This window comes from Ochotona princeps, chromosome 25, assembly GCF_030435755.1.
Source record: "Ochotona princeps isolate mOchPri1 chromosome 25, mOchPri1.hap1, whole genome shotgun sequence".
Taxonomy (NCBI): domain Eukaryota; kingdom Metazoa; phylum Chordata; class Mammalia; order Lagomorpha; family Ochotonidae; genus Ochotona; species Ochotona princeps.
The window spans coordinates 31,178,351-31,250,439 of record NC_080856.1 but is presented as its reverse complement, the minus strand read 5'-3'; the positions used below and the strand labels follow the sequence as shown (position 1 = coordinate 31,250,439).

At 41.6% G+C, this 72,089-nt stretch overlaps 3 protein-coding genes and 3 pseudogenes across 3 annotated transcripts in view; 5 read left to right on the top strand and 1 right to left on the bottom strand.

Moving 5' to 3' along the window:
• LOC101518844 (olfactory receptor 7A17-like) overlaps nt 1-3,193 on the bottom strand; it is a 6,698-nt gene extending 3,505 nt beyond the window's left edge. The window contains exon 1 of the mRNA XM_058681291.1: nt 2,294-3,193. Coding sequence (XP_058537274.1) covers nt 2,294-3,193 — 900 coding nt within the window. The remainder of the gene's footprint in view (nt 1-2,293) is intronic.
• A 20,895-nt stretch (nt 3,194-24,088) lies between these two features.
• Nucleotides 24,089-24,850, top strand: LOC101519334 (olfactory receptor 7A17-like; annotated as a pseudogene).
• A 7,739-nt stretch (nt 24,851-32,589) lies between these two features.
• LOC101519578 (olfactory receptor 7A10-like) lies at nt 32,590-33,415 on the top strand (annotated as a pseudogene).
• A 6,699-nt stretch (nt 33,416-40,114) lies between these two features.
• LOC101519831 (olfactory receptor 7A10-like) lies at nt 40,115-41,044 on the top strand. The gene has a single exon (XM_004599466.2). It carries the CDS (start codon nt 40,115-40,117, stop codon nt 41,042-41,044), a length of 930 nt encoding a protein of 309 aa, XP_004599523.2.
• Nucleotides 41,045-43,624: 2,580 nt separating this feature from the next.
• On the top strand, nt 43,625-57,182 carry LOC101520067 (small ribosomal subunit protein mS31-like; annotated as a pseudogene).
• Nucleotides 57,183-63,378: 6,196 nt separating this feature from the next.
• Nucleotides 63,379-64,314, top strand: LOC131483355 (olfactory receptor 7A10-like). Its single transcript, XM_058681289.1, has one exon. The coding sequence runs from the start codon at nt 63,379-63,381 to the stop codon at nt 64,312-64,314; it is 936 nt and encodes a 311-aa protein (XP_058537272.1).
• Nucleotides 64,315-72,089: the final 7,775 nt, after the last annotated feature.

The following is a 72,089-nucleotide window of genomic DNA, read 5'->3' as shown; positions in this document are numbered from 1 at the left end:
TCTCTCCTCCTCTCTGCACATCTACCTTTTCAATAAAATAAATAAATCTTTAAAAAAAGAAATGTTTATGGAAAATTTTAAAAAGAGAGATTTGTGTTTATTGTTTATGGTGATGGGAAGAGTCCTATGTGTAGGATATGCTAGAAGCTTAAATTAAAACAGAAACATGAGGCCCTGGAATAATACAAAGCTCAACTCCAAAGCATTCATCCCACTGACACATCCCAAGTGTTTGTAATTCCATGGGTAGATAGATGCTGCCAAACCACATTTCCTCTGCAGGCAACTGGTAAGGTGTTCATGTTAGTTAAGTACCCCCACTGAGGCAGGTGCTGTGCCACAGTGAGGAAGACACCCCTTGGCTTGCCTTCATATAACATTGGAATGCTTGAGTTCATGTTTACCCTCCACTTCCAATTCGTCATTTCTTCTGCCTGTACTCTGGGAGGCACAGGGTTAATGCTCAGGGCTCAGGTGATTGCCTCCCACATGAGAGAGACCTGGATGAAGCTCCTGGCTCCTGGTTTCAGATTGGCTCAATTCCCACCACTGTAACCTTTTGAGGGAATGAACCAGAGGATACAGGGTCGGTCTCTCTCTCTCTCTCTCTCTCTCTCTCTCTCTCTCTCTCTCTCTCCCACTCTCTTTCCCTCTACATAACTCTCACTTTCAAATAAATATGACATAACTCTTTAAGTTATGCTTCTGTCAAATTTCAGAGGACCTGGGTTGGACTATGTGCTCCACTCCCATACCTAATCCCAGCATCCTGCTAATGCACCCTGGGAGGCACCAAGTGAGGGGTCATAGGCTTCATTCCTTTCACATGAGAGACCCAGAATCAGATCCCAGCTCCCAACGTCAGCTCATGGCTAAGGTTCAGCACCTGCAGTCACCAAGGTGTGACCCAGTTGATGAGAGCTTCTTATCATGCTGGCTCTCAGCCACTCAAATGAGCAAGAATTAACATTTTTCCAGTAATTCCATGGATGTTGGAAAATGTTGCTTTGTTGTGGAGAAACCCTAACTCTGAAGCCATAGAGAGTATATGGGGGAAAATCCAACTTCCATTGCACAAAACACTCCATATGCGCATTTGGTCAGCAAAGAGTGCCTGAAAATACTGTGCCCGGTTTCAAAGGAGACACTGGAGAGATGGAGCTCAATATGACCATGGGCTAATAGAACGATGTGTCATGGCCTGTTGTACGACATGTTAGTGTGCTGAAAGGGTAACACAAAGGAGAGTTAAGAAAGAAGCAAGAAATTAGTTTATTTTTACTCGATGCAGAGAAGTAGAGAGATAAAATGCTTCCATCCACTGATTTATTACTCAATGACTGCACACTGTGCCTTGTCCAAGATGAAACTAGAGACCTGACATGGCATCCAGGACTACCATGTGCCGGGCAGGAGCTTTCCCATGTATGTTAGCAGAGAACCAAATGAGGAGAACAATTGAGACTCGAAGCAGAACTCTGAACACTAATCGGGAATCATCCATCAGGGACTTAAGCTTTAAAAAAAGATTTATTTAGTTGTATTGGGAAGTCAAAGTCAGATTTACAAAAAGAAGAAGCAATGTAGAGATAAATCTTTCATACTCTGGTTGACTCCCTGAATGACCACAATGGCCAGAGCTGAGCCAATCCAAACCCAGGAGCCAGAGGATTCTTCCGAGTCTCTTACATGGGTGCAAGGTCTCAAGGATTTGGGTCATCCTCTGCTGCTTTCCAGGGCTGTAACCAGAGAGCTGGATTGGAAGTGGATCAGCTGGGACACAAACTGGAACCTATATGGGACCCTGATGCTTGCAAGTTAAGATTTAGCCTTCATGCAGGGCTCAGGCTTTAACTTTTTGTGCCACATCACAGGCCATGGGTGCCTGAGTGTATCTCCAACTGCATTATTCCAGGAATGTATAGAAACACCCTCATGCTATATAGACTACCAAAAATACCCTAGGTGGTGAATGTAGTTTATTACTGTTGGAAAAGTAAAACATATCATTTTATGACAGAAAGGAAATCAAAATAATTTGATGTTAAACTCAGAATGACTTTGGGAAAGTGGAAGATGACCAAGGAAGAGAAGTGTGAAAATCCAAGAGAACTGAACACCTCAGAAAAGAAGCAGCAAATATACAATTGTGGAAATAAATGAAGCGACAGGCAACAAGAGGAGGAAGAGGGTATTTCACTTGCACTTCTGTAAGCTCTTAGGTTTATACACCTGATTTGTGGGTGTGACTTGCATATGGCCCTTGGGCAATATGCCTTAGAGGTATTTTCATGGCCCTCTGGATATCATTATTTCTGAGACTGTAGATGAAGGGATTAAGCATGGGGGTGACCACTGTGTACATCACTGAGGCTGCTGCAGTTGAAGCTGATCTTGGGGCAGCACTGGCACTAAGGTACACTCCTATGATTGTGCCATAAAATAGGGAGATGGTCAAGAGATGAGAGGCACAGGTGGAAAAGGCTTTATACTTGCCCTGAGCTGATGAGATGGCACTGATGGAGGAGGCAATTTTAGAGTAGGAGTACAGGATCCCTGACAGAGTACCTCCTGCCAGCAGCACAGCTCCAAAATTCATCATGAGGTCATTGAGAAAGGTGTCAGAACAGGCTCTGTGGACCACCTGATTCAACTCACAGAAAAAGTGAGGGATTTCCAGCTGTGTGCAGAAGCTCAGCCTCAGCACCAACAAGCTGTGTAGCAAGGCATTCAAGACACTTATGGTCCAGCACAACAGAACCAGCTGAACACAGAGCCGGTGATTCATGATGACCGTGTAGTGCAGGGGGTGACAGATGGCCACAAATCGGTCATAGGCCATCACAGCCAGAAGAAAATTATCCAGACCTCCAAATAGCAGAAAGAAGCACATCTGTGTGATGCAGCCTGCATAGGTTATGGCTTGGCTCTGCATCTGGATGTTCACCAACATCTTGGGGATGGTGGTGGAGGTGAAGCTGATGTCCACCAAGGACAGGTTGGAGAGGAAGAAGTACATGGGTGTGTGCAGATGGGTGTCAGAGAAGATGGCCAGGATGATGAGCAGGTTCCCAATGACACAGATCACGTACAAGGAGAAGAACAGCCCAAATACAATAGGCTGCAGTGCTGGATCCTCTGAGAATCCTAGGAGAAGGAATTCCACAAGGCATGTATGGTTCCTTGGTTCCATTGGACAATATGACTACCAAAGGATAGAAAACAGGACAGAAGTGAGTGCTAGTTCCCCTGCAGAAATGTCACAATTTGTGACTTTCATACCAGTCTGGGTCCCTCCCGAATTTCCTCTCAGTGTAAGGAATTCATCTCCAATATGCCTCAGCTCCTCAGGAGGCTGTGCACCCTGAAGCTACAGTGAGATTCCCTCAAGCCCTTGAGAATGAGTCTTGACCACTCATCACATTCCAGGCACTGTTTCAACAGTGTGTGAGCAGCCCTGAGAAACAAACCTCTCTAGCAGTGAAGACTTGAAGACTAAATGTAAGCAAAAACAAATCATGCAACACATCAAAAGATACTGAAGTATTTATGCTGGGAAGGAAGGCAACAAGCTTTAAAACACATGGGGGACAGATAGGGTTGCACTACTCATATCTCAGGTGCATAAAAGCCCAGCAAATTATGTGCCATTTGGACAAAGATCAAGATCTCAGCAAACATATAGTAGGTGCACAACATCATCTGGGAAATGTTGTGTCTGGCAAGGGACACAGGCCATTCAGTGTCCCTGTGGAGGGCTCATTTCAGATGACCAAAGCCACCATAGAAAATGCCAACAACAGCAATGAGCAACAGGGAAATCCTGAAAGATGAGTCAGACAATACTAAGGTAGGCAATAGGCTTATACCCCTGACCTTTCAAGGTAGAGGGAGTCCTGTCCCATGTCACGAAATTTGTCCTTCCTTGAAGTCAAAAGGGTGCTGCTCTATTTCCACCTGCACTTGTGTGTTCTGGCTATTGTTTTATGTGTGATATTGAGGACACATGTGCTCTTGAGTTACAATATACCCATCTTAACCTAAAAGTATCATGAACTCAAAAATACAGTGATAAGAGATGAGTTTCCGAATACAGCTTTAGCAGCATGTATTGGTAGTTGGAGATTGCACATCCCTGTGGATTCCATGGCTCACTGCCAACTGCCAACAAGTGAGAGAAATTGCAAGCTTGTGCAACAGTCAGTATCCAAAGCACGGTTTGGGGTTTTCAGCATGAGAAAGTCATAATCATGACCTTGAATCAGTGCAAGCTGGAGACTGTGTGATGAGTCTTGTGCCTTTTTTTCTGTCACTGTCACTGCTAACCACCCCCACAGATGTACACGCACACACAATAACATGCAAGTACACACAGGGCATGTGGGAGCATAAGAAATTTAGTGGAAATTCACACTGTCTCTTACTCCTTCATGTGGCACTATGCTCTACCCATTCTAGTTACATCATTGGAGAGGAGCTCTGTGAAGCTGTCATTGTCACACTAAATGTCCCTATGAAATGTAGACAGTACCTATAACTATAGCTTGTGACTTTCCCACTGGATACATTGCTATAGGTCCATTACCTATCTGGGCTGGAAGAATTTTTTAAAGTGCCCAACAAATAGAAATATCTCCAGGAAGGATATAACAAGATCAGGAACCTATCGAGTGATCATTATACTTTGCACTGGTCCTGAAAATGCGCCTGTTCCTATGATGGTTCTTTGATGCCCAGCAAAACAAATAAACAAGCAAAAAGACAAAACAAAACAAACAAACAAACAAAAAAACCAGCAGATTAAAAAAATGGATCCAATAGACCAAAGTGATGATATCCTTGGACAATGAGAAACATTCCGAATGAACACTATAATAAGAAAAAAATGAGCAAAGAGATTAAAGCAGAATTTCCCCAAAGTCTGCACACAAAGAACAGCAACATTTGACTTGGAACGTGTTGTGTCAACCAGAATTATATTCCTGTGTCTACTGCATACTATTGGAGCAGCTGGTCTCTATGAGGTCTGAGGGTTGCTGAGGGAAGGCCTTCATTGTCCTTTTAGGGATGTCATATTTGTTATTTTGAGGTTTTGTCTCTTGTCTCACAAACCCATTGAGCACGCTCTGATTTTGCTTCTGGTCTTTGCCCAACATACACAGTATGTCATGCACACATTCATTATAAAAGTAAATATTTTACATGAAATAATATTCCCCTTTGGATGTGTCCCTCAAGACATTATGTCACAGGCATTTCTTTAATTATGCGGTGTTTTCCCTTTGCTAGTACAAGTACTAAATGAGCAGCAGCCTTACCTGTTCTATTTCTCTTTCAATTCTGACATGGTCTAGTGAATAGGGGTGCATAACACAGAAACAGATTTGAGTAAGGAAGTGGCAAAAACAGGAGAAAAAAAACAAATCATTAAGATTTTGCAAAAATGTTTTAAAACAAAGAAAGTCTCCAGCATGAACTGCATAGCAACAGTTAGACACAAAATTATATTCATAAATCAATTAGTGCCTATCTGATTACAAAATATGTGACATGGAATATTCTGGCATAAAGCAGATTCAATGTCATCATTGATTATCTTCATCAATCATTGTCTTTTAGATAATATGGCTGTTGACTTTAAAATCCTTATAGGTTTTATTTATTTTAAAAGTATTGATTTAAAAATATTTTGAGATTGAACAAATTACCCAATATTTAATATTCCCTTCATATGTAGATATTCTATGATGCAAAATATTCTTTCTCTACATCAGGGATATTATCTCACATCGGGTGAGGTTCATGACAACAAAGTGATGAGACTAAGGTGAAGTATTGAAGACAAAATTAATTTCATAGCAAAATAGTGTTACAATTTAAATAACCAAGTTTGAAACATTTCATAAGGTCTGACACAGTTGTCTCTCTAACTGGAGAAACTCAGTGGGACCGCCCCTCATATATTGTGATGTCTATGACAAGCTAAGCACCTCTGACAAGGCTGGTGTCCCTTATCAGAGCTGCAGTTTGAGTCCAGCTGCTCTGCTACAGATGCAATCTGGTGATGCACCTGGGCAGGCAGCAGAAGCTGACCCCAGTGCTGTCCTCCTTACAGGAGATCCAAATGGAGCTCCTGGCTCCTTGCTTCGGCCAGGCCAGCCCTCACCATCGGACTAGATGGAGGCACTCACTCTTTCCCTGTCTGTCACTCTTTCTTATTTTCACAAATAAATGAAAAACATGTTTCAAAATGTACAATCGTAGACCTTACAGTGAAAATTGATGTAGGTGAGCATGCAGAAAGACACAGGTAAGATCTTCTGGTGAGTAAACTCTCCTGATTTGGATAAGAGCTCATGCTGTATAAAGGATCACTTTCATGTATTTGTATAGAAAGTACATGATTATCTGTATTGGACATAGAGAGTCTTTTTAACGCACTATGAGAGGGATGGGTGTTTTGCACAGCAGTGGAGGTGGGTTTTTCAAGTTTTTTTGGTCCTAGTGGGGTCAGTTATAATTAATTTTTAAAATTTTAAGTTTTTAAACAGCTTTGAGCTTTTTTAATAGAAAGAAATGGAATCTAATCGACTTCATATACACAGTTTTAGGAGTACAGTGACATGCTAACATTGCTCCCCTGCTCAATTCTACTCTCCTACTTCTTGAAATTTTAAAATAGATAAAATGGTGAAAGGAAATAATGTCTAACAGTATAATTTCACATCATAAATGGATAGTAGGATTCAAACATGCTTATGAAATATAAACATGATATTCAGCCAAATGATAACAGGTGCTTTCAAAATGAAGGTGTAAGTGATATAACTTTTAAAAATATTTGTAATCACTAGATCAGAAGTACCAACACGTAACAGAAATACAAGAACAAATCAGAAATGTACATACCCAGAAAACTGCAGTTCAAGCAGTGTCTCACCAACCCATAAATATCTTCAGCTGCAGATCTAAAAAAATGCAAAAGGACTCCGATTTCACAGAGAATGTTAAGAGCACATTTTTTATTCAGTTTATTTTTTCTGTAATATTGATTTTTCCGTAAACCTTTTGAACACCTCTGAGAAATGTATGGTGAAGTTTATGAGTGCACCAATTTTTGCCCATTATATATTTTGGTTGTGTGAATCAATCGCACGAAAGAAGAGGCTACAGTGTGTGTGACACACGAACTGCTTCTGCAGCTAGTTTGTCTTGGTCTGGATTTTTCTTATTAATATCAGAGCATATTCACTTAGGCCCATCTCACAAATAAAAATGACCTGCCTTCATGTCCCAGGACAGCCCCTCACAGCTAACACCCTGCTTCTTTAGCCCTTCATTACACAAATCCTCAGAAACCCCTCTCCTGTTTGACCTGCCCCATTCCCTGCTCTTGCAGGCTCTGATTACATTCAATCCCTTGTACCCAGTGTTCTGCCTTGTTGAGTTCTGTGGACATGTCCTTTTTCATCCTCAGGCACAAGCACTTCACTGACATCATGACTCCGGCAAGCAGGCCTCCCTGCATCCTGCCCCCTCTTGGCCCAGGTCTGTATAGTGTGGCTCTCAGCTCACCACAGGTGGATGCTCTTGGCTGTTGTCTTCTGAGCCTTTTCTGCAGCACCTGCTGGACTTTCAGACTTACCTGGATGGGTCTCAAAAGGGCAGCTGTTTAAGTGGAAATACAAACACTTTTGTGGGAGCTTCCACATGGAGATGGGAACACTTTCCCCAATCAGGACAGCAGGAAGGAAACCAGAGTCTATTCCTGAGCTGGACACAACCAAACCCCAGATAGCCGAGATGGTGGTTCCTGGCAGGAGAGCTGTGCACAGCTGCTTATGCCTGCTCATCAGCCATGATTCCCTCTGGGACTTCATCCCCTGGACACATCATTGTCCTATGGGATGCTGTTCTGCATAATAAGGCAACATTAGTCCTGTAAGAGGTCTTGTTCCCAAGATGCCAGCATAAAAGTTAAGCAAATCCAATCTTCATGATTTCGTATCCTGTGGGTGTTTTTGCCTCTGAAAACAAAATCTCCTAATACCACATCACAGGCCTACTACACTTCCCCCCAAATCTAGGGAAGAGAAGCTGGTCTTGATATGTCCCTGGCATCACTCAGTGCTGAGTATGTGGTGGAGACAGGGTTCCTGTTGTGTTCAGTTGTCTACTTTCAAATCCCACCTGCAGTCCTCACGCAGAGCCAGACCTAAAGCTCTCTCTGATCTTACACTCCTATGAGCCAGACATTCCTTACACTTGTAGTGTTGATTTTGTGCTGGCCCATTACCCTAAAATTGCTTAATGATACAGTGATCAATGCCAACAGCAATGAAGACATGACAAGGGATCCCCTGCTTCTTATGTGTGGCATTTAATCTGGTATTTATTGGTAGCACTCATGGCTACCTGGACTTGCATGCTTGTTGGTTATACCTTCATTAATGTAGGTTATCATTGTGATTGTCTTCTGCATAATCATGAAAGACCTGAAGAATTAGTTTTTCCTGGAATAACTTCCAAACTGAACCACCAGTCTGAACTTTCAGTGTGACTATCACACTGGAGTAAGAAAGCCAAGGTGGAGGGACTTTGAGAGTGAGGGAGGGAGGAAGGGTATCATGGGAAGTTTAATTGTTTATTTAAACCTACAAATACAAAATTTGCTACCTTTATATATGTTTAATATTATTCACATGTTAGTGGTTGCTCATCATTCAAACCAAATACTACACAGAGGATGAGGAACTAGAAATTCAACATTTGGTTTTAAAGGTTTACGCACTGCAGGTTATGTCTGATCCAACGACCATTTTAGTTCCATTGCACTGATTTTGCAGAATGAGTTTTGTGTATGGGCTATACTTAAAAACAAAACAAAATAAAACAAAACCCTCTTATTTGTGTAAAACAACAGATTTCTTGAATCTCACTGTAGGGATACTTCCCAGTGTATTCTTCCTCCTGATCCATGTTTGCCACTGCACCTTAAAAAAAAGATTTTAAAAATTTTATTGGAAAAACAGATCATATTTACAGAAAGAAGAAACAGAGATGTATCTTCCATCTGCTTGTTTATGCTGCAAATGTCCTCAATGGCCAGAGATGAGCTGATCTGGAACCATGGGAACTGGAGCAGTTAGGATTTAAACTGATGCCCCTATGAGATACCAGTGCTTGCAAATTGATGATTTAGCCCTTGAGCCACTGCACTGGAGCCCTTCCCACTACACTTGTAATATTCACAGGCTAGGCAGTCTTTCTTTACTGCCATGGTCCACAGAGCAGAGTAGACACAAGTTGTATCCTATCAAGGAGACAGAAGAGTTGTGGTTATCCCTTAAACTACTACCTTGTCAGGAAGTGTTGTTACCACGATGTATACGTAGGAATAATAGAACTGTCATTGTATTCGAGAGACAACAGCAGTGATATCTTTTAGGGAAAAGAAATGTGAATCAAATATGCTCAGAAGAAGGAAAAATGAAGAAACCAATGCAAACATGATAGAAGACAGCATGGGTACTGTAATAATATGGAGGAAATCAATATGGGGTGGTGGCTTGGGGAAGAGTTAGGGGGAATCCCAGAGCCTATGGAACTGTGTCATAAAATGAAATGATAAAAAAATATGGGAAGTGCTAAGAGATCTCAAAATAGATTTATCATATTTCCCAGCCTTTCCACTCCTGGGAATTTACTAAAAAAAATGAAATCCTCAGATAAGAGTGTTAATTGCATACACATGTATATTACACATCAATTCACAATAGCAAAGATACAGAGTCAGTCAATTTCTCCATCCAGTATTGACCAGATAAAAATACATCCTGCATATATACATTATGAAATACTACTCAGCAATGAAAAGGTTCAAATCCTGTCTGGCAGTCAAATAGATGAAAATTTGAAGAAAATGAAGTGTTTTAAAATAAGAACAGCTGAGGAACAGAATCAGGTTGACAACAAATGAATCAAACACAATCAAAAACAATTTTAGATGGACTGTGTACCAATGATTTAATATCAACTTGGGTTAATAATTTGGTGAGTGACTACACATAAAATGCTATAATATAAGATGATGTAATACATCTTTTAGGGAAAAGAAACACGAGTCAAATATGCTCACAAGAGGAAAAAATGAAGAATGTTAGAGATTCTGTTATTTTTTTTTAATAAATCCGGAGTTATGCTTCAGGTTACATTGACGTTCATGCTCTAATTGTTTACCCTTTTACTGTGTGGGTAAAATTCATAAATTATTTATGTTTTAATATTTGACAAATGTTCAGCCTTGTGCAATATCTACTTCATATGTAAACATTCTGTGAAAATTTAGTATTTTTCTTGAAAGGAAGGATATTAACATCACATACTGTGAAGTACGTATGGATGGGTAAAAGTGAGTAACATATGGTATGTTGTTATGCAGCTGGTATCCGTGAAGCTTATTTTATAGTAAAGCTGTGCTACACTTAGAAACAGTTGAATAACCCTATCAGAGCTTACACAACTGGATTTCTTTCTAGAGAAAAGTCAACTGTATTCCATATTTCTCACTTCTTGAAAAGGCATCACAAGAAGATCTCAAGAAACATATAATTATTTGTTTTAAAGGTAGATTTACAACAGGAGCAACAGAGAGAAAGATCTTCTATCCAGTGATTCACTCCCGAAAGGACCACAATGGCCATTGCTGAGCCAATCCAAAGCCAGGAGCTTTTTGCAGGTCTCCCACATGAGCAGAGAATCTCAAGGCTTTGGGTCATCCTATGCTGCTTTCCCAGGCCATAAGGAGGGAGCTGTATGGGAAGTGTAAGCAGCTGGACATGAACCAAGAAAAGGAATAGCACCTAACATAACCAAGTGCAAATGTAAAGAACATGCCAGTAAAATAACAGCAGAAGTCTAAATCCAAACAATAAATAACCCATGGCTAAAATGGCAGGACTAAATTAATACCTACTCAAACCCTGATGTAAATGGCTTAAATCCATCAATCAAATGTCATATGTAGGCAGACTGGATTTAAAAAAGCAAAACCCATCTCAGCAGCAAAGTAGACACATCTCAGCAACAAAGAATAGCAGAAACTAGATCTCAAAGATTTTGATGTTTTTGTTTTTATTTTCATTTCTTCCAAAAAGCTTTTTTTTTTTCATATTAAATTCTTCACTGACTTTTAGGCCATAAAGTAGCATCATTTTTTTTCTAGATGGTTCTTGATTTTCTTTTTCATTTCTTTACTGACATATTAGTCATTGGGTAACATATTATTTAATTTGATGGTGTTGTAAATTTTTATTTTTTTTCCCTGTTGTTGATTTTGTTTTGTGGTTTTTCATTTAAGGGGATTTATAGTAGCTGTGTAATGGAGACTAACATATCTAGATGTGGGGATAAAATGCAGTATGCATCGCAAATTCCAGTCAAAATGAACTCCCAATGGCACTGTTAAATAGATCTTAACAATAGGAAGCTGGACACTTTGCAATTGTCCATGCCCACAATGATGGAGTTATGACTGACTATAAAGAATTATACTATTGTATTAATATTGGAGAAATCAGTGTGTTGGGGGAGAAGAATTGGGGAGAGAGATAAGGGAAATCCCAGAGCCTATGGAACTGTATCATAAAATAATAATAATAATAATAATAATAATAATAATAATAAATGTAGGAAAATAGATTTATTTTATCAGAGAGCAGAAAAAGAGGGCAGGGGCATTGCTGTGGCTCAGTAGGTTAAGCCTCCACCTTCAGCCACTGTCACACCAAATGGACTCACCCTGTATGAGTCCCAGCTGCTTCACTTCCCACCTAGCTCCCTAGTTATGTGCTGGGAAGGTAGCAGAGGATGGGCCAGAACTTTGGGATCCTGTAACTGCATGGGAGACTGGATGAAGCTCCTGGAACCTGTCTCCTAGCTTCAGCCCAGCCATTGCGGCCATCTGGGAAATGAACCAGTGGATGATATGTTGTCTCTCTCTCCAAATAAAATGGCTTGAAATGTATTTAGATGAAAGGTGACATACCAGTAACATAGACTACTGTCATTAAAAATTGGTAAAGAGTTGTATGATTAAAGAAAGCTCCCTGGTATGAGAAAATAATACAACTGAGCCGTTCTGGGAGGTTAGCAGAGAGAAGGAGGAGATCATTTCCATGGAAGCAGCAATGGAGCTGATATGTCAAGAGGGAGTGAATTGTCAGCAGCAGAAGGGAAGAAGTAGCTGCCTATTGCAGGGGTCACATTCCTCCACTGAGCCTTTTTCTTTTTGTCTTAACCTTCCCACTGTATTTACAGTGATAACAAGAGCATGTTAGAGTCCAATATTCTGCAGTTGTCTCTTTCTATTTAATTTTCCAACTCTCTTACACCGACATGAAATGCAAGCCTCATCACAGAACACTACACAAGACACAGTCCCCAAATACCTCAAGGATATAGGATGATGGCACACAGTGGTGTGACAAAAAATAGAGAACCAGGGAATTTGTTGGAATTTTCATTCTTTTTGTTTTTATTTATTTTTTAGAGTTCAGTTCTGCTATTATTTTTATTTATTTGAAGAGAATGGATTTTGTGCAATAAATAGATCCAGTTCACAGAGGACGGCCACAATGTCCATTGTTCCCCTCTCTCCATCCAGTACTCCTCCCTTCTTTCTCCAGACCTGTCCAAGTCATTATTTTATTCCACTCTGTATTCACCAGTCTTCATTTTCCAGGAGTTAGAGTGTTCAGTAAGATAATATCACATTATCATATTTACAATTGAGACAAAATGACAATCATATCCCAAAGGGACTCTTTTGTTCCCACACAGCTTTGTGTGTTCTATGTTAGAAGCCACATGTTAGAGAAATGCGATATTTGTCTTTTGAAGAGTGGCTTATTTCACTAATCATGATTTCCAGGTGAATCCATTTTGTTGTGAAGGACAGGAGGATCTCACTCTTTTGAGGACTGCACTAAATAGTGGATATTTGCCATAGCACCCAGTCATCCATTGATGGACATCTGGATTGGATCCATATCTTGACTATTGTGATTGAGCTGAAATACTGACAGGTGTGTACAAATAACTGTCATAGACTGTTGTAATTTATATAAATGCCCTGGAGTGTGATGGCTGAGGTAGATGATAACTATGTATATACACAAGTTTCCATCCTGTTGAGGTGCTTTTCAATTTTTATGTGTACTTCATACTGTTTAATACATTTACTGTAATTTTGTTTGAATGAAAAGAGTGTCACATAGAGAGAAAAATACAGAGAGATCCTTCTTACATTTGTGTTTTACTCTCTAGATATCTGAACCAGCCAGGGTTGGACTTGCTGGGACCAGAAGCCATTGAGTCAGATTGTGTCTCTCCCTGCCTATCAGGGTCCATGTCCTTCAGCTGTCATCTGTTACCTCCCTAGAAGTTGGATTGACCGTGCAAGGGGGACACTAACCCAGGACACTGACACAGCCTGTAGTCATCAGCATAGATTGCTACTTCCCCCAGCACTGCCCACCTGTATATTTAATTTTGAGAGAGGTGGTGCACATGTGGAATGTTTCCTCAAGTTGGCAGTTGGCAAAAGACAGTAAAATACCACACCCTAAAAATGTCCCAAATACAAATCCTCCATGAGAGACGCCATTTGCCAGACCCCCAACATGGCTACTTTGCCTCCATAACACAACACGTTTTGATCTCTTAAAGTCCACTCACTCTGCACCAAACAAATCTTGGTATCAATTCCGAGTGATGTTTAGACTCCCAGCATAACTCCATTAGCAAGTAGTGACAAATACACCTCATTCTTCAGAGTCTGTGGAGGCGCTGTGGACAAGGCACTGAAACAGATACTAGACACCACATGGGAGAATAAAATCCAAAGACAAGTAATAGAAGATGAAACTATATTCAATTGCACGTTATCTAAATAGATGTTCAAACAGGGATCCACACTGAACTGATGCACACAAAAGAGAAAATGTGCTGACAGAATTACAAATCTATAAACCACAAAAAATAGCTTAGCTTTCACAAGCATTTTGCCACAAGAGTAAAGGGCAATGATAAAACAAAGTATTACTTGGAACAATCTTTGCCATAGGGAGGAAGATCATGATGATTTTCTTACTGTCCTGCAAGGCAGATGGAAATTTCCAAATTTTTCCCTTCCACTGTGGGAAATAACTTTGGTAGAGCAGCAAAGATGAAGAGGAGAGACTCGGGATATGATGAGAGGAAACTCAGAGGTGAGTAGCTTAAGTTGCCTGGAAAGATTGAGTTCAATGACATGGAAACCCTAGTAACAAAGTTAGAGAAAATTCTGTCTCCACAATGATTTCTAAAATTCCCTGGAATTTTTTTTCTTTTTTTTTATTAATTATTTTGCATTATGTGACAGTTTCATAGGTTCTGGGAATCCCCCCAGCCATCGCCACACCCTTGCCCCCTGGTGGATTCCTCCACCTTGTTGCAGTATTACAGTTTAAATTCAATCAAGATTCTTTCTTTGCAAACATATACCAAGCATAGAGTCCAGCTACTTATTGTCCAGATGGGTTGAACAGTTTCTTGGGGAGACTATTTCTGGTCTGAAATTAAAGCTGGTAGAATATCATCCCAGTCGGTTAAGAACTTGCATTTTTTTTAAACATACTGGTTACTCAAAACCATGTCAATTCCATAATATTGCAAATTGCTGTTGATGTTATATTGGGACTCTTAATTGCCTGGGATAATATTCTCCCTGGAATTTTACCTAAAGGAAATGAAATCATCATAGGAGCAGGTTACTTGGAACCCATGTTTATTACAGCTCAACTCTCAAAGGCTGAACTACAAATACAAGCCAGACATCCAGCTATGCATGAGTGGATAAAGAGGAATACTAACTACTCCAGCATGGACAAGGATAGAATCCTATTTTCTTCAACAACATGGATGTAGCTGTAGACCAGTGAAAGAAGTTTGTTTCTCAAAAAACACATTCATATGTTTTCCATGGAGTTGAAAAAATAAGAAAGGCGAAAATGGGCAGGTAGGAGTGAGAAATACCATATTCTCCTGAATCTATACTGGGAACTACATGGATTTGTTCACTTTATCTAAATCAGATATAATAGTTGGTCCAAGTCCTTGGGCCTGCACATACAAATGCTAGACGCAGAAGTTCCAGTTTCCTGAGTTCAACCCACCCTTTGTTGCCGTTGTGGCCATTTGGGGAGTGACTCAGTTGGTGGAAGATTTCTCTGGTCTCTCTTTTTCTCTTGTAAACCTGCCATTAAATAAGCATGAATATTTTTTAAAGATTATAGAAAAAGAAATTCTGGCTTGAAGATTTTTGATTCCTGAAATTCTAGTTACCTCTTCATTCCAAAGCTACAGTCTCATGATGTCCTCCCAAAGGTCTTCTCAGAGCCCTCTTGATGTCCCTGTTCCTTCAGACTATATATGAAGGGGTTCAGCATGGGGGTGACAACGGTGTACATCACCAAGGTTGTGGCTGTTGAGTGTGAGTTGTGTGCAGCAGCAGAACTGAGGTATATACCCAGTCCTGTGCCATAAAACAAGATGACAGAGAGGTGAGAGGCACAGGTGGGAAAGGATTTATACTTGCCCTGAGCTGACGAGATGGCACAGATGGAGGATATGATCTTGGAATAAGAGTATAGGATCCCAGATATGGATACTCCCCTAAGCAACACAGTAGTAACATATATGATCATATTGTTAAGAAAGGTGTCAGAACAGGCACTGTGGATTACTGGGTCCAACTCACAGAAATGTGGGGAATTTGCAGGTCTGTGCAAAAGTTCAGCTGCAGCATCAATAAGCTGTGAACAAATGAATTCAAGGCTGTGGTGACCCAGGATACCAGAACGAGCTGCACACAAAGACAGGGTTCATGATGACCGTGTAGTTCAGGAGTGGCAGATGGCCACAAAGCAGTCATGAGCCATCACAAGCAGGAGAAAAGTCATCCAGTCCTCCAAAGAGCAGGAAGAAGAACATCTGTGTGATGCAGCCTGTGTAGCTGAGGGCCCTGCTCTGTGTCTGAATGTTCTTCAGTATCTTGGGGATGGTGGTGAAGGTAAAGCAGATGTGCACCAAAGACAGGTTGGAGAGGAAGAAGTACATGGGGGTGTGGAGTTGAGGATGGCCAGGATGATGAGCAGGTTCCCACTTACAATGATCAGATACATGGAGAAGAACAGCCCAAAGATGAGAGACTTCAGGGTTGGGTCCTCTGAGAATCCCAGAAGGAATTCTGAAGGTTGTGTTTCATTGCCTGGTTCCATGTGGATGAGGTGATGATCACAGACCTACTTCTCTGTGCACACATTCCCAGCCCACATGGTTGAAATACACGTATCCCATTGAATTGTTAGAATAGTGATTTCTGTGCTCTGTGCATAGTATCATTGGTCCCAAGGGGGGAGACTTCCTCCTAGCAACCCTGAGTATCACTTCTGTCTGATTCTTGCTTGGGCAAGGCAGTCAAGGATGGCCTAAAGCCTAGGGAGTTGTATCCTTAGGGATTGAACTCTGACTTTGCTCCCTGTTTCACCCTGCTGGACAGCAAGTAGTGTCTTCCCTCTTTGGGTTTTTGCCGCTGATGTTGGACACCCAGTTGGAGCTTCCAGTTCCTGTCCTTCCCTAATAGATCATTGACTTGCATTTGTGAGGGGGCCATGGTGTGGTGGATCACTCCACCTGTCTCTTTCTTTGTGTTTTTCTGTTTTTTAAATACATGAAAATCAACATATACAAAGAAAGAAACCCAAGAGTGTCCATTTATGTCTTCTATGTCTCTCCAGAGCTGCCACATTATTTTTCTTTCTCACTGGATGCTTGGTCTGCTTTTCCTGAGGTCACTTGCTGCTACTTGGTCTGCACTCTGCCTGCACCTCTGCTCCCAGCATTTCAGAGCCAACCACGAGTCTCGTGTTTCAGTTTCTATGGACACTCATGCTACAAGCATCACAGATCCACACAAGGAGTAAGGAAAGCCACATTGAAATCTCTCTCTGGCTCTGACCTGTTTGCGCCTGACACACACATTCTCAGGGTCTTCTCTCTGGTCTTTTCATGCAGTTCACAGTGGGCTTGCAGGCTCACCTGAATGGGCTGTTGGGGAGAAGGGCCTCTGTATGCTGTTGGAACTCTTCTCTGGGTCACTGATGACGGAGATGGATGATCTGGAGGTCTCCATCACCAGGAAGGAGTACAGCATCAGAGCACAACGGCATGAGCAACCACTGTGTCCTAGCCAAGCAGACACTGCATCCATGATGGACAAGAGCAGAGGCATATTTACAGCTCTCCATCTCTGCTCATTCGGTACATCTCCTTTTTGGTGTCCCAGCATCTAAACATCTGATTTCCCTACAGGGATACTGGTTTGAGCCAGAAAAAAAATGTTGTGCTCCCAAGTGACAGGTTAGAAATTGGGTGAACTCAGCTGTTACTATTCTTTCCCTGTGAACTCTCCTGCCTCGCAGAGGTCAACTCTCCCAGCAGTTTCATTGTTTCATTTCAGATACTGATTACACCAGTGTCTAAAATGCTAGAACACTATCTTGACATGTGGCTTGGCCTTTTCATGTCTTCCAGAGAATCACAGGATCTAGTATCTGGGAAACAAGAGCTGATACTAACCTCCCTCTTCAAGAAGGGATTACTATGGTGGGGGGTTTACAAAGCCGTTCAGATCCTGCTATGTATTGGTGTAATGGCTCAGTGGCTAAATTCTCACCTTGCATGCACTGAGATCCCACATGGGTGATGAATCGTGTTCTTGATGCCCCACTTCTCATCCAGTTCCATGCCTGTAGCCTGGGAAAGCACTAGAGGAGGGCCCAAAACCTTGCAATGCTATACTTGCATGGGAGAGCTGAAAGAAACTCCTGGCTTTGGATTGACACAGCTTTGGCTGTTACAGCACTTTGGGGCTGAACCAGCAGACAGATCTTTCTCTGTGTATCTCCTTCTCTCTAAATCTAACTTTGCAATAAAAACACATAAATGGTTTTAAAATGATGTTGTCAGTATGCCAGTGGCCCATTTCAGCGCCCCTTTGATCCTGTCCAGTTCTGCTCTCAATCCAGGTTCTGATACTGTAGACATTAGGAGGTGGCAATTACTAGGGTCAAATGCTTGGTGCCTGCCACTCACGTGGGATGCCTAGATACAGTGACTGTGTCCTGGTCAGCCTTGCCCATTCCTGGTGTCATGGACAATTGACACTGCACCGTTGGGTGAAAGAACTCAGGCTCTTCTTTTCAGCTTTTCATAAACAAAGAACAGCATAGCCAATTCCATGGTAAAACTCTCTCAAAGTAGCTTAATTAAGGAAAAACGAGGAATGTTATTTCTATGAGGTGAAACACAGTACTGGGCTTTATGACAATCTTTAGAGGAAATGAAACATTACAGCATCAAGTTCACACTATTTAGTTCACATTAAAAACTGTTGTTCAGTTAGAAGAGATGAATGGACTTACAGATTTTTACTTAATTTTACTTAATTTTATATTGTGAATTACTGTACTTCTATAAGGTGGAAGAAAACACTGTTCCTCAACATTGGAAACAAAGGCTGTAACAATCGACTCTCAAAAGGCCAATGTCACCCCTAGAAAGTACGTGTGTGTTCTGTGTACTGGTTATCACAGATGAGGAAGACACGATACTTGATTTTGATAACTCCTTTATTTCACTAATTGTGATGGTTTCCAGTCACCTCCATTTTGTGACAAAAGAGAGGTTTTCATATTTTTTATTGCTAAAAATATTCCATAAGGCTAAATAATATCATATGGCATATTTTATATTGTCCTTGAATCTTATTAAAAAATACATATGTCCTTTCTATAAAAATAAAGTAATAATAAAATCTGTGGGTGAATGTGTATTATTTTCATTCATTCAGTTTTATTTAACATTTGAAAGGAAGAGAGAGAAAGAGGCCAAGATCCCCCACCTGCTGGTTCACTCATCAAATGCCCACAACACCTGTGGTTGGGCTAGGAGTCCTGTGAGCAAGTCCAGGTAACCTAAGTGTGTGGTAGGGACACTCAGATGCTTGAGTGTCCCCATGGCCTTCAAGTGTGTGCTTCTGAAGAATCCTGGACTCAGCAGTGGAGCTTGGTCTTCAGCCTAGGCACTGTGAAAAGAAATATAGATGCCTCACATGTCCTAACTGCTCCAGCCAATGCTCTTGCTAGCAGAAGAATTTTTCTAGAACATTTATCTATATTGAGTGTCAGAATTACCAAAGGGAAATAGGTTGAAACAGAAAGAGGTTGAGACTCATGGCTGCACCAGGCAGGGCTGGACCAGGCTGGAGCCAGGAGTCAGGACCTCCATTCACGTCTACCCTGGGAGTGGTAAAGGCCCACACCAGAGCCATCTCCTGCTGCTTTTCCCAGGTCACTAGTGGGGGGCTGGATCCGAAGTTGAGCATCCTTCACTCCAACTGGCCCCCAAATGGGACGCTGGCATTTCAGTGAGTGATATTCCCACTATGCCAAAACTCTGATCTCAGTAGATGTTTTTAAAATAAGAATTATAGAATAACAGATAGCAATAAAAACTAATTAGGCTAAGTAAGGATCCTGACCAAAACAGCTGTATTAAATGCAATTGAATGCAACGATAAAACAGATTTTTACATTTGAAGAGGAAAAAAAATGCCACTCATTATCTACAAAAGCAAATAATTCAAGATCAATTGTCAAAGGTCCAAAAATAAAAGACAGTTCTCAAATTCTCTTAAAACATCAGCAGGAAATATTGTCTCAAGTTCACCTGTCACTTGTATCAAGATGTTGGAGCCAGGTAGGAAAAGGAAAAGGAGATGATGATGAATGTACTAAAAAAAAAAAGATTCTCAGCCTGGCACCGTGGATGCACCTTTTAGCAATCGATTCAATCAGAGGGGAGGAAAGTCACAATTGGAAATAAAGAGATCTGAACAGAAGAAATACCTGTAAACAAAATGAGTTATTAACTCTAATGAGGTAAAGCAATCTCCTGGTTTGAAAAACTCATTAGGATTTCCAATAAGGTGATCTTAGAGATCTAGAACATGACATTTATACATTTTAACCATCCCTTAAAAATACTTATCTACACACACACATCAAAGTAATCACTAAAGTTCTTACAAATGAAATACTTTAATCAAAAACAGAAATGCAAAAGCTAGCACTATAGTTTGCTATCAAATAAAGTAAATGATTTTCAAACTCACAGGGACAATTCAGTTAGCTAGGTGAAGAAATAATTACCAGTGAAAGCTATTTAGCAAGGCCCTGTTCACCTGTTCATGTACTTTTTCACCATGGGAATGCTTTTGGCTGAGGGAAGATGCTTCCACAGGCATATCATATGGGAAGCTGCTATAGGTGACATCCTGGGTACAAGGTGGTGTTGATGGGGACCATTTCAGAACAACCAGAGAGAGGATCATGAGCTGCAGCTGGTGAGATGCTATCAAGTCTAGCTGCATTCCCCAGCAGAACACAAGTGAAGAGGCCTGACTGTGATCTTGACTGGAGCATCACACCAGTGCACAGGCAGAGCAGCATCCATGGCTGCAGGAGTAGAGTTCTTACCACCATCACCCCTCCCTAGGAGATCTGACTGAGCTCTGGGTCTAGGCTTGTTTTGGTTCGCCTTAAGGGAAGCATTGTTTGAAGTTTATCTTCCAGGAAAAAAAAAGTATTCTGATACTACGAAGAATAGAACTGATACCTTGGGTGGTCTTGGTAGAAGGGGTGAAGGAGATAATAATTTCTGGGTGAATCATTTGGGCTTGAGACTAAGAAAAAACTTAGTGAATCCACACTCTTAATCAAATGGTTCTAATATATACCTAAATCAAATTTCATATTTTTCCCCAGTGTGTGGAACATCTTCTAAAGTAGACCATCTGTCAGGCCAAAAAATAATAACAATAATCACAACCTACATCATTTCCTACTGCAAGGCAAAGAGGCTTGAAATGGAGAACATAAGGGACTCCAGAAACTATACAAACACACAGAGACTGAGTCTTGTGCTCCCAAATGAGCAGTGGGTCACAGAAAAAACAAGAGGAAAACAAAAATTTCCTAAACATTATTGAAGATCACAACAGAGCATACCAATAACTGTGGGATCTAGAAAGCAACATGAAGAGGAAAGCTCACAGCTGCTGGTGCCTACATTAAGTATAAAGGGATCAAGTAAATGATCTATCAATGCATCTCAAGGAACTAAAAACAGAAGAAAAAGCAAACCCAAATTTAACCGGAGTAAGGAAATCATTAAATTAGAGAGAAAAACAACATTGAAACCAAAAAAAGATTTTTTTAAAAAATGAATGCAGTGAAGAGCTGGGAATTTTTTGAAAATGTAAGTAAAACTGATCTGACATTGGCCAAACAAGCAATATCTCTATGGGATATATGTCCAAAGAAAATGAAGCTTGGATTTCTAAGAGATCCCTGTGTTTCCCATGCCTATGGAAGCATTATGTGCCACAGTCACATTGTGATATCAAGCCTCGTGTACCTATCAATGCACAAATGGTTTCTAAATGTTGGATGTAAATGAAATAAAATTCTGTTCAGTCCTAAAAAGGAACTCTCACCGGACATCATCGATATCTGTGTGGGTCCTTGTGATAAATGAAATGAGCCAACACAGAAAGAGAATCCTGAATCTCACTCCTAACTAGAATCGTATCAAGTGGGTCTCATACAAGGAGCAAAGGCCCTGGAAAGTGGGCTGGAGGGAAGGATGGGCAGAGGCTGGCCAATGGGCATGAAGTCATAGCTGGATATCAAGACTAATTTCTGGTGTATACTATTCATTAGGTTGGCTACAGTTAGCAATAACAAACTCTGTATTTCCAGATAGCCAGAAGAAAGAGAATTCCAAAGATCCCAAGTTGAAGAAATGATCAGTGTTTAGAGTGCTGGAAAAGCTAATGATCAGATTGTGAGACCAACACATACTCACACCCAAACCTTGCATCATCCCAATAAACTGTAGGATAAAGATGAAAATCTACAAATAAGAGCATCTCTTCTAACTTACAGGTACGTAATACTGAGAAACTGAATGATATGTTTTCATTTGTCCTATAACTTCTTGTTATTTTCATTAAAGATTTTTTAAGCATTGAATTGCCAATTAAATGACTATGTGAAAGGAGGAGAAATCTTCCACGTGATGCTTCAATCACAATGTCAAGAGTGGCCAAAGTGGTCAAAGCCAGAACCAAGAGCCCAGAAACCGGTTGATCTCCCAGGTGAGGGGCAGGGAGCCAGCCACTCAAACTATCACCTCTGACCATGTGCCACAGCAGGCCCTGGATTAGCAGTAGGATCTGGACTTAACTCCAGGGACTTCACTGTGAGTGGTGGACATCCCAATGACGTCTTATTGGCTGCACCAACAAGCTACTGCGATTTTTCTCTTCTCAAAGAACATGCTTTGAAGACATCAGACACTGTGTTCCTTAGGGAACTTAATACTTTCTGTTTTCTCTTAGTTCTTGGAGAAACAGATAACTTTAGAAAAGTAAACATCAAGGAGATGTGCCCTATGGGAAGCAGAACTCACAGAGCAGGAAGAATCGGGCGTCATTTCACATCATTCCTAATTTGGTCTCCTGGGAACACAGAACCAGCAGGGACATTCCTTTCTGCATGAACAGTGATCCCACAAGATAAATGGGGTGCCCGGGGGAGGGAACACAATGACAGAGATGTACCTGATAAGCAGAGGCGGAGAGCTGTGAACATTGCCTGGCTTCTGTCTCTAAAGGTGTGCAGCACATGGCTGGAAAGGGGAGTGAGATGCTCTGGTTGCTCTGAGTCCTTTATCACCCCCACTATCTTTCCAGAAAAGCAGTCTCAGTCTCTGTCATCAGTCACCCAGAGAGGAATCCCACTTCCTTCCAGGAAGCCCATCCCAGTGAGTCTGAGAACCCAGTGGACACTGCAGGGAAGTTTCCAAAAGGGAGCTGAAGACACTCAACTGCAGTCCCCAGGTGGCCAGTCCAGTCCACGACCCATAGAGTGTGCATGAGTCAGCTTCATTCACCATGCACTGTATTTGCTTGTGGTGTTAAAGAACAGAAGTGTGCACTGCAGCCAGTCACCCAGAGCTCACGGCAGACAATGAAAGGAATCTGGATGTGCTGGCAGAACAAGGACACCAGCATGTAAAGGCTGAAAAAGTAGGGAAAAGCAGGGTGACAACTCTCATGGGATAGAGATGAAAGGCAGCATATTTTCTGTTGTAAACAATTGCACCTGCTCTGTTCTCACTTTATTTGAAAATGAGATAGATAGGGAAAGAGAGAGAGAGAGAGAGAGAGAGAGAGAGAGAGAGAGAGAGAGACTATCTGCTGGCTCACTTCCCCAAATGCCAATGAGAGTGAAAGAAAGAGAGTTTTCATTTGATTTGAAAGGGAGAGAGAAAGAGATTGTCTCCTGGCTTACTCACCCAAATGCCAGTGGCAGAGAGAGAGAGAGAGAGAGAGAGAGAGAGAGAGAGAGAGAGAGAGAGAGAGAGAGAAAGAGTGTGCTGACTTACTTCCCCAAATATCAGCCACAGTAAGAAACAACTCCAGACCCTAGCCAACAGTTGGGAGCTCCATCCAGGTCTTCCATATGGACAGCAAAAACCAGATTTCCTAACCCACTATCTGCACCTACGCTAGGTAGAAGAAGAACAGAGCCAGAACATGAAATCTGGCAAGAGAGAAGAAAACACTGTTCAATGAACAGAGTCTCATAAATTGAGTCAGAACCACCCCAGAATGCTGATATCATTTTATGACAATACAGCATGGATTCTATACATCAGCAGTGTGAATAGTGACTTGTAAAATACAATCAGGTTTTTATGTTCCCATTCTAGTTGACACTTTGATCGCATGGAACCCACCTAAGGACCCAGCACTGCAACCTCTGATCTTCGGACTGTTCCTCTCCATGTACCTGGTCACTGTCATGGGAAGCTGCTCATTGTCCTGGCCATCCTCCCAGACCCCCACCTCCACATACCCATGTATTTCTTCCTTGCCAACCCCTCATTCTCTGACACCTGCTTCAGCTCCACCACCATTTCCAAGATGCTGGTGAACATCTAGACACGCAGCAGAGCCATCAGCTACACAGGTTGCATCACACAGATGTTCTGCTTCCTTCTTTTAATTGGGTTGGGCAACTGCCTCCTGGTTGTAAGGGATTATGACTACTTTGTGGCCATCTGTCACCCCCTGCACTACATGGTCATCATGAACCCTTGGCTCTGTGTGCAGCTGCTTCTGGTGTGCTGGACCATTAGTCTCATGCAAGACTTGTTGCACAGATCAATGCTTTTATGGCTGTCTTTCTGCATAGACATAGAAATCCCACACTTTTCCTGTGAGCTGGACCAGGTGGTCTACAGAACCTGTTCTGACACCTTTCTCAATGACCTTACGATCTATGGTGCGTCTGTGCTGATGGGATGTGGGTTCCTGGTCTCCTACTCTAAGATCGTCTCTGCCATCCTTGCCATCACCTCAGCTCAGGGCAAGTATTAAGCTTTTTCCACCTGCATCTCTCACCTCTCTGTTGTTTCCTTGTTTTATGGCACAGAACTGGGTGTGTACCTCAGTTCTGTTGCTACATACAACTCACACTAAACAGCCACAGCCTCAGTGATGTACACCATTGTCACCCTCATGCTAAACCCCTTCATCTACTGTCTCAGGAATGAAGACATCAAGAAGGTCCTGAAAGGAACTTTTGGGTGGAAGCCATCAACTGGCCAGGCATCTTAAGGCTGAAAAAGTGCCAAAGATTGCAAGAATCAAAATTTTAGAGTCAGAAACCCTTACTAGAAGATCCACTTTCAAAAGCACAATTGTCTCCTCTCTTTCTTTTTTTTAAAAAGATTTATTTATTTTTATTACAAAGTCAGATATACATAGAGGAGGAGAGACAGAGAGGAAGATCTTCTGTCCGATGATTCACTCCCCAAGTGAGCCGCAACAGGCCGATGCTGAACTGATCCGATGCCGGGAACCAGGAACCTCTTCCGGGTCTCCCACGTGGGTGCAGGGTCCCAAAGCTTTGGGCCGTCCTCAACTGCTTTCCCAGGCCACAAGCAGGGAGATTGATGGCAAACAGAGCTGCCGAGGTTAGAACCGGTGCCCATATGGGATCTTGGTGTGTTCAAGGTGAGGACTTTAGCCACTAGGCCACTGCGCTGGGCCCCTTCTCTCTTTCTATCCTGGATTTCCCATTACGGTGATTTCAAACTCTCGGTACCACGCAAGGAACCCACTAATCTTCCTCCATTCTCCACCACTGACATTTTCCCCAAATCACTTCCTAACATTGAATCAGAACTATCTGGAAACTCCCTTTTGCTTGTGGCACTGTAAGAATATTCTAAGCATGCTTCCCTTCTTGTCTGTTGTACTGGGTAGTGCCTTGCAACTGAAAAATCAGCCATGTGTTAGCAATACTCCTAATGTCAGAATAAATATAAGAAATGCTAGCTCATTTCCATGACTTGCAGCACACAAACATCTAAAACCAGTTTATTTAATGACCCTGATTTCCATGTCTTTTGCTACTTTCATGCCTTGTCCTAATTATGTGGGGTGTAAGGCATTTGTGTGTTTGATGTGTTGTCATTATGTTTGAACCTCAATTTCTGGACCCTGGAACTGTTTCAGGTACTTGTACACTTTGAAGATCCCAGATGCTGTAGGAGCAGGTTTACACCCCTTTCTTAGGTGGATACGTTTGCACCTTGAAGTGCTACCAATACTTAAATGATGCATTCTATCTTTTTAAGATTTTTTTTTCCTTTGAAAACACACATTTGTGTTTGTGTGTGTATCAAATGTGGTCTCCATGACTACAGTTGTAAGAGCTTAACCTAGTGTGAGTGCAGGTAAAAATTAATAGATTGTATTCTATTTGTTCTAGCTGCATAAACGTAGAATTCCACTTGAGGAATTCAGCCATAAATCATGCAACTTGCTTCATGTTTATGTGTCTACCCTAAATATAACTCAATAAACAGAGAGCAATTTTCACTTTTAGGGGATGTGTACATTCTTCTGTCTCTTTTGATAAAGGAAATAAATCCTTCTCCAACGAATGTGTGTGTGTGTGTGTGTGTGTGTGTGTAATACTTTTGGCTTTTAGCTCTTTGTAAGTTTTATTAAACTTGGCAGATGCAATTGCAAAGACATCATCTTGCCTACCCTCCCTTCTTTCCCTAACTCAATTCCCCTCATTCTTTCCATCCTTTATTCCTCAATTTTTGAAAAATTATTTTCTCACTCTCCTGGATAGTCACAACTTAGTGTGTCAATAACCATCTTATGCAATAGGCAAAAAATTAGAGAATTCAGGGTTTCCTGGGAGCAGAAGCAGGAATCTAATCTAAGTAGTTCTTTCTAATTATAGTTTATTTTTATTCATTTTTCTTTATTATTATGTTATTATACAGTTCCATAGGCTTTGAGATTTCCCATCTCATCTCACAAATCCCCCCCACTGACTTCACTAAATTATTACAATAGTATAGTCCCTCAAAAAATTCATAAGTCAATCATTCTGCTATTTAACTATATCCCAATAGTGTAAGGTTGGACAATAGCACATGGTCCAGCATCCTATTTTCAAGATATATTTAACAGCTTGATTGGGAATCAATCCATCATTTGGAAGTAGAGACGCATGTTGCATTGAAGCTTCAGATCTCAGTATGAATGATAGTCTCTAATATATTTACTATGCTTCCTCTTAAAAGAAAATCCATAAGATAGAATCAACCATGGGAAGGAAAAATAGAAAACTTACAATAACATGACTAACATAAGAAAAAAAAAGAAGACAAAATGTTTTATAAAATTGGAATTTTAACACTGTTGGGTGGGCACTGATTTTCTTTGATTTCTGTTTGACCTTATTCAGGTATGAGCTACATTGAAGGCCTCCAAATAAATTAAACTCTCAGAAATAATACCATCAAGCTTTCCTATGCTCTGTGTTTAGTAAAGGAAAAACACACCCAGCAATGCAATACCTGAATGAGAAAATCCAAGACGAATAGTTAGACTTCCTGTAATTTGCTGATCAAGTGTTTATTGAATCACTGATCCATTTATATTCTCTCTACCATATTTCAATGCAGGCCACATGTTAGGCAGTAGCACAAATAAGCCGATAATGTAAGTATATGTGGAAGCCATGTGGCTAGATATCTGAAATGATAAGTTTGTCAGGGGTTAATCGAGTATTGGTTAGTACAAAATAATTTAAAATAAAAATACGATAATATGCTAAAATAAAATAACCAGATAATATAAGATTTTACTTTTATTTTTTCTAATCTTTATTATTATTATTATCATCATTTTATAATATAGTTCCATAGGTTCTTTGGATTTCCCTTATCCTCTACTCAACCCCCCTCCCCCCGTCTAGGTCCCCTATGTCATAACTAAAGTATAGTTCTTCATACATTGTCATAAGTCCATCATTTCAGGCATGGGCAATGGCAGAGTCCAGCATCCTATTGTAAAGATTCATTGTAAGTTTCATTGTAAGTTTCATTGTAAGTCCATCTTTGCCTGGAATTAGAGATGCATACTACTTTGTATCCTCACATATGGATATGTTAGTCTCATTTCACAGTTACTGTACATCCTCTTAAATGAAAAGTCACAATGCAAAATCAACAATAGAAAGAAAAATAGAAGTTTAAAATGCCATGAAGTTAAATGCCATGGTGCTAGATATGAAAGTCTCCATTACACAGCTGCTATACATCTCCTTAAATGAAAAGACACAAAACAAAATCAACAACAGGAAGATAAAAGAAATTAACAACACCATGAAGTTAAATAACATGCTACTGAATTATTAATGTGTTGCTAAAGAAATGAAAAAGAAAATCAAGAACTTCCTGAAGAAAATGATGCTACTGTATGATCTGTGAGTCATTGAATGATTTAATCACAAGAAACTTTTAAAGAGATGAAACTAACAAAAACATCAAAATCCATGAGATACAGTTTCTGCTGATTTTTGTTGGTGAAATGTATCTCTTTTAGACAACAAATAGATGGGTTTTGTTTTTTAATCCAGTCTACTGAACCATGATATTTGAATGGGCTTAAGCCAATTGCGTTAGGGTTAATATGTATGGGTTGTAATTTGGTTCTGTCATTTTAGGAATAGGTTGTTCATTGATTTAGTCTTCTGTTGTCATTTTACTGGGATGTTCTTCATATTTGCCTTTGGTTTGGTGGGGAGCTATTCCTCTTCTCTGTCAAGAGAACATCTTGAACTATCCTTTGTAGGGCAGGTTTGAAAGAGGCAAATTCTTTTAACTTTACTGTGGAAGAATTTGATTTCATTTTCAAAGACAAAAGAAAGCTTTGCCTGGTATGTTATCCTGGGCCGACAATTTTTTGCTTTTAGAATCTGGAATATGTCACTCCATTCTTTTCTTGACTGTAGAATTTCCTGTAAAAGATCTCCTGTAAGTTTAAATGGCATTCCTTTATGTGTTAATTGATTTTTTTCATGTGCACATTAAAGGATCGCTTCCTTATGTTCAACTGAAGGGAGTTTGATGATCATGTGTCTTGGTGAAGGTCACTTTTGATCAAGCCTATTGTGAGTTCTATGCCCTTTTGATGTTTCCCAATGCTTTCTCTAGATTAGGGAATTTTTCCCTTATTATTTCATTAACTGTATCTGTAAAACCAGTTTCTCTTTCTGCACCTTCTGGGACTCCCATAACTCTCATATTTGTCCTCTTATTAGTGTCTTTCAATTCTTTCAATTTTTGGCCTGATCCAGCTCTGCTTCCAGCTTTTTGTTTGCTTCTCCCTGATGACAGGAAATATCTTCCAATTCTGAGATTCTTTCTTCTGCTTGCTTTATTCTATTTTGGAGACTCTCCACTGTACTTTCAATTTGCTCTACTGTGTTCTTAATTTTTGATATATCAGCCTTGATTTGCTTTACTGCTGCTAGTGCTTGTGTAAGATATTTCTTAACATTTTTGAACTCTTGTATGTGATCTTTGTTGATCAGAAGCTTTACAATGAGTTTTCTGAATTCTGTGTTCCCCCATTCTCTCGATGTCATCCTCAGTGAACACTGGGGTTGGCATAGGCTTTTGCTTCTTTTCAGTGGAGTCTTCAGCAATATTCATTTTGCCTTTTTGTCCTCTTTTGCTCTTGATCATTGTACTTCTGGTTATCAGATTCTTCTTCTTGGAGTAGGTTTCTAAGCTGTGTCACCCACAGGTCTACAGTTCGATTTTACTTACTGCAGTTGGTACACATCTCTTTGCTTGCAGGCAGTTGTACCACTCCCCCCAGCAAGTTCCAGGTCTGGGTTCTTATGTTAAATTTCCACCATGGTCTCTGTAGCCCAACTCCTGGCTCACCACTCTCCACCTCCTGTGATGCCATGCTGAGGTTGCATTGTTGCTTTTGCAACCTTTCTCCCATTTCCGGTTGGAGCAGGTCCCAGGATTAGGGAGACACCAGGTGTCCTATATAGCTGGGTTGTTGATGGTGCTGATCTTCCAGAACCTCCTGGATGTTAAGTGTGGGTGCCACATGGACCTATTTTGACCCATACGATGCCACAGTCAGTATTATTTTCCTGTGGGACTAGTGCAATCCACTGAACTCAGTTTTACTTTTATTTTAAATACACATTTTCTATCTAAGTTTATTTAAAATTACAGGAAATATTTTTACTTATTTAGAGTGTATAAGATGATAATTGATATGTATGTACAATATGCAATAATAAAGTCATGGTAATTGCCTTTCCATCTTGTTATATATTATCCTATATAAGTATTGAAAAAGTTATAACTGATGAATTTGAATAAAAGGTATTAACTACAACTTACTTGGCACAAGCTTACTGCATAACAAACCATCATATTCAACAAGTAAAAACTTAGAGAAATTGCATTTTCCCAGGAATAGAAACAACAATCAAATCTCAAGATGCTCTTTCCATTCCTACATAATTATAGAATTCAATATTAACTATGGCATATTAGGGGAAACACATGACAATTGTCTTAGGGCAACTGGCTTGTCTCAGTGAAACATTTTAAGGTAAGGAACTAAATGGCAGCTCTTTGTGAGAGGCATAAGTTGCTGAAAGTGCACATAGCTAACTTTGCAGTATTTGGAGATCTGGGGTAGTAGAGGAGGAGTTTTCTGTGTGGAGGGACATGTGGTAGGTGGAGTGAGGTCGTATCAGTTTTGCAATGTGAAGGGACCTGGTTGTCCAAGACATGAAACTGATTAGAGGAGGGGCAATCACATTTCTTGGCCCTAGATTAGCTTCTACAGACTGAGTCACCACCCTGGCAATTCAAGTTGTTAAGAGGAGGGGTGTAACTGAGTGTCCCAGTATTGAAAAGAAAGGCCCAGGAGAGGGGACATGTCTGCATGGAAATCCTGATAGTGGCAGCTGCTGGAACACACGAGTCTCAGGGTCTTCTGCCTTCTCTCACTGTGCTCTCACATAACTCAATGTTGTCTTAATGATGCAGTAAGAAGACCTCTATCAAAGACACCTCCTTGAGAGTTATTACATGACCTGTGAGTTGGATACACTCAAGGCTTTCCTGTCACTCTCATTTCTGCTGCAATTTCAGTGCTTTGCTGGTGTGCTGTCAGGTGAGAGACTTTTTTTTTGCATTTTTTATTATTTTTAATTCATTAATTACATTGTATTATGTAACACAGTTTCATAGGTACTTGGATTCTCCCCACCCCTCCCCAAACCTTCCCACCATGGTGTATTCCTCCACCTTGTTGCATAACTACAGTTCAAGTTCAGTTGAGATTCCCCCATTGCAAGCATATTCCAAACATAGAGTCCAGCATCTTGTTGTCCAGTCAAGTTCAACAGCTTCTTAGGTATACCCTCTCTGGTCTGAAGATAGAGCCAGCAGAGTATCATCCCAATCAAATAAAAGCTCCAACATACCATCAGCAAAAATTTACATCATTATGGAATTAATTGACATAGTAATGAGTAACCAATATGGTAAGAGTAAATGCGAGTTCTTAACCACCTTCTGTGACCACCTCATTGACATTTCAATTTTAGTTTATACACAACATATAACAAACCTAACATAACAATAGCACTCCTAGGAATATATCCAGAACAATTGTTTTATGAGAAACCAACATGCACTCCTATGTTCATAGCAGCACAATCAGTAATTGCAAAAACATGGAAGCAGCCAAAATGCCCATCAACAGACGATTGGATAAGAAAGCTATGGTTCATCTACTCCATGGAATACTCCTCAACTATTAAAAAAAACAAAATGCAGTTCTTTGTGGCCAAATGGGCCAAACTGGAAACCATAATGCTAAGGGAAATGAGCCAATCCCAAAAGGTTAAATACCACGTGTTTGCCTTAATTTAAGGTGAGAGACTTTTATTCCTGTCCTTATTGTCTTCTCATCTACACAGATTGGCCATTGTGATAGCTCCTTTTCTGCCATGGAATCATTTGATGTGTATTTGAATGTACTTCAGTGCAAAGAAAACTGAATTTAGAAGGCATGTTTATATGTTCCAAAATGTCTGATGAAAAAAATATCTTAATCCAAACTTAGGAAATGTCATCAAAATTGGAAAACTCTATTTTACAAAATGTATGCACAGGAATAAGTGAATCTATTGGCTGTATGTGCCAAGACTTTGTCATGGACCCTCTTAGTGAAATTTAAGAGGACTTGTGAAAGCTTGTAGTTTTCTGTTGTCAAAATCAGTAACTGATTCTTGGTTTTACACTCGTTGTTATTAAATCAGCAAAAATTTGGTTCTGCAAACTGAGTCGTAGTAATTCAGTTTTAGACATGATTCCAGCCTGTTCCATGTTCAGCTGCTCTTATCCTGTGACACCTTTGGGATTCCTCATTGCCAACATGACTGAATCATTTACTCAAACTCATAGCACTTCTGGCTTCAGGTGCACCATGTGGCTGAAAATCACTTAATCATTCATAATCATGATTGAATCCCAGGATTTCTTATGATACATGAAACCATATATTATACACTGGTTCTTCTCGTGGTTTGTTGTTGTTGTTGCTCATGCATTTAACTGGAAAATGAAAGTATGTTTGTAATCACTAATGAATAGATAACAAGTGGTCAAAAAACTAATTGACACGTGCTTCTTTAAATGTGAGAAATACTTGATACTTTAGGAAAGCACCGAGGGTGGGAAGAAATTCTTGGTCAGTGATCCCTCTGGGAAGGGATAATGGAACCTGAGCCATCTCCAAATGTGGGAGCCACATTCTAAATGGAAAAACATGAATTATGGATTTCTGCTCTGTTGGTTAAGTCTGCTTTGTATGATTCAAGCTAAACTATTTTTTCCTGGTAGTGACTGAGCAACCAAACTCAGCTTTCACAATTCCTTCTTCTGGGATTTTCAGAGGACCCAGCACTGCAGCCTCTCATCTTCGTGTTATTCCTCTCCATGTACCTGGTCACTGTAAGCAGGAACTGGCTCATCATTCTGGCCATCCTCTCAGACCCACACCTCCACACACCCATGTACTTCTTCCTCACCAACCTGTTCTTGGTGAATGTCTGCTTCACCTCCACCACCACAACCCCAAGATGTTGGTGAACATTCAGATGCAGAGCAGAGCCATCAGCTATGCAGGCTGCATCACACAGATGTTCTTTCTGCTATGTGGAGATCTGGACAATTTTCTCCTGACTATGATGGCCTATGACCATTATGTGGCCATCTGTCACCCCCTGCATTACATGGTCATCATGAACCCCTGGCTCTGTGTGCAACTGTTTCTGGTGTGCTGGGTCATCGGTGTACTGAATACCATGTTACACTTCTTAATGGTTTTGAGGCTGAGCTTCTGCACACACCTGGATATCCCCCACTTTTTCTGTGAGTTGAATCAGGTGATCCAGCTCGCCTGCTCTGACACTTATCTTAATGATCTTATGATTTATGTTGTATCTGTGCTGCTGTTGAGAGGTCCCCTGTCAGGGATCCTGTTCTCCTACTCTAAGATCGTCTCCTCCATCTGTGCCATCTCATCAGCTCAGGGCAAGTATAAGGTATTTTCATTTGTGTCTCTCATCTCTTGGTTGTCTCCCTCCTTTATTGCACAAGCTTAGATGTGTACCTCAGTGTCAGTGCTGCCCCAAGTTCAGCTTCAACTGCAGCAGCCTCAGTGATGTACATAGTGGTCACTGCTATGCTGAACCCCTTCATCTACAGCCTGAGGAACACAGACAGGCATCAAGAAGGCTCTGATAAAATTACCAGTTCATAAAGTACATTGGATCGCATGGTATCGGGGCTGATTGGTGTCAACGACCTTGTGTCTCACTTCTCAGTGTCAGACACCATGATTCATTTATTGGAGGAAGAAGCAGAGCTTGCTTAGCCTGTCAGCTCTCTCAGTTTTTATTATTATTAATACTTTCTGTGTATAAACTGCAAATGAATGGCCCATTGTGCTTTGTGTTATCTCTTGTAGCTCAACACACTTTCTTTCTGATGTTTTTCATTTTCCCACATTTATTGTCAGCCTTTTTCCAGAAATACAAGGGGACTAAAGAAAAGTTTCATGGAGAGATGGATGTTAATGAAGTGATCATCTATGTGCTAAAACACTTTCAATTCTCTTTGTATTTCTATACTGCCCATGCTACTTTTTTACAATTGATTCCTATACTGCTTAAATTCTACTTTAGCTAACAAATAAATTCGTCTTTTTTGGTACTTGCCTATTTCAGTATGTGAATTGGTCTCCAGTTGCACTGAATTTATTGCAAAAATACAAGATTTCATTCTTTTAATGGCTGGTTGGCATTCTACACACATTGTTGATGGAATCTTAATTAACATAAGCATTATGCATGCTCCTTGAAATGTATGAGGTTAAGTGTGTAGAACTGAATTTTCCACATTTCTCATGATATGAATTCTTGTCAAATAACATCATATGGCACTAGTCAATGTTCTCCTTCTTAGCTTGATAGTTTAGTTTTCAGATATCCTACATGTAAGGATCATTATAGTAAAAAGTTTAGATGTTCTATACCAGCTACATGAAAAATAAATATATTTTATGCTTTTCCTCATATGTTACAGCTAATACCCAATACAAACCAAAAAAAAATCTGTGAATTATAAGAATGAGACTGGCATCTTGTGATTTGAGTAGTTGATTAACCCTTGACAATACTCCTGTACAGCATGTAATCTTTCTGCTTTTTCTTGCCATTACTACTATGATTAAAAACTTGAAATTATATTATTGTAAAATATTTCAAGAAAAAGAAGGAAGATGAGATGGTTGCAGGGAAGTATGACTAACTTGTTAGAATTGTATTTATGAAATACCTGAAACCTATTCTCTTTATATCTATAAAAATATTAAAAACAAAATGTTCAAAAGTCATAAGAACATTCCCATCCATTTGTTAAACTCATGCAGTTCAATGTTGCTCTCCTTGGTGCTGGGATAGAATTGTTTTGAGGAGTCACCTTGATTCTGCGTGCTCCACAGGAGCAGTCGGCAACTTTAGGAGGCGTGTACCTCAAGCACCTCTGCTCTCCCAGCAGAGGCAGAAGAGACTACAGATTAAGCCTGCCTGGAGTAACCTCCATCCCTCGTGCCTGACAGGGGCAGCAGGAGACTTCAGGGGGCCTCTGCAGGGTGCTCTTGCCTCTACTCAACCATCGGTGGCAGAGTTGACTCCAGATTGGGTGACCCAGGTGCCAATGCTGCTGGGCAAAGCCCTTGGGTTGCCCAGTGGTGACACACTTGGGTACTTGGCATGTGGGCTTACATGGGGTATGGGTTATGACACAAGTAAGGCTGAGTGAGGACTTCAGGATTGATGTCCAGGAGAGGAGTGACTACTGAGGGACATGCATTGAGAAAGCCACTATACTTCCAAGTAAGCGAGAGTGCAGGGACCAAGCAGTTTCATGCAGGTCTAGCCCTGGCTATCATGACTCATTGGGAGTGAGCCAGTTGGTGGAAAATCTCTCCCTCTTTTCCTCACTGTCTTTGTCTCTTTGTCTTTTATGTTCTTTAAAAATATGACACAAAAAGGTAACCGTTTCTTTCTTGTCAGTTGTTGCCCTTTATTTTGGCAATTGACCGAATTAGTTCTCACCTTCCACTTTTAGATTTCTGTAGCTGTTCAGAGCTCCTTTTACATAGCCTAGTATTAGTTCGGTATTTTTATCTTTATCTCAGTTTTCTTAACCTAAATAAATAAATAAATAAAAGATTTAAAATACAGGGTGCAGTGCCAAACTTTGAGGAAAATGTGTATACCTAAAGGAAAAAGAAAACTAAAGAAAAACAAAAACACTACTACACATAGATTTTCAGAATATATATTTTATAACCAGGATTAACTTGCTTGTGTTAAATATATATATTTTTTTACTTGTAAGAGTGAGAGAGAAAGAGTTTGAGAGAGACAGAGAGAGAGTGAGATCTCCTATTTACTAAGTGGTCAAAACAGCTGAAATGAAACCAACTCAAAGCACGTGTTTGGTAGAGGCCCAAACCCTTCCGCTGCAAGCCATCTTCCACCACATTCTCAGACACGTTTAAATTCTAAGTGGAGAAACAGAGGAACTCCAGGCTAGGACATGTCACCGTGGAGCCAGGCATTGGGATGCAGGTGTACACAGCTTCCCTACTTTGATTCAGGAGTGGAGGTGGATTGTGGATGCCTGGTACTCTGGACTGGTAAATTCTTAGTGAGATTACAAGTATATATTTTTGTTCATTTATATCATTGTGTTTTGTATTTTGAATGGCAGTTGTCTTATATTAGAGCAAACATACGAAATTTGTCCTTTTGGGATTGGCTTAAGTGTCTGATGCATCCTTCATCAGACACATGAGGTATCTATCTCACAGGCATTTTTTTTCATGTGATCCAAAAATCTCGCCTCAGGATATATACCCCTAAAGGACATGGGCACCTTGTATCAAAGACATACCTACAATGTCATGCTTAAAACTGTGCTATTTACAACAGACAAAATACAGAATCAAACAAGGCATTCATCATCAGATGATTGAATAAAACAGATGTGGTAAAAAGACACAGTGGAATATTGTTCAACTATTAGAAAGAGCAAAGTTCTATATTTTGCAACAAAATGCCTGAAACCAGAGGACAATTTTGAAATAACCTATGCACTAAAAGACAAGTACTGCATGTTCTGCCTTAGATGTGGGAGCTAATATTTATAAAAAAAAAAAAAACAAGGAAACAAAAGTGTAAGACATGACTGTTGCTACAAATAAGGTTTTGTCAATCTGTGTTTTATGCCCTTATCAAAGCAAGGTTTAATAAAGCCATACCACTATCTTTTCAAGGCAATGTGATTACATGAAAATGGACTGTACATGGGAGACATGGTTATTCTTCCCCATTTGATCATTGTTTATATCTTTGTTAACTCTTGCATTGAACTAGAATCATTTTACCTTTTAGGTGCTTAACTTTATTTGATGAGACATTAAACTCTTCACTGTAATGTAAATTAAGTGTTTTATCACAGGAGGTGGCCAATAATGCATATATTAAAAAAAACACACAAGTTTCTGTACTTTGCTAATACTAATAAATGGTAAGACTTTCGGTGATTGATGCACCAATTACTCTATTTGTTCATAAAACAATGTATATCTGTATACTATATGGCAGGTTTCTAAACCAATCATGTATGGATGAAAAATTATGAAACAATACATCTCTTTGTGTTAGCAAATGCTTTATAATGAGGAACTCGAGGTGTGCTTTTAACTGCTGATGCAATTTCTACTTCCTATATGCTCAGGGCTGCTGGTTCTGAGTCAAATAAAGAACTTCCCCTTTGAGCAGAGGGAAATGACAACCTTATGCCGACATCAGGGGCAGTGGACCCAGCATACCTCCAGACTGGAGATACTGAGGATGCAATCAGGGCAGGTTCTTTTGGAGGAAACATCAACCAAGCAGGAGTTTGCCTTGGAGCTTTGACTTCTGGGATGCAGCAGAGTTCCCAGAGTAGGGGCAATCAACATTGGGCTCAGCTGACTTCCACAGAATCTCTTGGGAAAAGAGAATTAGCAGGAAGGTTTCTTTCTTCCCAGACCAGCATCTCCACAGGGAATTCAGGTGATTAGAGGTCAGAACACCAAGAGGGACATGAGCCTAATGAGCAGAGACAGGGCTGTAAATCCTCACTCTGCTGCCCGTTCTCACAGAGTACATCCTTAGCCCTGATGCCACCCAGAGTTCTTCCAGGGGTCTTGATCTAACGGGGAACCAGGACTGCCCTCCTTCCAGCTGTGTTCTCTGTGACCTTCAATCTTCAGCCTCCATCATCAGCCATCCAGGGAGCAGTCCCATTTCGCTTCAGAGACCCTCCAACCACACGACCCCTCCAGCTGTATATGAGAGCCCAGCAGGTACCATAGGATATAATCCTAAAAAATGAGTGCCCAGGGCATTAACCCGAGGTCACCTAACGGACATACCACTCTATTTCAGATGAAGAGGTGACACTGTTAGTTTGGCTACTGGATGAACTGGTTACTGTATGTATTTGTGATTATAAGGCTAAGTAGAAATATCTGTTGCACTAGCAGCTGATGGGTGACAGTAGAGTGACTGACAGGGGAGCTGCATCAGGGAGAGATTGAGAAGCAGAACATAGTTCAAGGGAAAAGAGAACATGGATCCCAGCATCATAGGAATGACAAGGAGGAGAAAGTAGGGTGCTGAGTTGCAGGGACACACAGGCACTGAGCACATTTAGTATCAATTTATGTAGCTTCCATTAGAGGGGCAGAAATATAAAGAGAGATCAACAAATACAGAGAGCAATGTTTCCTATAGTGATTGACTCCCAAATGACTTTAACTGCTGGCTGGGGCAGCCAAGCAAGTCAGCTGCCCAGACTGTGTGCGTTCCCTCCGTGGGAAGTAGAAAAACTCAGCCTCACAAGCTGTGTCTGGGACCTCCATTGAGCGTACTTTGGGGGGAGGTTGGAGTCCAGAGCAGACCCTTGAATTCTACAAGCAAATAATTCTGAGCTGGGATGCAGGCATCCCAAACAGAATCCAAAGTGCAGCCCTAAAGATCCAGGTCTATGTTTTAATTTTGAAACTCTGCATGAGGAGAAATGCTTTCTGCATGACAAGAATTTATTTTTGAAATGCTTTCTGCATGAGAATTTAATTTTGAAATTCTGCATGAGGAGAAATGCTTTCTCCTGTTAGTTTTACAATAAGATGTTGCTTGCAAGTACCGTTTGCAGCCACGCCTCCGAAAACATGTGGTTCATGACATCTTCTCTCACTTGGGGCTTTCTTTCTTTTTTTTTTTTTAAGATTTATTCATTTTATTACAGTCAGATATACACAGAGGAGGAGAGACAGAGAGGAAGATCTTCCGTCCGATGATTCACTCCCCAAGTGAGCCACAACGGGCCGATGTGCGCCGATCCAAAGCCGGGAACCTGGAACCTCTTCCGGGTCTCCTACGTGGGTGCAGTGTCCCAATGCATTGGACCGTCCTCAACTGCTTTCCCAGGCCACAAGCAGGGAGCTGGATGGGAAGTGGAGCAGCCGGGATTAGAACCGGCGCCCATATGGGATCCCGGGGCTTTCAAGGCGAGGACTTTAGCCGCTAGGCCACGCCGCCGGGCCCAACTTGGGGCTTTCTTATGAAAAGAAATACATAAACCAGTAGCAAATGGCTGTGACCTTTACAACAATGAGACCACAACCCTGTGATCATGTGGCATTTGGAAAAGAGTTTTATTTCAAGCCCTTGATCCCTTTCCAAAAACTATTAAGTATAATAGTTACTCTCAGAGACTAGAGATAACGGACAGAGGTAGGGAGAAGGGGGGGCCGCTAATGGATGCTAATTTAGTGAGGCTGCAACAGTCCTGGACTTGTGTTTCACAGCAGGTGGTGACAGATCATGTCCATGTCCATGTCATGTGTGTTTACTTTAAGCAGTAGAGGACAGGATTTTTGGATGTTCCCACCAGGAGGAAATACTCTGTGCTTGAATGCATACACACAGTCACCAGGACTGAACATTACACCATCCATACAGATATGGCCAGATTACATAGCACCCCCACAAAGATGTGCAATATTTACAGATAAGTTTATTTTATTTACTTATACAAAGCTAACAAATTTCACTTATATTGAAATAATGTAGAAAACTCATTAGCAAACTAAAACCAGCAATACTCACAGAGCATTGTAAAAATTAATAAGCTGCAAGAGGTTCTTAATGTCTACAGGAGACTCTGTGTGTTAGTATTGTAGCATGCTGCGAGGATAGCTCAAGCTCAACCTCTCCTCTAAGCCTGTCCCTTGCCACTCACCCTCCTGTCATGTCCACATCATGCCTGTCTCTTTGGACTATTATTGTTAGGTGTGAACACCCACCCGAGGATCTCTGTAGTGGTTGATCCCTGCAAATCCTTCACTCCTGCATGTGCCCCATGGTTCTGGTTCTCTGTGATTGGGCAGACTCTTTTTGGTCTTACCTAGGCACAAGATGGAACATAGCATCATCAATCAAGGATCTTTTATCTATTTTCTTTCCATATGTAGCATTGGTTGGCTCACAGATGGTGTCTTCATTACCAGGAGATATGTACATGGTACTCTTTTTTCTGTGGAGAAATGCTGGGAGTATGGTCAAATGTCAGCATTTACCTCAAAAAGTTCAAGGCAATTTCTTATTCAAACTACATGATATATGCAGAAATCATAAGGCAAATGCTTAGGAAAGCTGATTCAGAGATGCTGTTAGAGTCCCCACAATGGTACTAAATCATGGGCAGGAGACAAAATTGAGTTTTATGCCTGTAAATATGAATGCCAGCATTTTATCTACATAAATATTAACTCTGTGTAAAATGTAACCATGATGTTTTATGTCTCTATCCTCTCTATCCTAGCAGATTTTCTGAAAACATGGAACCTCACAATAAATCCCAACTCTCAGAATTCCTTCTCCTGGGATTCACAGAGGATCCAGCACTTCAGCCTCTCATCTTTGGGCTGTTCCTCTCCACGTACCTGGTCACTGTCAGTGGGAACCTGCTCATCATCTTGGCCATCCTGTCAGACCCCAAACTCCACACGCCCATGTACTTCTTCCTTGCCAACCTATCTTCCTATGATGTGTGTCTCACATCCACCATTGTCCCCAAGATGCTGGTGAACATCTGGACTCAGAACAAAGCCATCAGCTATGCCGGCTGCATTACACAGTTGTATTTCTTCTTGCTTTTTGTTGAGTTGGAGAACTTTGTCCTGGCTGTCATGGCCTATGATCGCTTTGTGGCCATCTGTCACCCCCTGCACTACACAGTCATCATGAACCCCCGGCTCTGTGTGCAGCTCGTTCTGGTGTCCTGGGTCATCAGTTTCCTGCACGCCCTATTGCAAAGCTTAATGGTTTTGCGTCTGTCCTTCTGTCTGCACTTGGACATCCCTCACTTTTTCTGTGAACTGAATCATGTGGCCCGACTTGCCTGCTCAGACACTTTTCTTAATGATGTCATCATGTATTTTTTTGTTATCTTACTGGGAGGAGGTCCCCTGTCTGGGATCTTGTATTCCTACTCTAAGATCGTCTCCTCTATTCGTAAAATCTCCTCAGCTCAGGGCAAGTATAAAGCCTTTTCCACCTGTGCTTCGCACCTCTCAGTTGTCTCCTTGTTTTATTTCACAGGGCTGGGTGTCTATATTAGTTCTACTGCTACCCAAAACTCACATGCAAGTGCTAGGGCCTCAGTGATGTACACAGTGGTCACCCCCATGCTGAACCCCTTCATCTATAGCCTGAGGAACACAGACATGAAGATGGCCTTGAAAAGACTCTTTGGGCAGAAACTGTGAGATGGTCCATTGACTTGGAGCAAAGAAAGAGCCCATTGTTGTAGCTCTCAATGTCTGCAAGCTTGAAATTGTAACTCCTGGTCAAATCACAAACATAGAATCTTCTCCTTGTGTGTTTAGTTTTCTTATACTTTCTGTTCATTTGGTGTCAACATTTATAAAATTTCAGCAGTACACTTGTGAAGCCATCTGTTCTTTTGAGTAGGTAAAAATTTTCCCTTTGTTACTTTTCAATGTTCCCTAACCTTTAATTAAAACACCTGGAAGTTCATCTTCACTTAATGGATCATTTCCTGTGCAGGGCAGTATCGTTTGAGTGGGTTGTAGTCTCATTTGATTATTCTTGCTAGATTAGCGTACTGGGAATTAACTTTTCTATGAATTCATAAATTTTGTTGCAAACACAGATACACAGAAATTCAGAGAAAAAGAGAGAGAAATCTGTTCACTGGTTCACTTCCCAAGTGACCACAAGTAGCCAGAGCTGAAATAACCCAAAGCCAGAAGACTGAATCCTGGAGACTCTTCCATGTCTGCCATAGACTTGCAGGGTCCCAAGGATTTTGCCCATCATTTATACTGATATTCCTGGAAAAGTAGATTATTTTAAAAATATTTGGCAATGCCCATTGTTCCTATGGAGTGGTAAAGCTTGCATTTCAGATCTGTGTTAAGAGTTTGCATAAAGACACTAAGAGAAATGAACCATAATGGGACTGTATCCCCTGGCATGCCATGGTTATTCATGGGGAAGTATTGTGGACAGCAAAGCAAGCAGCCCAATGGACGAAAACTGAGGTAACAATGTGACCTCTCCCATAAGCACACATCTTCCCCTCTTCCCTCAGTCAGCTAACCATCCACCTGTCATTCAAGAGTCCGCTCACCTGCTTCTACAAGAGTCTCCTGCCCATCTTCTGTTAGCAGACTTGAGAACCCTATTTGCACTCAACACCTGATAGGCTTCTTACTTGTTTTTTTCTTATAAATTCACCTTTGTTTAAAAGTCAGATTTATAGAAAGAAGGAGACAGAGAGAAAGATTTTCCATTCACTGCCTCCCTGCCCAAGAGGCCACAACAATCTGAAACCAATCTGAACCAATCTGAAACAAAAAAACCAGAATCTTCTAGGTCTCCCACACAGGCACAGGGTCCTAAGGTCTTGGCCCTTCCTCTGCTGCTCTCCAAGACCACAGGCAGGGAGCTTGATGGGAAGTGAAACAGCCGGAACAGGAACCAGTTCCCATATAGAAAATGGTGCATGCATTGCAAGGATGTTAACCACCAAACCTTCTCCTTAGGCCCCTTTTTTCTTGTTTCTGGCCATCACCCAGCACATCCCTGATCTTTAAGGGCAACAATTCACATAATGGACACATCACCTACATTCTAGCTGTGAACCAAGTCATCCTCTCCTATTGCTTTTGTTTTTGCAGGTGGATTGACAAGTGTACATTAAAAACCCCGAGGATGTGTTCCAGTCACAGGTCTTTGACAAAGTCTCAGGAAGGACTAATACCGTGAACTGTTGTCCCTGCACTGAAAACTGAAAGAGGTTGATGCTGCCATCAGAACCTCCATGGAGACCCCAAATAATCCAAAAGCAACACCATTCTAAGGGAATCAGAGTGGTAGAAGTGTAGGCAGGGGGGTTTTCTCTGCTCATCTACATTGAGTAGAAGGTGCAGGATAAGCAGGCCAGGGTTCTGGGAAGGGTGATAATGGCTGGGGAGTAATGCAGGTGTTACAGTTTGAGTCCTCCCATGTGTGTACCTCCATATCCTGAGGCCAGACCAGTGTGACTGGAAAAGCATGGAGCACCAGTCTCATCCTATCCAGGCCATCCAGTTGGCCTAAAATTGCGATGTCAGACCGTGTTCATCCTCCACCAAGTCTTTCACAATTACCCACAATGTTTCCTCACACAAGTAACGTGTTCTTCTCTTTCATGCTGGAATAACCAGACAGTAATGTTAGCACAAAATAAACTTTCACACAGCAATTCTCTTTGATCTTCATAAACATTCCTTGCTTTCCTTATACACAAGGGCATTTTCCTTATTTGTTGTTTTTTTTTTTTTTTGATGACTGTATATTAAATACAACCAAACCTTTCACAAGTGGGAATCTGTACTCTGTTGATGAAAAGCACTTAATCATCTCTAGAAATAGGCATATATTTCCCCTCACACAATTGCCGTAATCAAGTCAGTTACATTTATCTTCTCAGACAAAATGTAAGTCAAGAAATATTAAAATAAAGCATTTATTTTACTTACTCCATGTTAGTGTTGGTTACACTGTCTTGTCTATGTGAAGCAATGATCAAAAGATAAGCCATGCCTTAAAGTAATTAAATTACTTTTGGTATTCTTTTTCAATCATGCCCATTTTCTTTTTTTACATAACACATTTACACAATGTGTACAGATTTCATAGATTTCAAAAATCTATATGTGACTATATGGACTTTTAATGAATGCTTTTTAATCCGCATTTAGAATTTAAACCACATTTAGAATTTAAACTTCTTTAGAAATCACCCAGGCATTCTATAACTTTCTCATGTTTCACCCTCTTCCAGTTGCGGTGTCGGGTCAAGCTGTGTTTCGGTGATGTTCCCTCGGGTCTCCCCGTTCCTGCCGCTTCGCCTCTTGTGCCGCCTGCCCTTGTCCTGTGGAAGTCGGGAGGCCTGGAGCACCGCGACGGCGTTGCTCGGGTCTCTGGCGGGAACAGTCAGAGCAAAAAATAATAGCCAAAGATATTTCAGCACAAATAATGTGGCCTACTGCAAGAAAAATGAACAGTCCGTTGCCGGCAATGAGATTTCTGAGACTACTTCCAAGAATCCAGAGACAGCAAAGGAAAATACAAAAAAAAAAAAAAACAAAACCCAAAAAACAAAAAACAAAGACTTGTTGAGCATCATCAAGGGTATGAAAGTTGAATTGAGCGCAGCAAATGTACAGACAACAAGGCCACTCGGCCAAAGGCAGCCAAAAAGCGTGGAGGCCAAGATCAGCAGGCCTCCACGGGCCGCCAACAAAGCCCGGAGGAAGAGAGGCCAAGCCCCTGAGTCCTGAGTTGGTGGCAGCCACATCCGCTGTTGCGGATTCTCTTCCCTTTGATAAGCAGAAGATCAAATCAGACCTGCTCAGGCAGCTCCCGCAGCATGAGGAGGACGCGTGGGCACAGAGAGATGGGCCGAGAGCGAAAATTAGTTTCGGTAACATAATATCAGAAATGAAAGTTACCAGACCTGCTGCAGTTAGAGTTCGCCAAGACCACAGCACCAGATTCAATTTGACGAAGAGTGTGACAGCTCGCCTGAGCAGTCTGTCAATCTCAGGAAAGTTGTTAGGAGAGAGTTACTCAAAGGGAAGAGACTTAATATTTTTGACATAGAGACATTTACTGAAGACGCACCTAAAACAGAAACGCCGCCTTAGCTCTGGGATATTGAATTTGCTAAGCAGTTGGCTGCAGTCAGTGCACAGCCCTTTCAGAATGGCTTTGAGGAGATGATCCAGTGGACCAAGGAGGGGAAATTGTGGGAGTTTCCGATTAACAACAAAGCAGGTTTTGATGATGATGGTTCAGAATTTCATGAACACATTTTCCTGGATCAACACCTGGAGGGTTTTCCAAAACAAGAACCAATCCGCCACTTCATGGAGCTGGTGACTTGTGGCCTTTCCAGAAATCCATATCTCAGTGTGAGACAGAAGGTTGAGCACATAGAATGGTTTAGAAATTATTTTAATGGGGCCGGGCGGCGTGGCCTAGTGGCTAAAGTCCTCGCCTTGAAAGCCTCGGGATCCCATATGGGTGCCGGTTCTAATCCCAGCAGCTCCACTTCCCATCCAGCTCCCTGCTTGTGGCCTGGGAAAGCAGGAGAGGACGGCCCAAAGCTTTGGGACCCTGCACCCGCGTGGGAGACCTGGAAGAGGTTCCTGGTCCCTGCATCGGATTGGGCACAGCACCGGCCTGTTGCGGCTCACTTGGGAAGTGAATCATCGGATGGAAGATCTTGCTCTCTCTCTCTCCTCCTCTCTGTATATCTGACTTTGCAATAATAATAAATCTTTAAAAAAAAGAAATTATTTTAATGAAAAACGGGACATTTTAAAAGAAAGTAACCTACAGTTCAATTAAGACTTCGGAAGTTTTTATTTGGATACTGTAACTAAATAAAATAGTTATACTAAAAAAAAAAAAAAAAAAAAGTCCCATCAGTGGTTTTTTTGGTTTTGTATTAAAATATCAAACTGGTCTTACTTAGGATGTTTTTCTTAGTGGTCTCTACTTTGAAATACATGCGAGCAAATCTAAATCAGGAACCTTCCAAATTTCCAAGTCAATCTGGTGTTGGTAAACAGCATTCAATCACTAAGGTGGCTATGAGCATACCTGGGTATAATTCCGATGATACTCCCGGTACATAGAAATACAGATAAACCCAATAATGCTGAAACAGTGATGCTAGCCACAAAGCAGGAGGAACAGCTTGAAACTTCCTGGTGAAAAAGTGGAGCTGCATTCCCTGTGGGCCGTGTCAATTGCAAGAAGTCCAACAGATCTGGTGCAACAATTTCCCCCCATTAGAAAGGAAAGAGTCAGAAATTTGCATCTTGTGTTTAAAATTTTAATATCAAACATTGTGACATAGCTGCTTTGTATATACCTATTGTAAATATATATGTTATATATATCATATAAGTATTTTACGTAAGTAATATGCTGTATATAATTTTAATTTAATATGTAATTTAATGTTTAATATAATAAATTTAAATTTATAGATCAATATAATTTATAAATAAAAAATATATATGCACATATGTATATGTTTTCCAAGTGTGTAAACACATTTAAACCATGCTTTTAGTCCTCAGTTGATGGAAATCTAACTTGACCCCACATGGTTCTATTGTGAGCTGACTTGCTACAGACATGGGAACACAGGAATCTCTGATCCTACACTGTGTCATTCCCTTTCCCTATCTTCCCAGAAGTGAAATGCCTTGGTCCTATGGTAGGTCCATGCCTGTTTCACTTTAGCAAGCTATAGAGATCATGCTAATTTACATTTCCTAAACAGTGTATTAGGGTATCCTTTTCTTTGCAACCAGGCCAACATTGTATTGAATTGTTGGATAATGGTCATCCAAACTGGAGTGATGTGCTACACCACTGTGGCTTTTATTTTCATTTCCCAGGTGGAAAATGATGCTGAGCATCTTTTCAAGTTTCATTCAAGTGTCATTCCTTCCTCGAAGGTATATCTATTCATAAAGGTGGCTCAATTCTTGAAAGCAATTTTTATGGGGAAAGCAGTTTCACTGAGAGAAGAAACAGAAAGATCGTTCATCTGCTGATTCACTCCACAAATGGCCACAATGGCTAGAGCTCAGCCAACCTGAAGCCAAGAGCCAGGTGCTTTTTCTGGGTTTCCCACATGGGTGCAGGTTCCCAGAGCTTTGGGTCATCTTCTGCTGATTTCTCAGGACATAGCAGGAAACTAAATGGGGAGTGAAGCAGCCAGGACACAAACCGAGGGTTTTCCTGTTGAAACCTCATGCCAGACACATAGCTCATTTCTTAGCTGGGTTGTTTTCCTGAGTTCTTTAACCTTGTGTATACTGCAAATTAATTTTTAAAGAAATGCTGCGTTTTCAAATGTTTTCTCCCATTATGTCAGCCACCTGTTGACTTTATTAATTCTTCCTTTGCTGTGCAGAAGCTTCTTAGATGGGGATAATGTCAGATTCTATTTTGGTTTTGCCTGTGTGCCTGTGTGTTTGATCATCTTACCTCGGTCAGTGTCTTACACTGACTGCTCTAGGTTTTGCTCTAGTACTTTGACAATACCTGGTTTTAGGTCTAGATTGCATTCCGGGTGTTTTTTATGTAGGATATATAGGAGGAGTCCTGTTATAGACCTGTTTCCTACACACAATTTGTTATAACTTTATCCTTTCTGAAGCCAAGTGTATTTTTTAAATTATTTTTTTATTAATTATTATGCATTATGTGACAGTTTCATAGGCTCTGGGAATCCTCCAACCCCTCCCCATGCCCCTCCCCTCCCCCGGAGGGTTCCTCCACCTAGATGCAGTATTACAGTTCAAATTCAATCAAGATTTTTTGCTTGCAAACATATACCAAGCATAGAGTCCAACTACTTATTGTCCAGATGGGTTGAACAGTTTCTTGGGGAGACCATTTCTGGTCCAAAGTTAGAGCTGGTAGAATATCATCCCAGTCAATTAAGAGTCCCAATATAACATTAACAGCAATTTGTAACATTATGGAATTGACATGGTTTTGCGTAACCAGTATGTTAAAAAAAAAAAAAAGCAAAAAAAATGCAAGTTCTTAGCCACAACCTATGATTTGCTCATTGACATTTCAATTTTAGTTTATATACAGGACCGGCTGCTATATACCTTAAAATGACTATAAAGTACCATTCAGCTGTCTCGTGTCTATTTCATTTTAGTATTTAGCCATTTGTTGTGTTGAAGCATAATTTTGCTGATCTTGGCAGATTTTAGGATAATCTAGACTAGCTTGTAACTCTAACAAGACATTTGTCAACAATTAAGGTGCAGAACATTTTTTGGGTGGAGGGGTGTGCAGGAAAGTCCCCAACACCACGGTGAGGAGTGACTAATCTTTGTGTCCCACCCAGCGAGGCATGAGCCAATCCACGCCAGCTCTTTCCTGTCAGATTCTAAGCTCTACTTTTTGTTGTTTGTCTATTTATTTTAGGTTTTTTTTTTTTTTAGTTTGTATGATGGTTTCTTTGCTATGAGGGGTTTTCGGAACGATCCTGATGGTCATTGCAAGGGAGGGTGGGGCTCCAAAAGTGGAGCCAGGCTCAGACCAGAGAAAGCTCTCCTCCCTGGTCCCAAACAACGTTTATTGTTCTTCTGTTTCTGCGGACCGCTCAGGGCTTCTGGTTGTCTTTCTGATGACGTTGGCTTCTGCACGGTAGTGTTTGAACTTCTTCCATCCCCAGCGGAAGCTCTGGTTGGGGGTGCGTGACCTCAGAGTACTCGGCCTCCGAGGGCATCCAGTTCCCTGTGGCCTCCTTGGCAGTTGGGATATAGTCCTTGTTGCTCGTATTAATAGTTTGTGGTGAAGGTCTGGGTATCTTCATGGTTGGGATCCAGGCTTTCTCCTTGCCACCTGCTCCACCCTGGAGTGCCCCCCTGCTCCACGCACATGACCTCCTGTTACGAGGTTGTCAGAATCACACCCGATTCCCCCCTCATGCATTGGTATAGTAGTTTTACCATTGTTTAGTGCCGCTTTGAATCTGTTGTCTATGAATTACCAGATTTGATCTTGATAGGCTATATTGTACTTTTCCTCACTCTTTTTATGGTCCTGAAAGGCTTCCCTGCACTCCCCCCCATTACGGATTAACATAGCGTATTGAGGGTATAGTAGGTTTTACATTTTTTCGATGTAGATCTTAAGTATTCTGACATTAATTGTTGGTTTATAGATTATATCGCATTATCTTATTGTATTGGATACAGGTTGCTAGAGATTGCACTAATATTACAATATACAGGTACTATCTTTCAGGTTGTCATCTTTTCATCTCAAATTAAGGCAAACATGTGGTATTTAACCTTTTGGGATTGGTTCATTTCTCTTAGCATGATGGATTCCAGTTTGGCCCGTTTGTCCACAAAGAACTGCATTTCGTTTTTTTTAAGAGCTGAGTAGTATTCCATAGAGTAGATGAACCATAGCTTTCTTATCCAATCCTCTGTTGATGGGCAATTTGGCTGCTTCCAGGTTTTTGCGATTGTAGATTGTGCTGCTATGAACATAGGCGTGCATGTTGGTTTCTTCTATATGAGATGTTTTGGATATATCGCTAGGAGTGCTATTGCTGGATCATATGGCATGTTGATTTTCAGTTGTTTGAGTATTCCCCAAACTGATTCCCATAGAGACTGTACCAGTCTACAGTCCCACCAGCAGTGGAGAAGGGTTCCCTTTTCCCCATATCCTCGCCAACAAGTGTTGGTGGTATTATGTATATGTGCCATCCTTACTGGAGTTAGGTGGTACCTCAAGGTTGTCTTCATTTGGATTTCCCTTATTGCCAGGGAACTTGAGCATTTTTTCATATGCTTGTTTACCATTTGGGTTTGTTCCTTTGTGAAATGTCTGCCCATTTCTCGTGCCCATTTCTTGAGTGGCTTGTTTGTTTTGACATTTTGGTTGTTTTGTAGTTCTTTGTATATTCTGGAAATTAGCCCTCTCTCATCTATGTCGTGCGCAAAGATCTTCTCCCATTCTGTGGGCTGCTTTTTTACTTTGTTGATTGTTTCTCTAGCTGTACAGAAGCTTCTGAGTTTGATGAGGTCCCAATTGTTTATTTTGGTCTCGATTTCTACTGCTTTTGGAGTCTTTTTTAGGAAGTTAGGACCTACCTCTAGATCTTGCAGAGTATTTCCAACATTTTCTTCCAAAAGTTTGAAGGTTTCTGGATGTAGGTTTAGGTATTTTATCCATTTAGATTTGATCTTGGTGTGTGGTGAGAGATGTGGTTCTATCTTTTTGTTTCTGCAGGCTATTAACCAGTTGTCCCAACAGCATTTATTGAGCATACCTTCCCATTTGCTTGGATTGTTGTCTGTCTTTTTGTCAAGATTAATTGACTGTATCTATGTGGATTCCTGTCTGGTGTTTCTATTCTGCTCCATTGATCTTCCTCTCTATCTTCGTGCCAGTACCAGGCTGTTTTGATAACCACTGCCCTGTAGTATGTCCAGAGGTCCGGAACTGTGATTCCCCCTGCTAACTTCCTGTTCTTCAGGATGGTTCTAGCTATTCGTGGTTTTTCGTGTTTCCAGATGAACCTTTGAATCATTGTTTCCAGATCTGTGAAGAATGTTTTGGGCAATTTGATTGGGATTGCATTGAATGTATATATTACTTTTGGTAGTATAGACATTTTAATGATATTGATTTTACCTATCCAGGAGCATGGGATGTTACTCCATCTTTCGAGGTCTTGTTCAATTTCTTTTTTAAGCAGTTTGTAGTTTTCTTCAAATAAGTCTCCTACATTTTTCGTTAGGTTTATTCCCAGATACTTCATACTTTTCTCAGTTATTTTGAATGGTATCTTGCTGGTTAGGTCTTTTTCCATCTTTGGGCTATTTGCATACACTATGGCTGTTGATTTTTGTTCATTAATTTTGTACCCTGCCACTCTACCGAACTCTCGTATAAGATCTAGCAATCTCTGTATTGAGTCTCTTGGGTCTTCTATGTAGAGAATCATGTCATCTGCGTATAGTGAAAGCTTGACTTCTTCATTTCCCATTTGGATTCCTTTGATTTCTTTTTCTTGTCTTATGGCCTCAGCGAGTACGTCTAGGACTATGTTTAACAGCAGCGGAGAAAGCAAACATCCTTGTCTTGTTCCAGATTTCAGTGGGGAGGGTTCTAGTTTTTCTCCATTCAGTATGATGCTGGCATTGGGCTTTTCATATATTGCTTTGATTATGTTGTGGATTTTTCCATCTATGCCTAACTTGGTTAGGGTTTTTAACAGGAAATTGTGTTGGATTTTGTCGAAGGCTTTTTCTGCATCTATTGATACTATCATGTGGTTCTTGTTTTGCAATGTTTGGATGTGGTGTATCATATTTATGGATTTCCGAATGTTGAACCATCCCTGCATTCCAGGGATGAATCCTACTTGATCCGGATGAATGATCTGTCTGATGTGTTTTTGAATTCTGTTGGCTAGGATTTTGTTGAGAATCTTAGCATCGATGTTTATCAGAGAAATAGGTCCGTAGTTTTCCTTCTCAGTTGGGTTTTTGTCGGGTTTTGGGATTAAGGTGATTTTGGCTTCATAGAATGAGTTTGGATGAGTTGCCTCTTTTTCTATTGTTTTGAAGAGTTTGTAGAATATAGGGGTCAGTTCTGTTCAGAATGTTTTGTAGAATTCTGCAGTGAAGCCATCTGGGCCTGGGCTTTTCTTTGTTGGGAGACCTTTAATCACTGATTCAATCTCTGCTTCAGTTATGGGTTTGTTCAGGGCGTTTGTTGCCTCTGGGCTAAGTTTTGGCAAGTTGTATAAGTCTAAGAACTTTTCCATTTCTTGGTGGTCTTCTGATTTGTTGGAGTACAGTGCTTTGTAGTAATTTCTGATTATGTTCTTAATGGTAGTAGTGTCTGTTGTTATGTTGCCTTTTTCATCTTTGATGCTGTTAATTCTTTCTTTCTCTTGTTTTATCTTTGTCAGTCGGGCCAGCGCGGTGTCTATTTTGTTTATTTTTTCAAAAAACCAGCTTTTTGATTCATTGATTCTGTGTATAGTTTTTTTAGTTTCTATCTGATTAATTTCCTCCCTTGTTTTGATGATTTCTTGTTTCCTGTTGTATGTGGGACTCTTCTGCTGCTGTTTTTCCAAATCCTGGAGGTGTGTGGTTAGTTCCTGTATTTGACGCCTCTCTTGGGCCTTGACATGGGCTCGAATTGCGATGAATTTACCCCGCAGCACTGCTTTGGCCGTGTCCCATAAGATTTGGAATGTTGTGTCAGAGTTTTCATTGGTTTCCATAAATTTTTTGATCTCATCTTTAATTTCTTCTCTGATCCATTGTTCATTTAATAGCATATTGTTTAGCCTCCAAGAGTTTCTGTATTTTCTTGGGCATTTTGAATTGCTGACTTCCAATTTCAGTCCATGGTGGTCTGAGAGGGCACATGGTATGATTCCTATCTTTTTGAAGTTATTTAGGTTTGCTTTGTGTCCTATCATGTGGTCGATCCTGGAGAAGGTGCCACATACAGCTGAAAAAAATGTATAATCTGTGGCCTTGGGGTAAAAAGTTCTATAAAGATCTACCAAGTCCAGTTGTTCTATTGTTTGTATGAGCTCTGTTGTTTCTTTGTTGAGTTTTTGTTTTGTTGATCTGTCTGTTGTTGTTAGCGGGGTGTTAAGGTCACCCACTATCATTGTGTGCATATCAATGTCTCCTCTTAAATCTGTAAGTAATTGCTTCACGTAGCTAGGCGCGTTCGAATTTGGTGCATATATAGTCACAATGGTGATTACTTCCTGATGTATCAGTCCCCTCACCAATATATAACGACCTTCCCTGTCTTTTTTGATGTCTGTCAGCTTGAAGTCTATATCATCTGAAATTAGAATAGCTACCCCAGCCTTTTTTCTCATCCATTGGCATGAAATATCTTTTTCCATCCCTTCACTTTCAGTTTTTTAGAGGCTTTTCTGGTTAGATGTGTCTCTTGTAGACAACAGATTGATGGGTTCTGTTTCAGGATCCAGTCTGTTAATCTGTGTCTTTTGATTGCTGAGTTTAGGCCATTTGTGTTTAGAGATAATATTGAGAGAAATTGATTTTGAGCTGCCATGAGTGTGTGTAAGTGTGCAAGTGTGTGTTTGCGACTATTAGAATCTCTGCCTGGTTGACTATCCTCTTATGGAGATTAGTGGGGAGGTCTTCCCATTTGCCATCTTTGATTTTGGTTTTCATTTTTTCTCTCTGGGTTTAGGACCTTCCTGAGGAGGTTGTCTAGGGCCGGTTTCGTGCTAGTGTATTCTTCTAGTTTCTCTTTGCTGTTGAAATATTTAATTTCATTCTCAAATACAAATGAGAGTTTTGCCGGGTACATTATTCTCGGTTGGCAGTTGTTTTGTTTCAGGATTTGAAAGGTTTTACCCCACTCTCTTCTTGCCTGGAGAGTTTCTTCTGAGAGATCTGCTGTGATTCTAATTTGCCTTCCTCTGAAAGTAATCTTGTCCTTTTTTCTTACTTGTCTTAGAATTGTTTCTTTGTATTCGCTTGAAGGCAGTTTGCGGACCACATGTCTGGGTGAGGATCGCTTTGGGTTGAATCTATTGTGGGTTCTCTGACCTTCCTGGATTTGTGCTGGATTTATATTTCCGGTGTTCTGGAAGTTCTCCTGTATTATTTCATTGAAGACCCGTTGAAAGCCTATCTCCTTTTTCACTCCCTCTGGAAGGCCTATTATTCTAATATTTGATTTTTTGAGGTTGTCTTTCATTTCCTGTATGGACCTATTGGCTTTCTCCAGATTTGTCTCCAACTGTTTGATGAACTGCTGCCTTTCATTCTGAATGTCTTCCAATTCTGATATTCTGTCCTCTGCTGTGTTCATTCTGTTGGTTAGGCTTTCAATTTTGTGTTCTATATCGAGGATTCCCTTTTTGACTTGATGTATTTCTGCAATGATATGGTTTTCGAATACCTTGGACTCTTCCCAGCACTTCTCGCTGTCTCTGATGAATCTCATCACTAGTTTCTTAAATTCCTTCTCTGGTAATTCCTCTATGTCATCATCTTGCATCTCAGGTATTGAGATTAGTTTTTGGTTGTTTTGGGGGGAAATGCTTGATCTTTCTTCTGGGCCATTACCTTTTCTGATACTTCTCCTCATTGTGTTGCTGTTTCCTGCCATTTTGGGATTTTAGCCTCTGACTTGTTTGTCTGGAGCCGTTGCCCCGGTGCTGTAGCTTATAGGAAGTTTGACCCAGGAACTGCTGTATGGAGTGTTGGCCTAAGTATAGCTAAGCACAGCAGGGGGTTCCAGGTGCTTGTTGTTCCGAGTTTGCGGACCACAGCCCCGAGCTGGGTCAGGAGACTCTATGTCCCAGCCCTAGTGCCAGGCCTTCCCCCTGCAGCTCCCACTCAAAGTCGTTGCCCCTCTGGAAGACACAATGCTCCATGCCTCCGTCTGGGTTGGTTGACTCTGCTGAGCTGTGCTTTGCCTCTTGGGCTCAGAGCCTCTGGGCCACCTCAGGACACAGGTCTACAGAGCCAGTCCTGCCTCTTGGGCTTGGGGCGGGAGCCACGAGTAGCTGGGCCCTCTGCGCCACCTCAGGCCACAGGTCCACAGAGTCTCATCTTGCCTCTTGGGCTCGAGGCAGGAGCTGGGGCCGTGGACGCTTGTAGTAGGGGCCTCTGTGCCACCTCAGGCCACAGGTCTACAGAGCCGGTCCCGCCTCTTGGACTTGGGGCAGGAGCCACATGTAGCTGGGGCCTCTGCGCCACCTCAGGCCACAGGTCCGCTGGGAGAACTTGCCCAGCAGTTCTGCAGAACTGGCTTTGTTTCAGGGTCTCCTGCTGAGCTGAGCACAGCAGGGGATCTGTTCACGTTCATAGTCCTGCCCTGCCCCCTTTACAAGGCTGTTCTTTCTCTCTTTCTTTTTTTTATTTGCACTTTCTCAAAGGTGTTCTGCTCTTGGGAGCAGAGCCATGGGAGTCTGTAGCTGTGCTCCCACCAGCCTGCACCTCTGTCCAGGGAGGCTCTGCCAAGTGTTGCCCCATTCCTAATGCTCAGGCTGAGTCCAGCAGCAGTTTCCACAGGGGACTCGCAGTTAGTCAACCTTTTGGAGCTGAGTTGGGGATTACTGTAACCCGGACCCAGAGCACAGCTCCAGTCCCCTCTGCACTCTCTCAAAGTTGCTGACCTGCTGGGAGGCAAGTTTCTGGGCAACCCCCCCAGCTTATCTTCTTGGGATGATGCCCCCTTTGTTCAATCCAGTAGCCTCCTTTAGGGTCTCCTGCACTCCAGTGGTCTGTGCCCCTGTGGGTGTGGACGCCTGTCCTTCCAACCGCCTTTGTCCTCCCAGGAATGGCTGAGATTCCGCCGCCTTCCCCCTGGCTGGGATCGCAACTCACCAAAATCCTCGTGGCGTGCTGTCTCCTCTTTTTTCCTTTTTATGGTTGTCTCTCCACGCTGTGTAGATCTTCTTACTTCAGCGAACTCCAGTGACCTTCCTACACCTATCCCCTCAATTCTGTGTCTCCTGGTTTGTTTCTCTGCTGGATCAATTCCCCTCTGTCCCCACACTGCCCTACACCAGCTCTCTATGGTCGGCCATCTTCCTCACTCCTCCCTATGAACTAATTCCTCATGATGTATTTTGCAGCTATGCTTTTAGGGGCTGGTCCCCTGTCTGGGATCCTGTATTCTTACTCTAAGATTGCCTTCTCCATCCATGCCATTTCGTCAACTCAAGGGAAGTATAAAACCTTTTCCACCTGTGCCTCTCATCTTTTGACTATCTCTCTATTTTATGGAACAAGCTTAGGTGTTTACCTCAGTGCCAGTGCTACCCCAAGTTCAGCCTCAACTGCAGCAGCCTCGGTGATGTACACTGTGGTCACCCCCCATGCCGAACCCCTTCATCTACAGCCTGAGGAACACAGACATGAAGAGGGCTCTGAAAAGACTGCTGTTCCATAAATGATAGTGGAACCCACAGTGTTGGGGCTGAGCAGTGTCAGTGGCTCATGTCTCAAGCCTCAGAATCAGACACCATGATGCATTTATCAGAAGAGGAAGCAGAGCTTACTCTGTTCACTGTCTTTTTTAAATTATGTTTTAATCATTAACTCCTCTGTGTACAAGGCAAATTAATGATCATTTCATTCAATGTGTGCTATCTCAGCTAGCACACAATTTCTTTCTGATTTTTCCTTTTTCCCCAACATTTCATGTCAACATTGTCCCAGAAATAAAAGAGATCTAAAATTTTATGCAGAGATAGAAATGCATGAGGAGTTAGGCTATGTGCTAAACAACATTTAATCCCATGTGTATTTTTTACAGTGCATATACTACTTTTAAATTTCATGGTTATATTTTGTAATATTCTCTTTTAACGACCATATAAAGTTGCTTTTGCACAACTGTCCTATTTCTGCTTGGATAATGTTTTCCAGTTGAACCAAATTTATTGCAAAAAGGTAAGATTTCATTCTTTTAGGTGTTGGCTGGTAATCTACTTTGTATGTGTACCAGATATCTGTTGATGGAATGCTAATTAGCAAAACAATTATACATGCACCTGGATTGTTTGAGGTGAAGTGTGCAGAATTAAAGTGTCCACATTTCTCGTGACATGATTTCATGTGAAATAACTACATGTGACACTTTTCCTTGTTCTCCTTCTTAGCTGTTAGTTTAGTTTCCAAATAAGAATGATTTTAATAAGGTGCTTGCATGTTCTAATCAGTCCAGATACAGAGATTTATACTTATGCTTTTTCATATGTGACAGTTATATACCACACCCACAAAAGGCCACAATGTGTTCTTATGAAACTGGCGACCAGTCTGCTGCACATGCTGGCAGACATAGGAACCACGGCTGTAGGGCTGGTCCAATGAGAGATTTTTGGGGCCATTTTCTGGGTTGATGTTCCCTCTGTGGTACTTGAAGGCTGAGCTTGTCTTGGGCAGGACTGGACATGGCCACAGCACCCACTGGTTTGCCCATCATAGAGGGCAGAACAAATTGATCAACTACCCCAGTGCAACTTGACAGCAAATTTCTGGACAAAAGGAGACTCAGAGGTGGACTATGACAGCCAAATAAGCTCAGAAAGATTTCCTCATCCTTGGAGTGCCAATGCAAGCAACATCTCAGAAGTATCAAAAACAAATGAACAGAACTCTCAGAAAATACTCCACAATGGGGACAATGGGATGACATTGGATGGCAGTTCCACCATCCTCAGGATAATGTGGCAGTGGGGAGCCTGGACATGGCTCCTCATTTTGCATCTGACTTTACTCCATCTACAGGGAGAAAAAGAAGAAAATGTGTAAACAAGGGTCTAATCCACTACTCCCTAATCCTTGACCCTTCCCACCCTGATCAACTATGTAAACATCATCACTAATAAAATTTAAAAAACAATGAAACTGGCGTCTTGTGATTTGGTTGTTTTATTATTGGTAAATTATCCTGCTTGTCTATCTCTGTATATATTACTGTAGCGCAGTAGTCTTTCTGCACTCTTCTTGTCATTGTGGCTATGATTATATAGTTGGAGTTACATTACTATTAAAAATTAAAGAAGGAAGGAAAGGGAGATTGAGGCAGCAATATATGACAGATTTCTTAGATTTTAATTTATAAAATACATTGCATCTGTTCTGTTTATAGCCTTAATTTTTATTAATTTATTTTATTTTAATTAATGTTAGCATTGTTGATGAGAGTAGGGAAGGATAAGCACTAGGGAAAAGTGGGTGTGAACTTTGTTTTTGAATTTTCTTTTTCTCCTTTCTGTTTCAGGGGATGGGATATTAGACGAAGAAGCCTTACCCAGCCTCTCAACCACCCCAAAACCCAGGGTTGGGCAAACATCGCCCAGTACCAACACAGGTCCCATTGTGAAACACAGTGAGGGTCTTGACCGGGTTGTATTTATACTACTGAAATGTTGACAGTCTCACCAATCCAAGTATGATGGAGCCATTTCTGTGTCCTTTAGTCACCTCAGAGTCTTCATTCGCTCAAATATATACTGGCATCATTTGGCTGGGGCAGTTATCCAATTTGTTCTGTCTTCCTTCCCCTGGGATAGTGACTTGAAACACCTGGCTCCCACACACCAAAGGCCCAGAGACCCAGAACCCGCCTCGTAGGCAGGCCAAGAACCCAGGCCAGGTGATTAGAACCTCGCTGGCTTCCCCACCGGCAAACCCAGAGAAACAATATCCACCAGGTAGGCAGGCCAAGAACTCAGGCCAGATGACCCAAACCTTTCTGGAACCCCGTGCCAAAACACACACCTCAAGGGCCACAGACCCGGCAGCCACTGTACAGGCATACCTAGGACCCCCTGCCAGATCCCCAATACCCAGGACTCAGGGAACCAACATCCACTGTACACGCAGGCCAAGGACCAGAGCAGATGACACGAATCCACTGTCACCCCCATGGACAAGGCACCTACCATGCAGCCAGGACATGGCATCAGACTAGGAGACTCAGGTCCCGCTGGATACCCTGCTCCTGGAGCCCACAATCTGACATGCACCACACAGCTGGGCTAAGGACCTAGAACAGATAACCCAAACACTACATATCCCAGACACCCAGGGCTGACGGACCCGCACCAGTCACACAGGTGGGCCAAGAACCTGAGCTAGGTGACCCAGATCTGCTTGAAACCACATCCCCAGTTTTCACAGACCTGGCAAGTGCTGTGCGGGTAGGTCAAGAAGCTGAGCCAGGTGACCTGAACCCCACCTGTTCCCCCGAAGCGGCTTTCACCCAGTACCCACCACTCATCTAATTCAATATTGCTCTCCTTGGTACTGGGATAGAAATTTTGGGAAAACCTCTGTTTCTTCATTTGGAGCTTTGAGTATTCTTCCTACTCATACTAGGACCATACATTACCAGAATCCTGTCCTTGGGCCCAGCTCTATAACTCAGTGCCTAAAATCTTCACCATGAATGCACCAGGATCCCAAATAGGCATGGAATCTTATCCTAGCAGGCCCTGCTTCCCATCCAGCTCCGTGCTTGTGGCCTGGGAAAGCACTAGAGGTTGGCCCAAAGCTTTGGGACCCTGCAACCCATCTGGGAGACCTGGAAGAGGATCCTGGCTCCTGGCTTTGGATCATCATAGCTCCAGCTGTTGTGACCACTTTGGGATGAATCAACAGACAGAACATCTGTCTCTCCTCCAGTCTATATATCTGACCTTGCAATATAAAATAAATAAATCTTTTAAAAATACATTAGTTTTATCAAAAAATGTTAAAAGGCTTAAAATACAGGTGGCCAATCTTTAAAAATAATTTGTGTGCCTAAAAAAGAAGCATACACACAAACACACACAAGTCCACATAGATTTTCAAAATAGTTTTACCAGGATTAACTTGCCTACATTAAATGTTTATTTGTTTTTACTTAGAGTAAGAGAGAAAAAGAGTTAGACAGACAGAGTGAATGAAAGACACAGATTTGCTGTTCCCTACAAGGTCATAACAGATGAAATGACACCAGGTCAAAACACATGGATGGCAGAGGCCCAGACGTACAGGCCATCTCCCGCCACATTCTCAGGCTCATTACAATGACAATGGGTCAGACATGGAGCACAACTGCCTAAGCTGCCTGGTCCCAACGCACCTATTACAATGCGTAGAGACAAGCAGCTAGTAGCTGGTGGGCATTCTGGGTCTGGTTATGCCAAATCTGTGTTAACTATAGCACTATGTCAGCAGAATTGATTATTCATTTTTATTCTTTTGTTTTGTTTTGTTTTGTTTTAAAAAAATGATAAGTGGAGAAGCTGGGGAACTCCAGAATGGGACATGTCACTGTGGTCCCCAGAAGGTAGGTTGCAGATTACCTCAGGAAGGGAGCCTGTGGACATATTGGAGAGGGAGTGGCTGAGGGCATGTTGGACAGGGGAAGAGTGACTTCTAGGGTCTTCCAATGACTGGGCCACTCTACCAGCAGGAAGACAGGTAAGAATAAATGATTTAATCAGAAAAGCCAGAGGGCATATCTGAGTCAGACCAAAGCACCTGCCCACCTGGGATACCTGCACTGGACTTAATAGCAACAACTGCTGCCTGCTGGTGCGTAAAAAGTCTGGTGATGGTGGGCATATCTGGATGGGTTAGGCCACAGTAGATCTCCATGAGTGTCAGAGCAGGGATGGGCCACATGAAGAGGAAGCACAGCAACCACCAGAATGCAAAAGAACTGGATTTGTGGGTGAATTCTCTAGGAGATTATGGGCTCACCTCTGTGGGATCAAAGGACCTGCTGGATTACATGAAGAACTGTAGGTGCTGATAAGTCAGGCCAGGCTGGACCAGAAACTCATCTTACCAGAATCCAGCTGACACTCATGGGAGGGGGACTATGAGGAGAACAAGTGGGGCCATCACATGAAAGGGCCATGACTGAGGGCAGATCATGCCAAACAGGGCCACTGCCCCTACTGTCATGTGTGAGATCTGGGGCTGTGATCAAGCCTGGTATCAGAACTTGGGGAATTCCCATATAAGGATTCAGTTGCTCCTAGAGAACAGAAGAGTCATGACTGGTTGTGGGTTAGGCCAGGGAAGTCTGCAGTACAAAACAGCATTTGTTTGGGCCAGGTCTGAGCACATGCTGGCACACAAGAAAACATAGACAGGATGCATGCTGTGCCCAAGTGGGCATGGCTGCATTACCCACCAGCAAGAGCAGAGACTGTGTGCATGGGCAGGTGGTATTGAAACTATGCCAACACGCACAAGACCTGGGACTGGGAGTATGCCTAGTATTGAAACTCTTGGGACTCCCTTGCTGGGTTGTAATTCCTTCTACTTAGTGTTTGATGCAGGGTTATAGGTAGACTAGGTTGGGCAAGACTACAACACCTGTCAGCATCCGTGTGGACTGGTATGGACACAGTCCAGTCTGGATTTGGCCCAGCAACCACTGGTGCCTGCAGGGACCATCCTCTGATGACACACTCAGCATCCCCTGCTGACCTGGATGAGCTGTTTGTCATGTCCTATGGTGTCCCCTACTCAGGCATAAACAACTGAGGAGAAACAGTCCCAACACATGCACTCTAGGGTTAGAGTCCAGTGATCCACTTGGAGAGGCCACCAAAAATTTCACCTATGGTGAACTCAGACTTGACTCTTGTGTGCACTGGCCAAGTCAGGGATAACATAGATTCATCACTTATACTAGGTAATGGAGATTCTGGTACCCCAATCAAAATCCTCACATAGACTGATAGATGGTATGGCCCTTGCGTAAGTATCACCTATTAGGGAAGTGCCCACACTTCCACTGCCAGGCATTTCCCAGCACCAGATCTTGCACCTGCCAGGGCCTATTGCAATTCTTCCTGGCATGATTCACTTCTAGTTCTGGAGTACTCAGTTGGGCTGTGGCTTATCTCAGCTAGACTGCACCCATTAAGTCTCTCATATTTGCCAATAAGTATAATAGTCATCCCAGCTGGTCCCACCCGTGACTGGCCTACCCCTAGTCCCAGCTATTGTGTTTACTAGTGGAAGCAGTAGCCAGCAAGGGAGTAACCTAAGTTTTCCCACCAGGCATTTGCATCTGCATAAATACTATCATATGTAAGTACCGAGAAATTTACATCTCTAATGATTTTGAATTATATTGTCAATTATTGTAAGATAGGATTTAAAAATATTAACTATAACAGCAGTCACAGACTTCGCACAACACCAACCATCATATTCAACAAGCAAAAAATTAGAGAAATCACAGACTCATGGGAGTAGAAACAACCCTCAAATCTCAATATGCTCTTTCCATTTCTACATTATTTTGTATTCAGTATTAATTACAACATACTATGGTAAACACATGATAATTGTCTTTGGGAACTGGCTTGTCCTACTAAGTAAAACATTTCAAGATGAGGTGCTGAAGAGTAGCTATTTGCATTTGCCGCAGAGTAGGAGAAAGAGAAAGAGGATTCACCTGAGTCATTATGATCTCTTGCGAAACATCCACTTTCTGTCCTTGCCAGAGTGCCAGGGGCCAGCTGGTGCTTAGAGGTCAGGGAGCTGCTTAATGAGCAGGTGGCTGGCGCTCTAAGTAACTCCTCTGCTGTGTTCCCTCAGACTGTGCAACCTTGGGCTATAAGCAGCCTGCTTATTGCCTTTTCTGCCTGAGTCTGGCTCAGGGACGAATGCCTTCCTCCTTCCCTCTGCCTTGTCGGCTATGGAGCTTCAGTCTCCAGCATCTATCACCTTGGGAAGAATTTGAGATTCCATACTGACACCTTCTGCCTACAGTTCACACGTAGGTGTGCCACGCAGACACTGCAAGAGGGGTCTCAGGCTGTGGACAGAGAACTTTTATTTGCCTAAAATGAGTACTGAGCTGACCTAGCTAACATCTGAGATAAGCTGGGGTTAGTGACTGCTGTATTTCACTAACGGATGCATTTTTCATGCATTATCAAAGGGTAGGAGATTTTGTGGATCTCCTAGGCAATTGTCATTTCTGGTGAAGAAATTAGGGTAAGAAAAGGTCAATTTTAGTAGATAGTGAGAGGTGTAAGCTGTCTAGAGTACATACAACCAAATTTGCAACATTTGGGGATTTGGGGGAGATTTGGTCCAAAATTTTCTGTGTGGAGGTAAATGTCGTGTAGTGAGAGGTCATATGAGTTTTGCAGTGTGAGGGAGCTTGGTTGATCATCACCTGAGACTGAGTAGTGGAGGGAAATTATAACCCGTAGGCATTTAATAGCCTTTGCAGACTGAGTCACCACTCTGTCCATTCAGTTTGTGAAGCTGAGATGTAACTGAGTGTCCCTGTATTTTCAATAAAGTGTCTAGTGAGGGTAAATGCTTGCATGAGAATCCTGAGAGTTAACAGTCTTTTCCCTGCTCACACTGCGTTCTCACATGACTCTGTGTTATCTTCAGGATGCAGTAAGAGCTCTATCAATGACACCTGCTTGACAGTTATTGCATCATCTGTGAGTTGGATACAAGCCAGCATTTCCAGCCACTTGCATTTTCTCCTGCAGTTTCATCACTTCCTTCTTGTGCTGTCAGGTGAGAGAGTTTTATTCCTACCTTCGTTTTCTTTTTACCTACATAGATTGACCATTTTCAAGTTTTTTCTGCCATGGAGACCTTTGGTATGCACTCGATTGTAGTTCAGTGTAATGAAAAACATACTCAGAAGGTAGGTTGCTATGGTCCAAAATGTCTCGTGCAAAAATATGACTTAATCTGTACTTAGGGGAGGTTATCCAAAATCAGGGAACTCTATATTTTGCAAACCATATGAACAAAAATAAGTGCATCTGTTAGTTGCATTTCAGAGACATCATGATGTATGCTGTTAATTAAGTTTAAGAGGACTTGTGAAAGCTTGTGTCTTTCAATTGTCAAAATCATTAACTCATCCCAGGATTCACCCCATTGTTAGTAAGTCTAAAAAGTTGACTCTGCGAAGATAATCTTAATAAGTCACCTTTTTGCATGTTTGCAACCAAGTTGCATGTTGACTTGTTCTTATCATTCAACATCCTATGTGATTCCACTTTGCTTTACATGATTGAATCATTTACATTGTGTCATATCTGATCTGCTTTTGGTTGCACCATTTGACTGAAGATCACTTATCATTCAAAAGCAGAATAAGTCCTATTATCTCTTTTGACATTTGGAACAACATATGAAACACAGCATCTTCCCCTCTGTTCTTGATCATTCATTTAATTGGAAAATCAATGGTGAGTTTTTGACCAGTGACGAATAGATATTTTTCAAGTGGTCAAAGAATATCTCATTAAATGTAAGAAATATTTCATGTTTTAGTGAAGAACTGAGAGTGGAAGTTAATTTCACTGGAAAGGATCAAAATGGAACTGCGTCATCTCCAAATGTGAGAGCTACATTCCGAATGGGAAAACATGAAGTTTGGATCTCTGCCTTGTATGAATATGACTCAGGTTCAAATGCTTCCTCCTGCTAGTGAAATGCACCACACAAAACTAAGAAACCAATCTCAGCTTTCAGAATTCCTTCTCCTGGGATTCTCAGAGGACCCAGTACTGCAGCCTCTCATCTTTGGGCTTTTCCTCTCCATGTACCTGGTCACTGTCAGTGGGAACCTGCTCATCACGCTGGCTATCCTCACTGACCCACACCTCCACACACCCATGTACTTCTTCCTCGCCAACCTGTCCTTGGTGGATGTCTGCTTCACCTCCACCACCATCCCAAAGATGCTAGTGAACATCCAGGCACACAGCCAAGTCATCAGCTATGTAGGCTGCATCACACAGATGTGCTTCTTCCTGCTTTTTGCAGAACTGGACAATTTTCTATTGGCTGTGATGGCCTATGATCGCTTTGTGGCCATCTGTCACCCCCTGCACTACCAGGTCGTCATGAAGCCCCAGTTTTGTGTTCACTTACTTCTCTTGTGTTCGGCCATCAGTCTCTTGCATGCCCTGTTGCAAAGTTTAATGGTGCTGCATCTATCCTTTTGTCTGCATGTAGAAATTCATCACTTTTTCTGTGAACTGAATGAGGTGGCCAGCCTTTCCTGCTCCAACACTTTTCTTAAGGATGTGGCTACATATATCGTACCTATGCTGCTAGCCATTGTTCCCCTGGCTGGGATCCTGTATTCCTACTACAACATCATCTCCTTGATCCATTCCATCTCCTCAGCTCAGGGCAAGTATAAAGCATTTTCCACCTGTGCCTCTCACCTCTCTGTCGTCTCTTTGTTTTATGGCACAGGTCTAAGTGTGTACCTCAGTTCTTCTATTTACCATAACTCACACTCCACTTCCCCAGCCTCAGTGATGTACACGGTGCTCACCCCCATGCTGAACCCCTTCATCTACAGCCTGAGGAACACAGACATGAGGAGGGCACTGAAAAGACTCTTGTTCCATAACTGAAGTGGAACCCACAGTAATGGGGCTGATGGGTGTCAGTGACCTCATGTCTCAAGCCTCAGGTCAAACAGTATGATGCATTTCTCAGAGGAGGAAGCAGAGCTTGCCTAGCCTGTTCCCTGTCTTGGCTGTTTTATTTTTATATCTTTCTTAATTTTAGTCCTTCAGTGGACCCAGCAAATGACTCGTCAGTTGCATGGCACTGTTGTGTCTTATCTCTGATAGCTCAACACAGATTGTTTTTCACTTTTTTGTCTTCACATGCTTGTGGTCAATATTATTCTAGAAATACAAGGGGACTCAGAATTTCATGAAGAAAGGGATGTGAATGAGCAGCTAGTGTATGTGCTAAACGACTTTTAATTCCATGTGTATTTTTACAGTATGTATCCTACTTTTACACTGCATTACTATACATATTTAGCACCCTAAATTAACACATGTATGTTTTGTTTTGAGGCTGACCTGTTTCAGTCTGCATAATGATTTCATGTTGCACCAAATTTATTGTGAAAGACAGCTTACTTTGGGTGGTCTGGTGGTATTACATTGCACATGCAGTCCACATTAACTGTAGTAAGGAATCTTAATTAGCACAACAACATACAATGGTACTATTTAATATCCTCCTTCTGAGCTTTAGCTTATTTTACAGATAACGCATATTTAAGAGCAATAGTGGTAAAAGGTTTGAATGCTGTGTATTTGTTCTTTGGACAGCTTCTGTTACATGGGAAGCCATTTGTGCAATTTTAGTGTAGGACTGAACTCTCATATTTGCCCATCATTCCTGCATGTGCTCCATCCCCCAGGAAGCATAGACTTTTGCATAGAACCAAGTGGTCCTTCTTGTCAAGGCTCCTGCTCTTGGAACCAGAATGGATCCACAGTGGCTGACACAGGTCACTGACAACAATGAGACTCTGTTACTGCAAATATTCTAATTACACTCTCATCTCCAAAGAGGGTCCCATGTAAAGAGATTATTTTTAATTGTGTAAGAATTAGAAACATCATCAATCAAGGAAGAACAATTTTCTATCCCAGGTAGCTTGTATGAGATAGCATTCTGCTCGCCTATGTCCAAGTACTTTGTGCTGAAAGGGCCTTAATGCCCATGTGTAGGGGTCTGTGATTGAGTCAATGGTTGGTGAACATGCTTTTTTCTTGAATTTTCTTCCCACATTTCCTTTGAACATTCCTGAGATATCTCTGACCTTGACTCCTTACCTGTAATGGAGGGAATATCCATCCATTTTTGCGTTGGCACAACAATTCCAGAGGAGAAATGGAACAGCTGAGGGAACCACATGGACACTATCCATTCCACTGCCCTTCAGGTTCAGGGATCTCTCCAACAACATCAGTTCATGCAGAGACTGAGCTCTTCTCTAGCCATTTCTGTCAGGATTGTGCATGTTCTTGCTCCTATTCATGTGTTTCCCCAACGATTCTGACTCCCCAAAAGGCAGTCTCCATGTCATGACTTTGCAACTGCAGAATGGAATTGAACATGAGGAACACATCGTTTATAAATAATATATTTCATCATGGGAATCAATGCCACAATAAAGATCACCAGACAATTATGACCCTGTGCTGTTCACTTGGGTTATTGTGAATGGTATCCTTATGTTCAAAAAGAGCCATCCCACAACAAGTGTTTGAGATGTTAACTTGTGAGAGAGTGGAATGGTGCAATCAAGAATCATGCTGAAGACCAGGCTGTGTTGGTTCTGAAGTCAGTGATGCATCTTTGGTCATGTGTCTGACATTCATTCAAGGTGAGTTCTGTGTGGCTGTGGTGACTGTCTTTCTGAATTCATCTCCTAAGATGTGGTCTCTTCCTCCAGCCTGTATTGGAACTGTGATATTTGCCATGGTGTATTCCTGCCAGTGTCAATGCAAGTGCCAAGTCCACTACTGAGCTAAATGAACTGATTTAGTTGTCGATAGGGTGGCAGAGTGCTCAAGAGAGAGGGAGATGCAGGCAGACAGAGATGACATTCTATTTATGCAGGTTCACTCCCCAAAAGGTCTCAGTGACTGAGGGTGAACCCAGGAACGTGAATTACATCTGTGTCTCTCACACAGGATGCAGAGGACTCAAGGTCTTGGATAGAATTCTGCCTGCCCCCCATGTGCACTGGATGGGAGTTGGATAGATGCAAAGCAGCTGGGACTTGAACAGGTGTTGCCGTAAGGGAGGGCAATATTGCAATGCAGGCCAAAAGAAACCAGTCATCAAATTTCACTTTTACATGAACTTTGTGAAGTGCCCTTGTTAGTGTGTGCATATGTGTGTGAAATGTAATCTGTATGAATACATTTATAAGAACTTAACCTTTTCTGAGCGCAGAGAATAATTACTAGGCTTTATTCTATTTGTACTAGCTGCATAAATATGCCTTTCCACTTGAGAAATTTGTTCATCAATCACGCAATTTGTTTCATTTTCTTGTGTCTCAGCTCAATTTAGTCCATATAAAGAAGATAATGATTACCACTTTCAGGGGATGTGTGAATTTTCCTGTTTATTTTAAGCCAATAAATAAATTCCTCTGCTAACTAATGTATATCTAATAGTTTTGATTTTTAACTCTTTCTAAATTTAATTAAATTTTATAGATACAATTGCACGGACACCATCATACTTTCCCTCTCTTCTTTCCCTAGCTCAATTCCCCTCATCCCACCTTTCCTTTTTCCCTTAATATTTAGAAAATGTATTCTCTCCTCTATAGTCACAGCTTACTGCCCAACTAACCATCATATTCAACAAGCAAAAAACTCGAGAAATCACAGTTTCCCAGGAGTAGAAGCAACAATCAAATCTCAGGATTTCCATTTCTACATTATGTTGTATTCGGCATTAATTACAACATTCTAGGAGAAACACATAATAATTGTCTTTGGGAACTGGCTTGTCTTGCTAAAAAAACATTGCAAGATGAGGTGCTAAATGGCAGCCATTTGCGCTTTATGCAGACCGGGAGAAACAGGAGGAGGATTCATCTGAGTTCATCATGATTTCTTTGGGAAATGCCTGCTTACTGCCACGGCCAGAGTGCCAGGGGCCAGCAAGTGTTTGGAGTTCAGTGAACTGCTTAATGAGCAGGTGCAGGGAGCTGTAAGGAGCTGTGGTCCCTCAGACTGTGCAACTTTGGGCTAGAAGCAGCCTGCTGGTTGCATTTGGGATCCTGAGTCTCCCTCAGAAATGAGTGCTTTTCCTTCCCTCTTCCATGCCTGGGATGGAGCTTCAGTCTCCAGCATCCACCATCCAGGGAGTAATTTGGGCTTCCACACGGTCATCTCCTCCCACAGTTCCCATACAGGTAAGTCTGGATGAACTGATGAACCCAGAGTATGGACACAGAGAGCATTCCCTGCCGTCAAGCAGCAGCTGAACTAACCTAGCTAGTACCCTCAGGAATGTCTGGGGTTCTTGTATATTGAACTAATGAATTCATTTCTTCATGATTACCAAAGGGCAGAGAATTGTTTGGATCTCCTAGGACAATGGTCATTACTGCTGAAGAAATGATGGCAAGAAAAGATTAATTCTGATAGGCAATGAGCAGCCTAAACTGCCTAGAGTGGATGGAGACAACTAAGCAGCATCTGGAGTTCTGGTGGAGTAGAGGAGGAATTTTTCTGTGTGGAGGGACATGTGGTGGAGTGAGGTTGTATTGATTTTCCAGTACGAGGGAGCTTGGCTGTTCAGCACATGAAACCCACTAAAGGAGGGGAGATCACAACCCTAGGCCCTGGAACAGCCTCTGCAAAAGGGTCACCACCCTGCCCATCCTAGTTGTTTTTTTTTTTTTTTTTTTTTTTTTTTTGCAGTTTTAAGGGTTTTATTAAATATTGAATCTGTATACAACTTTGAAATGAAGTCTTTCCAGGATTTTGTCATGACATGCTTGAGCTCACTTCTAGAAACAGAACATTCTGTGGTTCCTGATGTGAATTTGTAACAGTCAACATTTGTACTCACTTCTGAGCCTTGGTCATGATGGCATTGATTATTTTATGGTCACTTGACTCACTGGTGGCCAGTTTCATCTTTATTTGGTAAATCTGTTTGTCCTACAGTGTATATCTTCCAGACCAAGTTATCGTAGCTTTTTTGTTTTGTTTTGCTTTGGATTTGGTCTTGGTGAAGCAAATAACAACTCATAATTTAGAGTTAGAGAGAGGGAGATACAAAGAGAAAGAAAAATCTTCTATCATTTGGTTTACTCACCAAATGGCTGCAAATGCCTGAACTAGGCCAAACTGAAGACAGTAGCCTGGAACTCTTCCATATGGTTGGCATGGGCCCAAATCCTGGGGCCATCTTCTGCTGTTTCCCAGGTGCAGGGAGCTGGATGGGAAGTGGAGCAGGCAGGACAGAAACTGGTGTCCAAGCTCCCCATGCAGGTATAACTTCACTTAAGACCTGCCACTTCTTGATCTTGGAAGGCATACTCTTGAAGATAGGATCATATTCCATGGGAGTTGTCCAGGCAGATTGGCAAAGCTCACCTCAACAACAGTGGCTTTGGGGCCATCAGATGCCATTGGGTTTCTCTGAAGCATCAAGTGCAGTTTCTAACATTGGCTGGCGCTTACACATCACTCCAGCTTCTCCTTAGAAATGCAACAGCTGCTTATTTCCGTCTCTCCTTTCCATCCTCTTTCATCATTCTTTGTTCTTATAATGACCAGGCAGAGATTCAGATTTTTGCTTGAAAAAGCTACATGATCTCTTCTATCTCTTGTTGGTTACCGGTCACCACCACCAAGAAATTGGGTGAGATGACAGCAGATGCTCAAACAGTGTGTTTCATTTTCACTGATTTAAACGCCTTTCTCACTTATAATGAGACCTTGCATACTTCATGGTCATTGTATTTTGTGCTTCAAAAAAGTCTTTTTAAAAGCAAAAGATTGGGGCTCTGCAGCATGGCCTAGTGGCTAAGGCCCTCGCCTTGATCCCATATGGCTGCTGGTTCCATCCTAGTTGTTAATGAGGTGTAATTAACTCTCCCCGCATTGACAGTAAAGGGCCAGGAGAGGGGGAATGTCTTCATGGAAGTCCTGATTATATCAGCTGCTGGAACACTCATTTCTCAGGGTCTTCTGTTCTCTCACATTGCATTCTCACATGACTCTGTGTTATTTAATGATGCAGTAGTAAGAACTCTGTCGGCCACATGCTTGACAGTCATTGCAACGTCTATGAGTTGGATACATTCAAGGGTTTCCAGCCACTCATATTTTCTAGTGCAATTTCAGCATTTTTCCTAGTGTGCTGTCAGGTGGGAGATTTTTATTCCTGTCTTTATTGAATTTTTTACCTACAAGGATTGGCCATTGTCAACATCTTTTTACTGGCTTGATGTCCTTTATTGTGTAGTTGAAGTCTACTTCAAAGTTCATAAATATATATATTTGAACATTAAATTTCTATAGACCAACATGTCAGTTGCAAAAGGCTTTAATCACTACTTGTGAGACTCCATATGAATTCAGAGAAATATGTATTGTTCATAATTTGTGCACCAAAATAAGCATAGCTTTCATTTTTTTAATTGGGAAGATATAAAAAGAGGAGAAGATACAGAGAGGAAAATCGTCCATCTACTGATTCACTAAGCAAGTGGCCACAACGGTCAGATCTGAGCCAATCCAAAACCACGGTCCAAGAGCCTCTTCTAGATCTCACATGCAGGTGCAGAGTCCCAAGGCTGTGAACTGTCCTCAACTCCTTTCCCAGGCCACAAGCCAGAAGCTAGATGGGAAATGGAGCCAGCAGGATTAGAATTGGTGCCCGCCTAGGATACAGGCTTGTGAAGGTGAGGACTTTAGCCACTAGGCTACCACTCAAGGCCCTTTAATTGCATTTTCCAGCATTTTTGAAGACTTATAACATATTTTGGCACAGATCTGAAAGCTTAATTTTCTGTTGTCAAATATCAGTAACCATCCTTGTTTTCCTCTCACTGTTCCAGATTTGCAAGATCACAACCATGGTTTTAATGTGTCCTTTCTGCATGTATTCCCAGCTTCTTGATGTCAAATCATTCCTCTGCCCAGATATCTTCTGTGGTTCTTTGCTTTATGGGGCTGGATCATTTACTTAAAGTCACATCCCTTCCACTCTCATTTTGAATGCACTGTTTTTCTCCATTTGACCGACAAACACATTATCCCCCACAGTAACAACCAACCCCATGTACTTCTTATACTACATGGAATGCTGCTTCTTCCTCCCACAAGAAAAACTTCATTCTGTGTTCTCATATCATCTGCTGTTTGGAAAACAGTGACTGAGTGATTGTTGTTTATGCCACTGATATTTGTACACATTTCAACTTGAATTTATAAAACATATCTGTCCTTTTATTGTTACTTGCTAACATTTTAAGGAATTTCTTGACAGTTTACATTCTCAGGGTCACAGCAGCTGCATGATCATGTTACCTTATTCTCATCGATTGTCTTGGTAATGTGAATACCAAGAATTCATAAATGCAATTTGTTATTCTTCCAGGCAAAGGGTTTTATTAATCAGAAGAGAGAGCCTGACAGAGTGTTCCCTAGTGTGAGACAGCCCAGGATCACTTCACGTGGCAGGGTGATTGCATGAGGGAATAGTTTAATCTTTTTCTCCTTTATTTTTAGTGTTTGAGATGACACTATTTAATTTACATGATAGTCAAAGGTTTAATGCTTCACTAAATAAAGAGCAAACATGTCAAAATGAAAGAGACTCGCATTCAGGAAGGGTAGAAGCTAAGGTTACCAGCATCAGATGTGAGATATTCATCATGATTTAATTTGGGACACATGTGTGCCTGGCTCATTTCTTAACAAAATGGCAAAGGGACAAAGTCCATGTTAGAATTCAGACAGTTTTTAACTCACAGTCCTCAGTGTTGTCATGATCTTGGTGGGAATCATCAGATCATAGCTTCCCTCTTGTTTAAATTCTCTCTCTCAATCTTTCTCTGTGAGTCTCATTTCCATGCTTCTTTATCTAGAGTATGAAATATTGTCCATTAGGAGAGAAGCATCAATAACATTGCTAGGTTGGTCTGCAAAACAGCTGGAAGAGAATGTTTGGAACGTTCTGCCCACAAATAAATGAGTAACAAATATAATGGAGTTTTTGGTTAGCCATTTCTGATTATTATGCAGTGTAGACATGTCCCTTACAGAACCATTTGTTAGCCATCAATCATAGTTAAAAATACTATAAAAATTATTCTAAACTTCAGAATTTAGAGAGAAAAATCAGCCCTGTTTGATTATATTTACACATGAGAGGGTTACAGACTTGGATGCCTGCTATTTCTAAGTGCAGGGAATCTGGCATAGTTCCTGCAACACATGCATCATGGAAGTTCTCTGTAGGACATTTCAACATTCAATACCAAACTGATATTTAAAAACGTTTCTGCAGGCTTTGAAGGACCCATGTGGTTAGAGGTCATTAATCTTGTGTCACCAGATCTGCTGTGTCCACTCCCAGTCTCCCTGGTGAGTCTGGGTTGAAAGGACATGGAGATGCTACAGCCCAGGAGACAGATTGGGCTGCTGCTCTGGTGTGTGAGCTGAGCTCCATGCAGAAGTGCCTAGGCCTGGTGAGCGGACTCCAGGTTACTCAGCACACACACACACAGCACTCAAGGATGCTGAGTAGGGGATCTGCTACCTTCCACAGAGGACTCACCATGAACTAACACAGAGCAAGAAGAAAGAAGTGAGATGAAGGCTCACTGTCTCATGCA

Coding starts and splice junctions, on each gene's coding strand:
- LOC101519831 (XM_004599466.2), top strand. CDS start 40,115: ATGGAACCTCACAATAAATCCCAACTCTCAGAATTCCTTCTCCTGGGA.
- LOC131483355 (XM_058681289.1), top strand. CDS start 63,379: ATGCACCACACAAAACTAAGAAACCAATCTCAGCTTTCAGAATTCCTT.